The following is a 54,999-nucleotide window of genomic DNA, read 5'->3' on the forward strand; positions in this document are numbered from 1 at the left end:
GAGGGGGAAGGAGCACCAGAGAAGCTTCTGGATCACCTCCTGTGTTCTCTTTCTTAGGCGCTGTAGGTTAGTGGTGTTTACTTTGTATCGGATTGCTGAGCAGGACATGCTTTTGTGTGTGCTTTGTTATATGTCCACTTTATTTCGTATTAAAGTTGAAGCACACAGAGAAGTACGTTACGTAACTTGCATGTAAGTTGGGCGTGGAGGAAGCTGCATTACAGTGTTTTAAGATCCTGGTAATATCCAGGAGGAGGAGAGAGATTGCTGGACTTTGTTAAGGACGCACTCTGCCATTTGGTAACCACTAAAATAACAGCAAGAGGGTATAGCTTCAAATAGAGGAAGGATGGAAAGATTTTTTTTTACTGATAATATTCATCTCTCTGCCCCACCGTAAGCTCCACGAGCAGGCAGAACGCCCGTGCCTGGCCCAGGACAGGTGCGCACCAAACTGGTGCTGACCCAGCAGACAAGGGAAGGGATCTGCTGTCGGTCCGGGCCCGCAGCGGTCTGTGCAGCTACTGGTTCTCCGTAGCAATAGCGGCGCCTCCTAAGCGTCACCCCTTCCAGGGCTCTCTGTGGGGGGCGGGGGCGGCGTTGGAGATTCGGTGGGCGACACTCTTAGAATGAGTAAGAAGGGTGCTTGACGGGGCACTCAAAAGTCGGGAGAGAGGCCCAGAGGAGGGGACGGGGGAATACCGCAGGCAGACTGGGCATGCAAAATTGCTATTGGGGGCGGGGGGCCAGCTCCGCTCCGGCTGTCACCTGCCCGCGACCAAGGGGGGCGATTCTTCCAGGTGATTTTCACGGACACTCTGCAGCCCAGCCCCGGATTTCTTGGCAGGATCCGAGTGACGGGCCGGCAGAGCGGGAAACCGGGGTGAGAAGAGGTGGGGCGGGTGGGAAGGAAGCCTGGCCACACACCCTCGCTGGGATCCCGTGGGAGTAGACGCAGCGCTCTGGCTCAGCTCCGCGCGGCGCGCGGCAGGACGCAGCGAGTCAGCATGGCTGGGCGGCCCGCGCGGCTTCTGGTCTGCCTGCTGTCCTGGCTGCCGCTCCTGGAAGGCGCCAAAATCCTGACGCTGTCCCTGTTCGGTGAGTGTTTGGAGGCGTCACGGAGCTCGCTCCTGGGCTGCTGGACAGACAGGGACTTTCCTCTCTGGGACTGCCCGGTCCTGGCTGCAAGAGAGCTGCCCCGAGAGAAGGCACCAGGGCTTCCCTGAAGCTGAGCACGGGCCGGGAAGAACGGGCAGCCTGCCCGAGCCGCAGTCCTAGCACCAAGTTTCTGTAGGTCTCTCCTTACTCCTCCGTGCAAACCAGGCCCGCAGACTTCTTCAGGGGGTCTGGGCGGTGAGCTCCAGGTATCCCAAGGCGTCTGACTTCCAAGTGGAGCCACACTCAGGCCCCAAACGAGTGCCTCCTGCCCAAAGTGTTTCCACTACAAGGAACTTTCTAGTTCCACCTGGGTCTCTGCACGGTGGCCTCCTCGTTTTACTTTTTAGCCATTTTCTGGTTTTCTCTGTGGCAAAGGAATCCGGCGAGAAGGAGCTCAACAGTAGCCCTGATTCGCTGCCTGCTGGGAGAGGCCACCTATATTCCATCCCGAGTGGTGCACGATTAAGGGACACGGCCCTCATTAAAATGTCTGTTTCCTGGGAGGGGGAATGCTTTAAGCTCTATGCCCACCAAAGCTCGTGGCGTTGACGTTAGCCCCTGGGTCACAGGACAGGGAAACCATGTAGAGAGTTGCTAGAGGCTCTGCTGGGAGAGCCAGCAGTCAATCAGCAAGGACTCTGAGGTCCCAAACAGGAAAGGAGGGGCAGGAGGAAGCTTCGTTCACGTCCAAGCAGGCGTTATTCGGAAGCTGCCCCACCCCCCTCCCCCCACCCTGGCTTTCCTCTCTGTGCACCTCACAACACTGATGCCTTGCTCCTAGGGGGGAGCCATTACCTCCTGATGGACCGGGTAGCTCAGATTCTTCAAGATCATGGGCACGATGTGACCGTTCTTCAACCTAGTGGACTGAGTTTCACATCAGGTATCATAGCTTCTTTTTTCCCCCCTTTTATGTATTTATTTTTAGAGAGTGTGGAAAGGAGGGGGAAAGAGGAGGAGAGAAACATCAGTGTGTGGTTGTTTCTCACATGCCCCCCACTAGGGACCTGGCCTGCAACCCAGGCATGTGCCCTGATGGGGAACGGAACCGTGGACCCTTTGGTTGGCAGGCTGGCACTCAATCTGTTACAGAACACACAAGGGGGGGGGGGGCTGGGACGATATACTATTACTGAAAGAAGCCCCCAGGTCTGTTATGTCCGCCGCCAGAGAAAGGACGTCTCTCAATGCCAGAGATTCGTGAAAAGGAAAGGAAATGTTTATTTAATGCTATACAAACTTAAAGTAGTGACCTAATGTCTATATCAAAAAATCCTAAAGTCCCTTAAAACACCCACAAACAGACACAGTCCTTCCTCCCTTCCCCCTTTGCCCAGTTCAGAGTACCGTATCTCAGGAAAGGAAATAGAAGTCCATGGCTCAGGCAGTCCTCTGGTTATTCCCAGTTAGTACTCTGTCTTGACTTGGAGACCTCCCTGGGGTCCTAGCACCCTCAGCTGTGTTGCCGGGATCTCTACTAAAACCAGGTGGTGGTTCCCCCTTCTAAAGCTGCAGGGTCCCCACTCTGGCAAAGGCACGTGGTCCTCTTTCCCAGGGCCATGGGAGTCCCCACTCAGCCAAAACTGTGTGCTTCTCCCTCCCTACAAATCTGTGGGAAGGGAGAGTCCCCACTCAGCCCAAACCGCATGCTTCTCCCTCCAATGGCTGCCGTGTCTGGGTTTAAATCCCCGCACCAATCTTCCTCTGCAGCCCCATTTCTGACTCCTACACTCAGGTACACTTGCCCTCAATCTGCTGTCTTCTCCAGCTTTTCTGGTCGCCATTGTGGGTCTGGGCAGGTGTGACCCCATGTCATGGAGCCAATCTTCTCTGAGCTCCCACGCAGGCGCTGTAACTCAGGGGACCTGCCCCCCAGTCACATCTTGGGGGGGAGGTCCCTTTCCATCCCCCTGGCCTTGAGCATGGCCATAGCTATTCAGCATATCTAAGTGACCAGCCAAAGGCTATAGGTATGTTAAATGACGATGTCATGGATTAGCTGCAAAGCTGCCCTGCATGTTCTTGCTCTGTGTGCCCCTTCCCCCAACTCACACCTGTGGGGGAAGGGGTGAAGGCATCTTAAAATCTTCTGGATACCTTGAGTTCTGGACCCCATTTCAAATGCCTATTTGGGGTCCCCCCTCTTGGCTGCACCCTGTAACAAATCCACTGAGCCATACCAGCCAGGGCCAGGTATCATCACTTCTTATTCTTTAGACCAGTACTGTCTAATCGAAATATAACATGAGCCACACATATAAGCCCCATAATGTCATTGTTAGAATTCCAGAAGCCAGCTTTAAAAAATAAATAAATAAAAGAAACGGGTCAAACTAATTTTAATAATATATTTTATTGAACCCAATATATCCAAAATACCATTTCTTTCTTTTTTTTTTTAAAACGATTTTATTTATTTATTTTTAGAGAGGGAAGGGAGGGAGACAGAGAGAGAGAGAGAGAGAGAAACATCAATGTGCGGTTGCTGGGGGTCATGGCCTGCAACTCAGGAATGTACCCTGGCTGGGAATTGAACCTGGGACACTTTGGTTCCCAGCCCGCGCTCAATCCACTGAGCTACGCCAGCCAGGGCCCAAAATACCATTTCAACATATAAACAATGCAAAAATCATGAATGAGATCTTTCACATTTGTTTACATTAAGTCTTTGGAATCCGATGCGTATTTTACAGTCCGCGCTGGCCACATGGCCAGTGCTCAGTAGCCCCAAGTGACTAACGGTTACCATACTGGACAGTAGTGTTTGGACCCTCCTTCCATGGACGATAAGACATGTGTGCCTTGCCTATGTTAAATTTTCTGCCAAAGTTCATTTTAGCCCTCTGCATTATTATGATAAAAAAGGTTATGTTCGTTGGTGCATGTTTGCGTAAAGGCCCATCTGCAACCCTGACTTCGGCAAAAGGGAGTGTGAAATGCTCTTTGGCTTTGCTCCCCTCCTTTGGGATGCCTCCTCCTCACGCCCGCACCTGCATCTTCCGCCTGCCCGGGCACATGCTCCACACAGTCCCGTAATTAAAATGCTGCTTTGTTTATGTGGTTTGAAATCTTGCCTCTGCTTTAGGAAGATTGGATCGAGATGGTTTTCTGATTGATAAGGATTCCAAAAAAAGAATGCAGTGAAATTGCAAAAGAAACTTATCAAAAAATGAATACAGGAAACATTTTCAGAACTAATACATGCACGAGTCTCCATACGGAAAGGTCCCACTTAGCGCCTAACACAAAGAATAGAAAAGTGACCCACAGCAGGGCAAATCATGGTCAAATTTCAGAATGCCAATGATGAATAAAAACCATCCTAAGAGTTTTCATATACTCCAGTGATGACTAAGACTAAAAATGACATCAAGCTTCTTAGCACTGTCATTGCACACAGAGAATCAACAAGATTTTACGATAAAGTGGTCTTAAAGTCTTTGCTTATCATACAAATTAAAATTTCTCAATAAGTAACTACAGCGCTAAGTCTGACCAGAACAACAGGCTAACCACGAAAGAAGGAGTCCAAGGGGCAGAGAATAGACTTGACACAGCAAAAGTTTAGAAGATTTGCTGTAAAATATCAGCCATGCAGTTGGCCGGGACAACGGTCGGTCAAGGTTGGATCAATGAAAGGATACAGGAGGAACATCTCTGGGAAAAAAAAATTATTCAATAAGTTGACCTTACTGAACATTGCATTAGGAGAATATCGCAGGGAGTTGGGAGAGGGACCAAGAGGCCCAGAAACAAAATGAGACAAACAAAACTAAACAAACAAAAAGGGAAGGCAATTAGTTGCAAGGCATTCGAGGAAATCTCAGCGGAAGTGTGAGATGACCACTACCGAACTGATCAGAGACCCTCAGGGCCTCATGCGATAAGAAAAACAGATTTTACAGAATTAGTTCAGGAAAGTCACTAAACAGCAATAGCTACGACAGTAAGGGAGTACGGCAATAATAAACTGGGCATGGGCGGGATCTGATTTCCAGAGTTGCCACGATATACTAATCAAAATGTCCACTTTTCAACAACGACAAAAAATGATGAGACACACAACACATAGAAACAAGAAAAATATGTCAACAGAAAGCGGTGAACAGAAACTATGCTTGAGGAAGCCCAGGCAATGGATTTGCTAGACAAAAAACTTTAAATCAGTGATTATACAATTATTTAAGGAACTACAGAAAGTTGCATTTAAAGAGCTAAATGACCTGGCTGGCGTGGCTCAGTGGATTGAGTGTGGGCTGCGAACCAAAGTGTCGCAGGTTTGATTCCCAGTCAGGGCACATGCCTGGGTTGCAGGCCATGACCCCCAGCAACCGCACATTGATGTCTCTCTCTCTCTCTCCCTCCCTTCCCTCTCTAAAAATAAATAAATAAAATCTTTAAAAAAGACTATAAACTTTAAATCAGTGATTATAAATTTATTTAAGGAACTACAGAAAGTTGCATCTAAAGAACTAAATGAAAGTATGAGAACGAGAGCAATTGCTTATAAGCTTGAGGTTTTCTTTTCTATTATTATTGATCTTAGAGAAAAAGAGGCAGAGAGCACATGCACGAGAGAGAAACATCACTTTGTTGTCCCACTTACGTATGCATTCCCTGGTTGATTCTTGTCTGTGCCCTGGCCAGGGATCAAAATGCAACCTCAGTGTACTGGGGGGACGCCCTAACCAGCTGCGCTATCTGGCCAGGGTGTGAGGTTTCCTCCTGAGGATGAGAAACGTTCTAAAATTGATCGTGGTGATGGTTGCACAGCCCTGCACACTTACTAAAATCCACTAAATCATACACTTTTCAAGGGTGAATGTATGACGTGTGAATTACATTGCAATAAAGATGTTTTAGAGAAGATGTTTTCTCAGAAGTAAGGGAAAGGATTAAACTGGGTCTGAACATTCCTTTGAATAGGTATAGGCGTGTGGCATTGAATTAGTGTTTCCCTTCTGTCTCTTCTTAGGTTTTGAAGTGGAGAAAAGATACCGAGTTGTCCTTTGGTTTCCTCCTGAAGACTACACGCAGGAATACAAGAAATACATTGATTTCTTTTTACATGAAAGTTTGCATGGAAGGTAATAGTTTTTTATTTTCAGTAAATGTAAAGCAGTTATATTTGAGGATTATCAATGGATGAATGAATGAATGAATGGGTGGATGGGAATATCTCCATCACCCCGAACCTGTCATTTCAGACAGTCTTGGGGATGTGGCACTCTGGTTAACATTCCCAGCATGCTCAGCTTTCAAGCCTCAGTGAGTAAAATTTATCCTTAGGAACTGGGGGTGAGGGGAATGTCACCCTAAATATCGATGAAAAAACAAACAAACAAACAAACAAACTCCTCACTTTGCTTTTAATCTCTCCAGCTCAGGACTAATGATGGGCAACTCCTCATTTCATTGTTGCATAAAGTCATGGTTACTCTCTGTCACTTCCTTCTGTTCCTTTCTCTTCTCATAATTTTTTTTTTGATGATAAGGTCCCTTACAGAGATTGATTTTTGCAGAACTTGAACCTGGCCATTCACAGTTCATTCAGTGCAGAACTTGGGGACTCACTCGCAGCCTTACGCAGAGTGAGTCGTGAGGCTCACGGCTAGAAATGCCACCCATCTGAAGCTCAGAATACGAAGACACTGCTCATCTTAAGTACGAAATCATTGCAAGGGAAGCCTTGCCTGTCTGTGTTCATTAGACTGTTCTCGCCCCTCCTTCATTTCTGCGCAAAGACGCTACTCCGCAGTCAAGGCGTTTTTCCGTACTGCCTCCTCCATAAAACCCATTTTATTCGCTCCATTTCTCTAAACTTCTCTACGCCACTGTCTTACCACGTAAGTGTGTCCTTTGTCTTTTTCATTAAAAAAATTTACTGGAGACTTCATATGTGCCAGGCGAGGTGGGTATTAGAGACAGGGCGGAGAATGAAAAAGATTGAAAAAACCAAATAAACGACAAAAATACCCCAACTGACCCCAACGCTTCCCTCTCTTCTCTTCTCTACTGAAGTGTGCGGGGAACACGCACATTTCGAGTGTGTCCCCCACAGCCCAGCACTGGGTTTCTGCAGGTCTTTTCTCTCCCCGTGTTAAGCTGATGTTTGTGTTTTCACGAGCTGGTTTCCCAAAACTTATCCTGCATGCCCTCAGTTTCTCCAAACTACTCCATGTGTTACCTCAGATGTTTTGTTTTGAAGTTTATTTTTTTTTAATTTTCCAACGTTTTTTTTTTAAGATTCCATCCATTTATTTTTAGAGAGGGAAGGGAGGGAGAAAGAGAGAGAGAGAGAGAGAGAAACATCAATGTGCGGTTGCTGGAGGCCATGGCCTGCAACCCAGGCATGTGCCCTGGCTGGGAATCGAACCTGCAATGCTTTGGTTCGCAGCCCACGCTCAATCCACTGAGCTACGCCAGCCAGGGCTGAAGTTTAATTTTTAAAAAAATCCCACTATATTGGCTGCTAAACTAAGTGGCTGGTTTCTACGCTTTCACAATGCCTAGTTCTTTTTTTTTGAAGCGCTGAGAACACTTATTAATATTTAACTTGTTATAATGTGTCACATCTTTCTTGACTAGCTTTTGACAGTTACTGCAACCTTTGAGTTGTCCCATATATAATTAGGAAAATTATCCTGACTTGAGCATTGAATTCGAGAAGCTCCTTAGGCTACTCTCTTTATGGCTTTAGCTAGCTGGGTTGTTTTTTTTATTTTAATTTTTTTGGAATGATCCCATCAGAGCACCTTCATCAAGTTTACTCTCACCTAAGCTGACTATGTGTTCGGTCACATTTATTTTCCCCTCATAATGTCATGTCCTTTAGGAAGACACCTGTCTGGCCCATCATGCTGCTGAGAAGCCGCAAAAGCTTCTCTTGCTGGCCCGCAACAGTTATCAGCACGTATCCGTACAGGAAAGATTTTTTTGATCGCCACCGACGTTGTCCCAACTTTTGTCCCAATGTTATTTTGCTTCACCTTATTCTTCCTTCTGAACGAGTGTTCAATATAGCCGAACCCTTAAAAAGTACACGGGTGACGATACACCCACTGCTCTCCAGTCAGGACAGACGCACACTGGCCTTCTCCCTCCCCCCAGGATGGGAACTCCCAGGCCTGCCTGCGCATCACAATTGCCCGAGGAGCTCGGAAAGCACACTTCGGTCTGCCTTCCGCCTTCAGAGTGTCTTACGTGAATTACTTATGGTGCCCCACAGGCACAGATGTGTTTGTAAAGCTCCGAAGAAAGGAAACAGTCAGGGGAAAGGCCTGCCATGTCTCTGCCCCCCTCCCCCATGTCACCTCCGGAGGACAGAGGGCAGGGTTCTAAGGGTCAGTCAGGCCTTCGCTTTGGCAAAAGGCCGACTGCTGACTTAGGTCATGCACTGACTGCCCGATTCCCGGGCATGGGAAAGGGGAGTATCGCTTGCCGGCTGATACTCTCTCTGATTGTGGCACACGTGTAAACATTATTATAAGAAAATGAAATGAATCCTCCCCCAAACAAAAGAAAGCCTCGAGGAAAGGCTGCCAGAACGTTAGTCCTCAGTGGGGTTTTAAGGCTCTGTATCACAGGAGAGGCCCTTAGGGATGGAGCAAAGTACCAAGTCCTTACTGACTGGCCTTTCAAAGGGGCCCCTGGCAGCAGAGACCGTTTGGGAGGGTTTTTCTGCCGGTGGAGTGTGAAGACATCTGTTGACCCAAGAGCTGGACGTGGGCGACTGGCCGATGTCCCCAGGCACAGAGCTCCTGGAGGAAAATGCTGTCCCCATGGGACACGCTGTTCCTCCCCTTGAGGTCATGGACCCCTGTCATCAGGGTGCTCACGTCCCCGGGAAGACCAGTCCTACACACAGGTAGGTACGCTTGAGAGCAAACCAAGTCAGCTGGTCACGCAGGCTCACACAGAGCAGAGCATCCCAAGTGCGCTTCGGCCTTCAGCCCTTAGAGGTCAGAGACGCTGGCCGTTGCTAAGGTCTCCCAGAGCAAAAATGGCAGCAAAATATGGGTAGGAGGAGGAGAAGGAAGGAAGAGCGAAGAAAGCAGAATCATTCTAAGCATCCAAAAGAATTGTAGCAAGGACAAAAACAAGGAGAAGGCACGGTGGACTTGGAGGTCAGAAAAACACCAGGGTCCGGAGCAGAAAGTTCTCTGGCAAGAGCAGCACAGCGGGCGGGTGGCTGCCCGAGGGAGGGGCCTTTTCCTCCTGTGCCAAGAGTCTTTCGGGTGTTTTCAGGTGAACCCTGCCCATGAACATGGAGTATCCCTCACTTCTGTTTTTCAGAGACTCGTTTACCTACCTGGTGAAGTTCATGGGGATGCACGCGACTTGGTGCAGTCACCTGCTGAGGAGCACAGACACCATGGGCCTCCTGAAAAACGAGAGTTTCGACCTGGTGGTGGTGGATGGCGCCGACGGCGGTGCCCTCCTGATCGCCGAGAGACTGGGGAGGCCGTGGGTGGCCGTGCTCCCTGTCACGTTCGGAGGCCTGAGCTTTGGGCTGCCCGAGCCTGTGTCCTACGTCCCCGTGTTCTATTCCCCCCTGACAGATCGCATGGGCTTCTGGGGCCGAGTGGGCAACTCCCTGATGGTCCTCTTTGCCACCTGGGTGGAGTGGTCTATCAGTGCCCAGTTCGACGACCTGATAAGCGAGCATTTTCCAGAAGACCCTAAGCCGGACTTACTTCACGTTCGGCAAAAAGCAGAACTGTGGTTTGTTAATTCTGACTTTGCCTTTGACTTTGCCCGGCCCCTGCTTCCCAACACTGTTTACATCGGAGGTATCACGGACAGGCCTGTTAAACCGATACCCGTGGTAAGTGAAACCTTCGTACTCAGACGTCGTGGAGATGCAGGTTTATCTTTGAAAGACGTCGCTAAATGATTGTACAATTTTTGTGCGGCGCCAAGCAGTGCCCCAGAGTTTCAGTTGCCCCACGTCCAACCTTGGACACGGTCGGTCCTTTTAATTTGGCTCTTCTGGGGAGGGCGCAATGGCACGGCCACTCTCCACGCTCACGCCATGTGCTGTCCGATGGTGTTGAACGGTTCTTTGTCTGTTGATGGTCCTTTTTAAATGTTCCCCTTTGAATTGTTTGTTGGTCTTTAGCCCATTTTTAGTTAGGCTGTTTGTTCGTTGATTGTAGATTTATAAAAGTTCTTTATATGTTCTTCATAAAGATCTTTTTACACTGTGAATACTTTTCTCAATCTGCAGATTGTTATTTACTTTCTTACCATTGTGCTTTGATGAGCAGAAGCTTTTATTGGGTTGGCCATTTAGTTCATTTAGTTTTTTTTGGTTCATTTAGTTTTTTTTTTTAATACAATGGCTCTAGTAGCACTTAGTTGTCTTTAACTCTAGTCGAAACAATTTTGTTTAGATCGTATTGTGACAGCCGGCATATCAGCGTGCATTTTAAAAAGAGCTTATTAAAATTGGTGCATTTTTGTGCTGTCATTTTAATATTGAAGATGGAAGAAAATACGCAACATTTTCAGTGTATTATGCTTTATTATCTCAAGAAAGGTAAAAATGTAACTGAAAGACACACACACAAAGATCTGTGCAGTGTGTGGGGAAGGCACTGTGACTGAGTAAATGTGTCAAAAGTGGTTTGCGAAGTTTCTTGGTACTGTTGACATTTTGGCCAAATAATTCTTTGCTGTGGAGATGTCTCATGCCTTGGAAGATGTTTAGCAGCACGCCTGGCCTCTACCCACTAGAAGCCAATAGTGGGAGACAGCCGACATAGTCAACATATCCAAATCAATAAAGTTATTGGCAAAAATGAAAACCACGTTTTTTGATTTTATGGAAAAAACTAAACAGACTTTTTGGCCAGCCTGATATATTTCACGAAGCCTGGTTTATTGATTTTTTTTCTTGTATGATCTAAGAAATCTCTGTCTGTCTCCAGGTGATAAGGGCACTCTCCTCTGCTTTCTTTCTCTCTAGGTTTCACAGTGTCAGATGTTACATTTAGGCATATGATCCATCTTGAGTTAATGTTTGCGCATGAATGAATGGAGAGGTCTGTGATGTTTCTTCAATGGTCAGTTGTTCTTCTGTCTTCCTGGTTTCTCTAAGACACAGTCCCAAGTGCTTAGGTCCTTAACACTTGCTCACTAAATGGTTGTTGCTTCTGTTACGAATGGGTGGGGCTAGTGAGAAACCCAACTCGCATTCTGTCTTCTAACTATTGCTTCTTCCCCAGCCCCGTAGCTTTACTAAACACAGAGCCCGCGTTCCAGCTTCTGAACCTCAGCCCCGGGAAAGCCGCACCCCACCCATCCTGCAGCCTCTGGTGTGTAGTCAGCCAGCAAACTTCTCACAACGGCTGCCTGCTGGCTCTCACTGCGGGGTTCTCAGACACGGCCCGGATATCGGAATCACTTGGGGAGTTTTAAAAACCTGCCAATGCTGAGGGCCCATCCCCAGAAATACTGACTTAATTGGTCTGAAGTACAGCCTGGGCATTGGGAAGGTTTATTTTTAAGGCTTCACCTGAGGATGTGCTCTCTGATTTGAGAGAGAGAGAGGGACAGAAACACTGATGCCGGAAAGAAAGATGGATCTGTTGCCTCCTGTGCTTGCCCTGACTAGGGATCAAACCCGCCCCCTGGCATGTGCTCCCCTCTTTCCGTGTGCGGGGTGACGTTCCAACTGTCTGAGCCACCCAGCCAGGGGGCACTGGGAATTTTTTCAAGGTCTCCAAATGATTCTACTTTTTAGTCAAGGTTGAGAACCACTGACTTAGAGAAATAGTGGGGGAGGTTTGAGAAGGCTGGGCCTGATCCTGGGGCCAGAGCTATGGGGGGGGGGGGAGAAACATTTCTAACAACCAAATAGCTCCTGCCTCTCAGAAATAAGGTAACCTGTGGGGACTGGCGGCTGCTATGGGTATGCCTCATCAATTCCGTCTGCTGCCGTGTTGTCGGCCTCTCCCAGACCAATCCCGGAATACACCCGACTCCAGCGAGCTGGGCCCCTCCCCACTGGTGCTTTGGAGCCCCGCATTCAAACTCGGGTTAGCTTTCTTCCAAGTGTGGTCCCTAGCTCATCGTTGTCAATTCTCTTGGGATCGTTGTTAAAAGTATAGATTCCAGGCTCCCCCCGCCAGACCTACTAAACCAGAATCTTCAGATATGGATCCTGGTAATTTATGTATATTTTTAAAAAGCTGTTATTATTTTTTAAAGAGAGGAGAAGGGAGGGAGAAAGAGAGGGAGAGGAACATCTTGGTTGCCTTTTGCACCGCCCCACCCGGGCACTGGGCCTGGACGATGCTCCACCCACCGAGCTGCAGTGGTCAAGGCCGGTGATGGACATGTTTAACAACACCCAAACTGTGGCGTCTGTGCAGACTCAGTCTTTGAGAACGCGAGACTGACTGAGAGGCTGCCATTATTTGTTACTCTTCTCTGCACAGTCTGTGCCGTGTCCTGAAATAAATGAAAAAAACTAAAAGTTATTTTCACTAAAAGTTATGAATTCCGCCCACGACTGTTCTAAGAAAAAGACAACAACAGAGGAGAATCTTTATTCTCCCTAAATGTTGCTCCATTTTGCTGTAGTGTGGTAGGAAGAATTCGGACTTCAGGGCATTCTGGGTCTGTCCTTGATTTGCTGGATTCCCTCAAACAAGTGTCAGCTTCTCCGAGCCTCAGCGCCTGGGGGTGTCAGAGGAGTAACGGCAGTGCTCAGGGCTGTTGGGATGGATGGCTGGATGAGACTTTTTAAGGGTTCCAAGGACGTGCCTGGCCCGTGGTGGGCGTGGCTAACCGGTGCTGGCGTTGCTGTTCTTACACCTTCTCGGTGGCCAGTGGCCCTTGAACAGGAGCAGGAAAACCTGATGCAGGGCTTTTACGGGGCGGGGGCGGGGGCGGGGCGGGGGGGAGGGGGCAAGGATCCCGCTGCTCCCGCGTCTGTGATGCTGGACGCTGCGAGCTGGGTCGCAGGCAGCTTTCCAAGCGTTCCTGAGAGCTCCGCCCTCTTTTCCACCCGGGCTTCCCCGACCCCCACAGCAGCCCACGCAGCGGGAAGGAGTGTTTCAAACTGTTGACAGGAGACACCCCGTTCTTCTTGCTGACACACGTACAGAATTACGTATCAGCAAATCTAGTAGTATGCAATCAATTAGTATGCAATCAGTTTATCAGTGGCTTATTCCCACGGAAGAGAACGGGACTGAGTAGAGGAGGGGGTGAAAGGCAGAGTTTCAGGGCAAAGCAGGGTGAGAAAAACAAGAGCAGCTGGAGACCAGGGTGGCAAGCCCCTGGGCAGCCTGAGGCTGGGTGGCCAGAGGCCCTGTGTCCCGAGAGCCAAGAGCACCCAGGGTGCCCCGGAGAGAGAGAGAGCGAATCTTTTGTTCTCAGGACTTATATAGTTGGTGGGATAGGAGGGGAAAAAGTTACATATTGATTAATGGGTAAATGTGGCGCCAGCTTTCCTGGGGGGATGTGACTACCCAAACTCAGGGATGTGTGGGGGCCTGTTAGCCCAAATCCTTATCTTGCTCCAGACCCCATTTGTTCATCTTGTTGTAAAACAGATACGTGACAGGAGGCAGTTAATTAAAATTGGGGCACTTTCCAAAGTTATTTATGGGCTCTTTCTGTAAGCCTCAGGGACTCCCTTCTAAAATAGATAAGTGGCCAGAGGTAGGCAATTAACCAAAGTTGTTTTATGGGCTCTTTCTTTGGGCACCAGGGACCCTCTCCCACATTCAGGCCTTGGGATGAAAGCCCAGTTTCAAGGCTTTCTTTCCCAGATAGTGGAAATGTTACCAGGAATTTCAAGGACTTTTCTTCTTTCTTGCTAACGTAGTTTTTTCCTGTGATGTTGTAACATCTGGCAAGATTATCAGACCAGGCTTAGGACTGCTGAGTTAGTGTGTGAGACTTGTCTCCTTCCTCCTCCCTGCCTCAGGTTACTATTTATGCTACCTAATTGATAAAGGGCGTTTCCTGGCAACCAGGGTGCTGAATGCCGGCCAGTGACAGTATTGCAGTCTCAGAGTTCTTCCTATGCTGTCTCCTGCTTCAGTACCGTGAGGAGCAGCTTGGGGAGCAGAGAAATGTAGGGAGTGGGGAAGAGAGACCCTCTCAGAAGCACACTCTGAGAACATTGAGTCAAGTAGAGGTCGAGAGGAGCACAAATGCCCTTGAACTTCACAGCTGGCCTCTGGCAAAGACTGCAAAGGCGTTTGCCATTGGCAAGCTGGGAACTCTTAGAAGATTGGGAAGACCCTGAGATTGTCTTCTGTACATTGTGACGCTGTACCACGTGTCTTTCCCTCTAACTGTCCTCCAGCACTACATAGTTCTGCTGCCTCCCTAGCGGGTAGGTGAGACCCAGCTGCAGACCACGCGGCGGTCCTGCTTCTCTCCCAGGTTCCGCTGGGGCAAGCCCTGGTGCAGGGGGAGGGCCGGTGTTGATACAGCCCTCAGGAGAGTGCTATAAAAACCACCTCTGTCTTCCCTTGGGACCCATGAGGGAAGAATTTGAAATTTAACCCATCAAATTATGAAGCCTGGAGAGAAGGGGTATACCACTCTTGTGATCCTGACCAATCAAGGCGCAGAAAATCTCTCTCTCAGGCCAGCCGGCTTCAGCAGATGGAAGCCTGCAGAAAGGGGAGTCTTTGATTTACCAGGAACAGGGGAAATACACAGGAAAAGTGTGCTCTGTAGACAGTGTAACTCTTATTGGCAGCCAGGTAGCAACTTTACTGTCTTTCCTGTCTCCAGGAATTTGAGAAGTTCATTGCCAGCTTTGGAGATGCGGGTTTTGTCCTTGTGGCCCTGGGCTCCTTGGTGAGCAGTCTTCAACCCCAGGTTCTTAAGGAGATGAACAGGGCCTTCGGCCAGCTACCTCAAGGGGTGATATGGAAGTGCAGCCCTGCTCTTTGGCCCAAAGACGTCACATTGGCAGCAAACGTGAAGATCGTGGACTGGCTTCCTCAGAATGACCTCCTGGGTAAGGGCGCCCTCTCTCGGCAGGCAGCAGCCAGGTGTACCTTTCTCTCCCCTGTTCCTTTTGCTTCAGTGTGAATCTGCAGCTCTCACCGCTGTCTGGGCACTTCGCCCTTGTGTGAAAGGAGAGCCTCTGGTGATGAAAGGCAAAGCATCAGAACAGGCCGGCCCTTCGGGGTCACTTCCTTCCCTCGTAAGCGAGACCCGTGACCCGCAGCCACTAGCGCTATCGCGGTGAGGTGACTGCGGCCTCTTGCAACGGGCAGGTGATCAGGGTCAGCCAATGCGTCCAAGAAGCGCCTGTACATGCCCGGGGGCGTCCCTGTGCACGCCAGGAGGGCAGTCTCTGCTGCACAGTGGCCCGGAGCCACCTGCACGTCACACGTAGACCCACATGCGGACAGACACTGAGCTAACTCCCCCTCACCAGAGAGGCGTGAGGGACTCGGGGGGCCGCGGTGTCCTTCCGATGTGACAAAATTCCTCCTTGTCCTGTCTGAGATGTCCTGACGGCATCTCCAAGGGGTTCCCTCTCCGGCCTGCGCCGCCTTCGGGGGACTCCCCGTGCGCACAGCTGCAGATTGGACCAGAGTTACGGAGTGAGCTGGAAATACAAATTTTTGGTTCTACCCCTGCAAATGCATCTCAGTGGCCTGTGGCAGAGCCCCAGAACTGCACATTAGGGGGTTCTGGGCCTGGGCTACATAAATGCTTCCTCAATGCTTCGTGTTGCTGCAGATGAGAGACGGCAGTGTGACAGGGACTGGCAATATGGAGGCAGGAGGCAAAAACCCCTGCTCCCCAAAGGTGTGGAGGACGGTGGGCGGATCAGTAGGTGAATGCTAAGCGCACTCGGTCCTGGCTCTGGTTCAGGCCTCAGACCCCTGTTTCTGAGGATGCTTGGGTGATCGACTCTTTCCATTGGTTCCCAAACGCCTCTGGACTCTTCTGCTATCATGTTTTCCTGATGATGCCGCTTGCCCAAGTGCCGGTGGTTCTTTCTTAAGCCTTATCCTTGCTCTCTTTCTTCTTCATTCTAGCTCACCCCAGCATCCGCCTGTTTGTCACTCACGGAGGGATGAATAGCGTGATGGAATCTATCCAGCATGGCGTGCCCATGGTGGGGATTCCTTTACGCTTTGACCAGCCTGGAAATATGATTCGCGTGGAAGCCAAAAATCTGGGTGTCTACATCCGGACAGAGCAGCTCACGGCGGAGACGCTGGCTCTTAAAATGAAACAAGTCATCGAAGACAAGAGGTGCGTAGTGGACCTGGCCAGAGGTCCTTCCCCCCGCCCCCCAAATAAGCTAAAACTCAGCCTTAAGATGCCTACTGACTTATTTTCACCCAAGGCCAAGGAGAAGGAGTGATCCTTCTGTTTCAGTAAGAGGAATCTGGGACAGATGATGGGGAGAATGTTGTGCCTTTAAAAGAAACTGGACACAGGTTCCTCTCTCAGAGTTTTTGTTCTCTTGACATGCTTAATGCACAGTTGGAACCCAATACAGGGTGGTGGGGGGTGGGGTTCATTTTACTTCTTCAAATACAGATTTCTTTCTTGTAGAGGCCTTTGTCCTCAGCTATTCCTGAACATCCTTTCTGTTCGCCTGCAAGGACACCTCTTCAGAGAGGCCTTCGCTGGTCCACCCCAGGCACCCTGTGTAACTTCCCCCATGACGTGGTTCACACTTTATAGTCCTGTTACCTATTCACTTACTTATTTATTGACCTTCCCTCCAACGAGCACGGAAGCTCCATGAGCAGAGGGGGCCCGTATCTTCCTTACTTCTCACGGCCTACCTCCCTGCCCTGCCCAGGGCAGGCGCCAGGAAGAAACTGGCGGACGAAGGAAGAATAAGTCAGTATGAATCCTCTGAATCAGGGCCCAAGACACTCACTTTGGTGCCCAAGGGCTGTGAGTCCCTGGATTGTGAACTGGTAAAAAAGAAACATGTGTTTGCACATACACATTTTGCAGAAGGTGTTTTTATCATGTTCGTCAGATGCTCAGCACAGTCTACTAAGGTCCGGAGAGGCCAGGAACTGCTCATCTGGAGGGGTCACTCCATCCCCGGAGTGGTCTCTGGATGTCGTTCAGCACGATGCCCAGGGGAGGGCGGGCCCCGAGTGACGCTTCCGGCACCCAGCCCCCTTCCTGGCTGTCAGATGCTCGCAAATGAATGCACTAAGTGGCACAGGCTGCTTAGAACCAAGGCTTCAGGGCAGGCCTTTGCGTATCGGGGTGGGTCTGTGGTCCGGACGACTCTCTGGGCTCCCCTCCTCTGCCCCAGAGGTTCTCAGACACCTTGACTGCTCTTGCCCGCGGTTCCTGGCACCTCCGCACCAGGAAGGAGCCCTGCCTGGCTGCAGCTTCCTTCTGGTCCTGGCCACAGGCCTGCCTGACGTGGGCCTCAGCAGGCCTGGTGACCTCACTGTGTTTTCCTACTCATCTTCCTTACCCACCTTCCTCTTGCTGTCTTAGGTTATTTTTATTTTCAATGACAGTTAACACACATTGTTATATTAGTGTCAGGTGTACACCCCGGCTGTCAGACGGCACAGAACTCACTGCGTGATCATCCCGACAGATCCCCCACCCGCCTGGCCCTGTACGTCGTTAGCAGGACATTACCGACTGTTCTCTCTACGCTGTGCTTTGCATCCCCGTGGCTATTCTGTAGCAGCCAATTTGTGCTTCTTAATCCCTTTCCCTTTTTTCACCCATTCCCCCAACCCACCTCCTATTCCATTTCCCTTTTATCTTCTCAAAACTCCAGCATGTTTTTCTCACTCGCTCTCAGTGCACGCTCTTCGTCTTATTTTACTGAAAGGGAAGACAGAGAAGCTGTCAGCAAAGAAGTTCTACATGTGCTCGCCACCAAATTGACCCTCCTGCCGCCTCCCCCCCTCCCTGCCTTCTCTTCTCTCCCGACCCGTGTGTCCGCGTCCCTGTGGAGGCCAGGCCCCGCCCTGGGGTGGAGGGTCACGGCCTCTCGCCTACTCCAAGTGCTTGCCTCTGCAATCTGCCCTGCTCTCTTCTGCATCATGTGCTTTTTTCCCTTTTCTTTTGGAACACTTTTATCAGTTAAAAAAAAAACTTGCTGTAGTAATTCTCATGCTTTTCTTCAACTTTTTATTTTGAGACGTTTCAAACTCTCAGAAAAGTAACAGGAATAATACAACAAGCACTTGCCTACCCTTTGCCTCTATTTATCACTATTTACCTTTTGCTTTGTGTACTGTGTTCTCTCCCTCTTTCTCTCTCTCTCTCTTTTTTTTTTTTGCAGAATATTATGTGTGTAGAAAGGGCAGACTCCTTTGAGAATTTGTTGCTGATGTTGTAACACTGTCCCTGTAAAGACTTCAGCCCGCGTCCCCTGTGCAGGAAGCGTTTTCCGGCAGAACCACAATGCAGTGATCAGAGCGCAGGACTCTGACCCCGAAGGGCCCTGCACTTAAAACAAGCCTCCTCGACCCTTCATCGCGCTGCAGCTGTATTCCAGATCTAGGCTCTCTTTCGCTGGAAACTCTTTCAAGGGGTCGTCCCTGCTCTGCCACCACTTCCCCTCGTCCCACCTGTCATCAGCCCGCTTCAGGGAGGCTCCCTCACCGCACCAGACAGTTCTCAGCCAGGGCGCCAGGGGTGTCCATGCTGCCAAAGCCAAGGGCCACTGTCAGTCCCCATCTTGCTCACCCCACCAGCCTCCTTCCTCCCAACTGGTCACTGCCTGGCCCCTGAACGGGGACTCCAGTGGCCCCAGACGCCGTAGTCTGTTTTCCCCCTTCACTGGCTGCTCCCCCCAAGTCTCCTTGGTCAATTTCTCTTCAGTCCCACAAGCCCCAGACTTCGTGGGGCTGCCCCCACAGGGCCTGGTCCTTGGGTCTCATCTCATTGCTAATCCACGCTTAACTCTTGGGTTCTTGCCAATCTTGCGGTTTGAAACACCCTCTATAGACGAATGTTAATTTCCAAACTGACCTCTACGAGCCAGACCTCTCTGCTGATTACAGTGATCTCTCGCCTTCCTGCTGGCATCTCTTCCTCATGGTCAGGCCGGCATCTCAGCTGTGCCGTGACCAGATGCCAGCTTTGGGCTGCTCTCAACACTCTGAACCTGCTGGCCGGATACTCCCCACTTCCGTAAATCGAGACTCCATTGTTCTCGGTTATCGGGCCCAAAATATAGGTGCCTTTCATGTCACATTGGTAAAAGTTTGAATAACAAACACAAGGAAGAATAAGAGAGATTTTATTTTATCGTTATTCAAATTTATAAAATTATTTGTTGTTCCAGGAATTGTAACCCAAAGAACTTGCTAACTTAGAATTTACTTTCTAACGATTTAACTTCACACAGGTCATGACACTTGCAAGAAAAGTCCAATTTGGGAATCCCTCAGAAGTGCATTCCATGATGGTCAGAATCAACTCTGGCCTCGGAACTGGCTGAATATTTAACCCGTGGCCTTGGACATTCCTCCCACCTGAGGATGGCATTCAGACAGGGGTGGGGCCAAGGCAGGGTCACAGTCATGCGTAGGCGAAACTCAGGGCTTATTCCCGTATTAGTATCTATTGACTGTTGTATTGTTTTCCATATGAACTATGGTAAGCCTACTTTGGCCCACCCTGTGGGTGCATGCATACATACAGAGTGTGTACATACATGGATATGTACAGAGTATGTATGTGCATGTGTGTATATCTATCTGTGTATATATAAACAAAATAGGTATATATTGTGTATATACACAAAAGAGATATACATACAAAGAAATACACATGCCTATTGTGTGTGTGTCTCTGCCAACAGGTACAAAGCGGCGGCGGTGGCCGCCAGTGTCATCCGGCGCTCCCACCCCCAGACCCCCGCCCAGCGGCTGGTGGGCTGGATCGACCACATCCTCCAGACGGGGGGAGCGGCGCACCTCAAACCCCACGCCTTCCAGCAGCCGTGGTATGAGCAGTACCTGCTGGACGTCGCCTTGTTCCTGCTGGTGCTCACCCTGGGCACCGTGTGGCTCTGTGGGAAGCTGCTGGGCCTGGCGGCCAGGTGGCTGTGCGGGGCCAGGAAGCTGAAGAAGGCCTGAGGCGCGGTGCTGACTTCGGGGGGTGGGGGGCGGGCGTTGGTGTGGGGGCCACTGTGTCTCGGGGGGCTCCCCCCAGTTCTGGGAGCTCCTGTTCTCCCATCACGCTCATGTGCTAATTTTGCTACAAATGCCTGCTCATGGCTCCTCCCTACGATGGACGTTCCTTACTCAGCGCTGCCGCCTTCTTCGCTCGGCGGTCCGCGGGGCTCGGTGTCTGAGCCCAGGGGCTCTGGGAAGCTTGGGCCCCTGACCCTTGGAGCCCACTCTCTTCATCACGCCCTTTTCTGGGGCACCGACGGGGACTGCTCCATTTCATCGTCCACTTGTCACAGAATAACTCCCGAGACAGGCGCTCGGCTCAGTCTTGTGCTTTCTGTTTGCTTCTCTTGCAAACTGTCAAGGCTCAGGAAGCCTGCATGTGTGCCCTCAGGGCCTGATGCGCGGCTGTGCAGGGGTCCATGTCCGGCCCCTGCCTTGGTGCCCCTGCAGAGCCCTGCCAAGTCTCTGCAGACCCGCTGCGGAGACGGTGGGGCGGTTGTGGCCGAGAGGGGCCCTGGTCCGCTTCCCATCCCTGTGCGCCGTCTTCTGAGTCTTTCCATTAAAAAAAAATTGAAGTCATGAAAAAGAAGTGCATTTGTTTTTATACTAATGGTGCTTTTGTGCCTTGCGATAGCTGCGCCTTTCTGTGTGTGCGTGGCAGGCACGCTGTTGGAAGCCGCAGTCACTGGGAGTAGAAACACCAGAAAAACAGAGGCTGGAGCCGCTCAGGGTTTCTTTCGTCTGTGTCTCGTGTCCGAGAAGTTATATATGTAAGCTCACCCTGACATTTCAGGGTAGTCGTTTGGGATCCTGTCATCACATTGGAATTTGGGGCAAGAACAGGGAAACCTGGAGAGAGAGTGAAACCAGCCCCCCTGGGCGCTGAGCATGCTCTTTTTAAAGGGGTTTCCCACGTGGTTCTTCTACCCAGAGTCTCCCAGGTAAACCCCGTCAGCCAGACCCGAGTTGCCCGAGCACTCCCGGCTGCACAGGGTGTCCGAGAAACATCGCCCAGCCCCGACTGCCCAGCTGGGGACATCACTACCCCCACTAGCGTGGGGGAGGGGTGTTGGGAAGAAAATGAATGACCCGTGGCCATGGGTCGCGGGTAGAAACTAGAGCCTTGATCACGTGTGGAGGGCAGGCAGGGAGGGGCTGGGTTAGACGTTTAGGTCCACCCGTGACCCTGTGACTCGGTGACTTCAAGGGCAGCCTGAAGCCCGCGGCGCACAGCGGTGGGTGGACAGCAGACCTGTCGGAGGGGCAAATGTGCTAAACACGGGCAGTGATCCTCTGCCACTGTGAGGTGGGTTGTACCTTCCACGTTCTTTCATCTTCTTAGGGTTGCTGAGTGGGATAGCCGTGTCATTTAGAAAGGGGGGAAGCCCCTCAGAGACAGCCCCAGAGGGAGAGGAGGGCCGCCGTGCAGATCAGGGTAAGAGCCGCAAAGCCTGCTGCCCCTGAGCGGAGGCTGCAGCCGCCAGCCAGGGCTCGGGGCTTGGCCAGTGAGGGCTGCCTGGTTGCAGCCCCGCGCAGGCCCCTCCCATGGGCAGCCTGGGCTGTGAATGCCCTGCCCCGCCCCATGGTGGTCCTGGCTGGTGTGGCCCTCCCACCCACGCACACGCATGCGGAGGGCAGTTTGATGCCCTCCGGCTAAGAAGACATCTAGGGATACTTTGTCTTAGGGGCATCGTTGCCCCTGACACCCAAGGAGGCTCCTTTCTGCACGCTGGGCTGGTCAGTAATCACCTGGTTTTTGTACGTCCTCAATCAAAGGGGGCGAACGTTAGAAAAACACCTATCAGAACGGGTTTTCTGCCAATGCCTTTGAATTTCATCTCCAGAGGACAGTAAGTAATAATCAGCTAAGCCTTGCACTCATGATTCAGCCTTCTAGGGATTTATTTACCCCGGATTTAAAGATCCGATGAATTTTGAGAACTGTTGTCTTGCAACAAATGCAAAGAAGAGGAGCTTCCACAGACAAGGTCTGGGGACTCCGCCAGGTGAAGGGGCCACCTCTCTCAACTGCGGATAGGATTCTTGCCGACATGACCTTGGGGACCCCATGGCCTTAGCGACCTGGGAACCTGGTGCCATCATCCCCAATGAAGACCCTTTGCTGGTTCCATCACAGGGAACACAGGACTTCTGGCTGCCCCTCCAGGGGCATCTTGAAAATTCTGAAATAGAATCCCACCTGCAGGGTCAGGTGACTTTTGAGAGGGGTGCAAAGAGAACTCAGTGGGGGAAGCACAATCATTTCAGCAAGTTGTGCCAGAACACTTGTATGTCTGAGTGGGGTTTGATCTCTGCTTAACACACAGCGTGCACGAAGGACATTGCCTGTGACTTCACACCATGTACTAAAAGTAACTCAAAGTGCATCATCATAGACCTAAAAATAGACGCATAGACCCATAAGAATTCTAGAAGAGCCCTGGCTGGTGTGGCTCAGTGGATTGAGCGCAGGCTGCGAACCAAAGTGTCGCAGGTTCGATTCCCAGTCAGGGTACATGCCTGGGTTGCAGGCCACGGCCCCCAGCAACCACACATTGATGTTTCTCTCTCTCTCTCTCTTTCTCCTTCCCTTCTCTCTCTAAAAATAAATAAATAAAATCTTTAAAAAAAAGAATTCTGGAAGAAAGTCTTTGGGAGTGTACGGTAGGCACAGGTGGAAATGGCATCCTGCCGGTGCGCGATGTGTCGTGGGGGTGGGGGGGCGGGGGGGAGGACTCTCCCTCACTGGCAGCCACACCTGCCTGCTCCCCTGTGCTGCGCTTCTCAGTGTCACCTGGGTGAGCCATGGGGACAACAGAAGGGCAGGAAGGCATTGCCTAAAAGAATTAAGAGAATTTGCTGAACATTCTCTTATGAAACATGTGAGGCGAGTCCTGATAGCTTTAGAAACCAAAGAGTAGCCAGCAAAATTTCCCGCTGGCTTCCCTCTCAGGGCAAACAGCTTGGGCTTCCACAGTCCCTGGGTTTTCTAGGCAACCGACTTGTAAACTTGAGAAAGGGTGAGGCCAGGGTAGGGACTGACAGCGACCTGAGCCAATCAGGCTGTAGGAGTCTGCAGCAGTGATTCCAAGCCCTCCAATGGGCAGGAGGAGGGCAGGCCAGGAGGTGTGAGGATAGGTAAGAGGGAGAAGGCCCAGGGAGGGGAGGGGACCTCTTCCCAGAGGCAAAAGACAGCGTCCATAGTTTCAGTTCCAAGCAACTGGTGGCAACAGGTTAGCATTTAAGGTAAATCAATTTTTAAAAAATTTCCTATGTTGATTTAATCACTTTCTTATGTTTAGCCGAGAGAGAGAGAGAGAGAGAGAGAGAGATGCTGCATTTCAGAAGGAGACCCTAAAGGTTGATGAGATTGTTGGCTGTCAGTCTGGGGTGTGGGGGAAAGCTTGGCCCCAGGGGAGGCTTTGCCCTCTGGGAGGAGGGGCTGAGACACAAACGCTCAGGGATAAACCCCACTCGGGAGAGGGGAAGGATGGGAAGACCATCGAATGGTCACTGTGTAGTGGGCACTTGGCTGTGAAGTGTTTGGGTGACCTGCTCTACCTGGCCTGCATGACCCCTGATACACCCCAGCTTCGGGCAGGTTAACTAAGGGAGGAGGGAGGTTGACAAGGGAGGGTTGAGGAAGAAGGTGCTGGAAAGGGTGGTCCAGATGATGGGCAGAAGTGCCTAGAATGGAGAGGGAGGGAAATACCTGTGAGAATGAGGCAGGTGATGGCTCCGATGGAAATGCAGGGTCCGGGTTCTGGAGGTTTCGTTGGGTCGCAGGTGTGTGTGGCTGGCAGAGGGGAACTGGAAGGGGATGCAGAGTGAGGTGGTCTGGGAAGCGCGTGCGGAAAGCGCAAGCAGAAGGGGGGGGGGGGGTAGAAATCACAGCGCTCCGGGACCTCACGGCTGCGTGGGTGGATCGCCCATGGCCTCTGAGGTGGCTCGGGTCACTGGGGACTCTTGGCATGGAGAGGGCGTCTCTGAGGCAGGATTCAGAGTGTCGGGGGGGTTTAGGAGGGGGCAGAGAATGGGTCACCACGTGGCGGCGGCATTTCAGAGACTCCGCGCTGCCTTACACTTAGACCTGGGGGCAGGAAGTGCCTCCGTCTGGGAAGACTGCAGAGGTAGAGTTTCCTACACGGGTTCGGGTACCGCCCAGGATGGAGACATTGCACCAGGCAGCACCTCCTGGCCGGAAATGGGTGGCACATTCAAAAGCGGTAGCGGAGAAGAGTTCAATTAAGGACCATTTACGAAGATGTGGGCGAGGCTCAGCGATACCGATAGGGAATGAGGGAGCATGGCAGGGTTGCCACCGGGAGGGGGGAAAATCGTCCTTGGGCCTGACCGGTCCCGAAGAGGAGCAGGTGCGGGTCTGCAGGGAGGGCTGCGTTCGGTGGAAGATCGTGGTCAGCAACCACTGTCGCTGGGCAGAAGGGAAGCTGGGGACACCAACGCTCCAGCGTCTTGCTCCTCCTGCTCTCTGAGTGCCTGCTGGCGCCCGCTGTTGGTTGGATCCAGCAGGAGGCCAGGGAACAAAGATCTGGTGAAGGCCCGTTGGCAGAGGTCAGCTTCCCCAGGGCCCAGGTGTGGATGGGGAAGGGGGTGGGGTGGGGAGCTGGGCAAACAGAACACGGGGCCAGCTGTGCAGATTGTCCGTTGTTGAGCAGCCAATGGGATTTCGGAGATTTATAATGGGACAGGGATTAAAGAACGCCTGAATGTCTCTTCATGGCAGGTGACCTTGGTCTCCGGGGGGCCACGCCTCTGTCAGTAACTTGTGCTGGGGACGGGGTGCCCAGGAGCAAGGAGTGGGGGTGTGCAGCTGGGGGAATACACCCCCGGCTTCAAGCACTGCTTTAATGGTGTTCATTTATGAATGAGGGCTTTACCCTACTGAATTTCCCTTGTAAAATGCTGCTCTCCATTCTAACCTCAGACAATTTCGTACAAAGGAACGTACCAAAGTTGCTAAGAGCAGCGTTCCGTATCTCCCGCAAACACGCTGGCGTTGGGAGAAGACAGCGCGGCAGGGAGGTTACTGCGTTGGGGAAAGGGCCATGGGCTGCTCCTCTCACGGCCCTGACGCCGTGAGAATGCACAGCGCTCCTGACATTCTTTGCAGCAAAGTCCCTGGCACATTTCTCGCCACAATGCCATTGCCTCTGGTCCTAGAATAATTTTTTAAAATACATCTTATAACCTGAAGTGAACGCAAGTTTCCCTGTATACTGCAAACTGAAAAGTGGCGCTGGAGAGCGCAGGGCGGCCTGGGGTTGAGAGGTGGGTTGGAGAGCTCCCACTGTCTTTGGAAGCTCTGGTTGGGTGTGTCACCGCCTCCTCAAGGCCTCTGGCCCTGGCAGCAGCCTCCCAGGGGAGGGAGCCAGGTGCAAGCTCTCCAGTGACTCACCATGTCCGGGTTCTTGCCAAACATGCTTCTGGGCTCAGTCCTGTTAACCAGCTTGTCCTAGTTTTTATGTGTGACCGGTTGGTGGCAACTCGTTGTAGAAACGACTATTTTCTTATTTATTTATTTATTTATTTATTTATTTATATTTTTTAAATTTTAATCATTGTTCAAGTACAGTTTTCTCCCCCCTACTCCCATTCCAGCCCACCCACCCAACCCTCCCCCCTTCCCCCCCATTACCCTCCACCCCTAGTTTTTGTCCATGTGTCCTCCAAATTTGTTCCTGTAAACCCTTCCCATTCCCCCCTGAAATTCCCTCTTCTCTCCCCTCTGGTCACTGTCAGACTATCCTCTATTTCAGTGTCTTTGGTTATATTTTGCTTGTTTCTTTGTTTTGTTTTGTTTTGAAACGACTATTTTCTGACACGTTGTGTGTGACATACAGAACACCCCCGGGGAAGCGGCAGGTTCCAAAGACCCCGCTCAGAACCTCGTTCTGCTGTGCTGCCCACACCTGGACGGCCCTGCCCCTCCTCCTGGTTCCGCGGTGTCCTCGTCTGATCGCATGGGAGGAGCCACGCGCCCTGTAATATATGTGGGAGCACTTTGCAAACTGTAAGAGCTATCGAAATTTACTTTATACAGGCGCGTTTTCTGTCCCAAACACGCTGGTTGTGAACGACTCGTAAAGCCCAGGCCACCCCTTTCGCAGCCACTGAAGCGCATGCACAGGTGTGTGCCATTTCCCAGACTGTCTTTATGTACAGAGTGAGGTGGGCCGGCGCGGCCGGCCAGCGGGCTGTGGCTGGGTGTCCCCAGATCGGGTTTACCTTAGGTCATGTTGTCCCAAACTCAGAGCGCCCTCGATCTCCGTCCGTGGAGAGGTGGATCTTCTTTGCTGTGAGGGAGCAGAGACTGAGAAATGAAGGATCATCCAGGTGTACACTTCTGCTCCCTGGACCTACCTGAGTAGGGTCACTGAGGACACTCCATCCGGGGGCACGCTGGCTGCTCCCTGTGTCTCCGAAAGCCCCAGGGTCCTGAGGGCTGATTTGGAAGTGCTCACACCCTCACTTTCTGGAAGGACACTAGTTCTTCTGCCCAAAGTGGAAGAAATCGCCAGCTGCCTCCTTACTAGGCTGTCTCCTCTTCTTTGTAAACAGAACCTTGGGGGGGTGGGGTGGCAAAGTACCCAGCCTGAAACCAGAGTTCCCAGTTGTCTCAGTCTGTTCAGGCTGCCGTGACAAGATACACAGACCGGGCGGCTTATGAACAACAGAGGTTTATCTCTCACCATCCTACAGGCTGGACAGTCTCAGGCCAAGGCACCGGCATGCCTGGGGGGAGGGCTGTCTTCCTGCACACAGGTAGCACCTTCCAAAGTCCCCCCCTCCTCATGCTGTCATCTTCGGGAGTGAGGGGGGCAACCGACGTTTGAATTCTGGGTGGACACAGACATTCAGACCACAGCTCCAGCCTTCTCTGCAGGAGTGGCCAGTGAGGTGTAAGTGGAAGGGGTCGGGTGGCATCTGCCAGGAACCATTTAAAAGGAGCCGACTCATCTGGGAAGGGTGATCTTGCTCCCGCCCCTTTCTCTTTTCTGTCGCCTGGAATGTGGATGTAATGGCTGGAGCTGCCAGGGCTCTTTTGTGACTTTAGGCAACTCTGAGGGGAAAAAACACGGTCAGAAGGATAGTAGTTTCTCTGGAGCTGGATGACTACCTGAGTTGCCTCTAGACTTTCTTTTACAAAAGCGGGAAATAAACATCTATCGTTTCCAAAGACAGCGTGTTTCTGTAAGGGGTAGCTGGATGGAATACCTGCCCGACAGGCCAGCCCACACCGAGGCTGACCCTCTGGGATTGAATGTCTGTCCAGGACCACTTTGTGATTTTTTCTGGAAGCATCTGCTCAAAGCACTGATTTTCAACCTTTTTCCCATCTCATGACGTATAAACTAATTTCTACACTTCTTCCCACACCAAAAAATATGTGTAATTTTGATCCGTTCCCACTGGATGGCTGTTGCTGTGTGGGCAGTTGTTACTTTTTCACTCGACAATCTGAGAAAAGAGGGCGGCGCCCCTGGCTACACAGTCAGGTGTTGCGTGTTTTAGAACTTCTCCCGGTGCACCGGTGCGCCGGCAAAAAACTCGTGGTTTAGAGCATGAAGGATGCAAGTAATCGCTGGCTTTCTAAACAGCTATAAAATAAACACTCAGTAGACAGATGATTCCAAAATAAGCATTGAAAGTGACTGCGAAATTGTTACTAAGTTAGTGATTTTGGTGACTAATGTTGTGAAAGGGCAGAAGGCGGGCAGGGCTGTGGCCTTTGCTCCCGCCCCAGAGCAGAGGGTCAGAGGGTCAGGCACAGCCGGGGTCTGTCCTTCCAGTGGGCTGGAGATCACTGAGGCCAAGGCCCCGTCAGACTGGAAACAATGGAAAATTAAGGAAAAAATACCTGGTAGGTTGGTTCTAAGAGTAGAGGCACTAAAGCCAGGGAGCCTGGAAGACACGTTTTATTTCTTTTTTCCTTTTTTGGAAAACAAATCCAGCCAAAGCTTTGGGTAGGTTGGATATTTTCTTACTCTACTTCTTTAAGACCTTCCATCTGGCTGGCTGCCTGCCTCGGAATAGATTGTGAGACATTTCCCGGTAAAACCCCCAGAGACTTAGGGCAGAGCAGAGGGGAAGGGCGAGATGGAGGTGGCAGCGAGGAGAATGCTCCTGAGACAGCGCCGGTGGCGGCTGACGCCCCGGGGAAGCTCGTCACAGCAAGGGCCCTGCAAACCTGGGGCCTCTTGTGTTTTATTAGACCTGGGTCTCTACTGCGTTGTGTTAGTTACACGGGTCCGTGAATGCCATGCTGAGCAGTGTCTCCCGCTCTCTTTCGTAGCCGCAAGTGCTGAGAGGCTGTTGCCGAGAGAAGAGGTTATAATGGAGTTACCCCACCTCTCCTCCCAGCCCTCAGGGGGAGCTCAGCCTCTCCTCACTGGATTGGTAGTTATTCTACCCAGGTGGTACAGGTCAATATCTGGGGCCAACCCAAACACTGCAGGAATAGACTTTTGCCAGTTGTAACAGTTAGGAATTCTTCTGGGTGCGAGTAACAGTGGCCCTGACCAACAATGGATTAAACAAACAAAAGCTTATGTTTCTCACATGGCAGGAGTGTAAAGTTAGGCAGTTGGTTACAAATGACTCAGTAGCCCAATGATGTCAGGGCTCTACTTCAGTATCTCTGAGTCCCTTAGCCCTTGCCTCATGATTGCATAAAGGCTGCCATACCTCCAGACATTGCACTTGTGTTCAAAGCAGAAGGAGGCAAAGAGACGAGACTGCTCTCTCAGAGCCCTCAGCACTTGCAGTTGAATCTTTCTGGCCAGCACTTGTCTCGCACGGCCTCCGCTAAAACTGGAATGTATCTAAGAAAGCACATGGGAATGACCTTTGGATCCCCAGTGTCTGGAAAACCATCTGTCAGTCAAATTCAACAAAATTAAAGCTACCCCGAGGAGGGTAAATACCTCCTTCATTGGTATGGTGTGGCACATAATACGTATTTAAGAAACCTATGCTGAGTTTAGTGCCCGGCCTAGGGTGAGACAAGGCAGACACACCTGGGGTGAACGAATTAAGAAAGCACTCACTCTCAGGCTTGTGCGTGTGCAAAGTCCTGAGATCGAGGGCCTCCTTACACGTTGCGCCTCAGGCGCCTACCTTACCTAGCTCTGATCCTGACCGCCCCCCCGGAGGCCCAGGCCTTCCTCTGGAGCCGGGCTCCTCCACCTCAGCACCTCAGTGCCACCGCCGCCCCGTGGGGCTGGAGGGTCTTCGCTGTCACTGCCGAGGGCTCTCGGAGCACGTTTAGCAGCATCTCTGGCCTGTGCCTGCTCACCGCAGTAGCTCCCCCGCCCCACTCGCTGTTCTGACAGCCGAAACTGCCTCTGAACATTGTCAAATGTCCCCAGGGGGGGGGGGGCGCGGCGGCAAAAACCATGCCTATTTGGGGCCGCAGCTCTGCAGTATCACCTGACAAATTAGCGCTGTCTCTCGTGAGGCTCGAGGTGCCTGGGGTGTGCTTAGATGGACTGGGCTCAGGTGGTTTGATGAGAGAGCTCTTATCATGACACAGACCTGCCTCTCTCTGTCTCTGTCTCTGTCTCTCTGTCTCTCTGCAGGGGGAGGGCTTCCTGGTGTTCCCAGCAGAAACCATGTCTCTTCAAAGTGTCCTCGTCTTTCCTTTCTCACTCGGGGGAGGGGCATCCTGGTCACCTGTGCGGCCACCCTGGGATCCGATGCTTATCCCAGAGGGGCACCTTCCAAGGGCAAACGTCTGGAAGAGCCCAGTTGTTGTCACCCGTCGTGTAGTAGTAACTCGTTTAGTGAGTGAACCGAGCCAGAGGGAGGGAAACCCACGCCTTCAACCGTGGTCGTGGTGTCGCCTTTCAAGTACCGAAAGGTCCACTGTGTCGAACCAAAATCCAGCCTCACACCCAGTTCCCAAGTAGAGAAAGAGTAAAAGCATCTCGTGTCTGTCATTCCCATGGGGACTGGTCCCTATGCTCAGGGTCAAGACCGAGCTAGCAGAGATGGGAATAGTTTTGACTTGGATGTGAACTTGATAGAAGGCAAGCACGGGTCCCACCCCCTGGGAACAAGAGCGAAGCCCCACAAGTGTCCTGAGGAGCTACGTGCTACACTGGCTTTCTCATTTCTTCCCTCTGAATCACAGACTGTGTTCTAAAGCCGCACGGAACTATTACAGAAGGTCCAGGCAGATTGAGATGGCTGATGTGACGGCACAGGTATTTTACTCACAGGCGTGCCTAACGATGTTAAGGTCAAGGTCATGACATGGCCTGGCTGGGTGTGGGCAGAATGGCTGGCTCCCCTGGGCGGGAGAGGCCTTTGGAAAGGCGGGGCTGCTCTGCGGGCAGTTCTCACAGGCCGGGACTCGCCATCCGCTCCAACGGCCGGTTTCCTCACGGTGGGTGCGAAGGCCTGTTCAGGTGCATCCCTGCGCAGCTGCCCTCCCTCCTTAGCCGGGGGTGGGGGGCGCAGGTGGGGCGGGACAAGGCTGCCTGTGTTCCCCGGGGGCACCCACATACTCTCAGTGCCTTCCTGACACCTAGTTCTGCCCCTCCCCCTCTTACACAGGCCAACTCCCTCTGGAGTTCACCGGAGCTCACCACGCCGGCTCCGGCTCCTCCAGGCGACCCTCGTTTTCGTGATAGTGTCAGAGAACCCACAGTGGGGAGGGTCCTCCAGAGGGTGGAGGGCGAGGTTTCCTTTGGGTTTTGCTTCCAAGAGGATGTGGAAGCACTCGGGGTTTTCTCTTTACGTATGCCTGGTGGGAGTGGGGCGCGGGGGGGGGGGGGGCGTGCTCCTTGACTCTAAGATCCTCCTCCCCGTTGCAGGTTGTGGGCTGCAGACTCAACCCAGCGTTGGCGGGGGTAGGGGGGAGTTTAGGATGTGTGATTCAGTTCACCGTTACTAGGGGGCACCAAAGACAACCCCGTGAAGCGCAGCTGCACAGTCTTCTCCAAAGCAGACTGTCGCCCCGCAGCTGAACGGCCTGCGGGCTCCTGTTGCTCGCAGTGCAGAGCCCTGCACCACCGCGTCCCAGGCTCCGTGGGGTCGGTCTGCCAGTGTCCCCTTTCCACGTCCCCGCCCCATCTCCACCCGGCACACACAGCCCGGATTTTCCAGTCATACTGCACGTACCTGCATTTCCCCATTATACTGTTTTCTCTTCCGCTTTGCCCTTAGCGCTCGGAAACGGCACCTTAACGCACCTTCTTCCATCCCCACGACCCAAGTCTGAGTAACCACCACCTTCCTGGAGGATTACAGCTTAGCCATCACCACCTCCTCTGCGAGGTCCCCCCAAAGCCCCACTTCAAGGCTGGGGTAGCCTCCCTATTTCGATTTGTTGCCGTATTGGGGTCGCACCTCCCCCTCCTACAGGTTGTTCGCGCTGTTTCGCCGCCTCTCACCTTCCCTAGCACAGGGCACGGGCATTCATCTTTTGTAGACGTTTATTTGAAGGACCCATAGCGCCCCTGGCCGGGGGAACTGTGTCGACAGGACGCCAACACGAGGTGGCGCTGCGGCCACGTGCATTGGGAGGGCAGCCTATTCCCGCCCTTGCACCGGCTTAGCTGGCTGCTCAGACGGGGTCTTCTGGAATCAGGCGTGGTCTGTGCAGTGCTGTGATCTTGGTGGCGCACGCGTGGGGACAGACTCCTGCCCTAGTGCCTGGTGCCTTGGGGCAAACTTTAGAAGCTCTTGAGTACCTCCTTTCTTTACCAAGACGCTAGCTGAGCCATCCCAACTTCTTCAAAAGTAAATTTTATGTTTGCGGTGCTGCTTAACCAACCAGCAACTTCTGTACTCAAGTTTAAGATTCTAAGCTATTCAAGGGCATGCTTCTTAGAGCAACCTCCCCATTCCAGCCCCGGTGCCTGAAAATAGCATGCAATAAATGTTACCGTATTTTGCCGAGTATAATGTGCTCCCGTATATAATGTGCACTCACGTTTTGGGCCCAAAGTTTCAGGAAAAAAAATCTTTCATTTTAATTTTTTAATCCAATGTTTTATTTATTTATATTTAGAAACAAAACAGATGATCGTATTCAGGGCATTATTTTGCATATGGATATCGTTATTGCTTTCTAGAATTACACTTGTAACACATAAGCATAAATAAAAGAATTAAAAACATTTCTATAGGTATAGAATTAGTACTATCCACGTATAATGTACATCCTTATTTTTCACTCAAAAATTTGGAACAAAAAGTGCTCATTATACATGACAAAATACATAGCCATTTGCTAATGAGCCGGGTCACTAGAGACCAGAAAAGACAAAAACCATGATTTCATTTATACGTGGCATGTCAAACAAAAAATAACAAACTAACGAAGTAAACAAAAACAAACTCATAGAGACAACAGAATGGTGGCCACCCGAGGGGAAGGGGGGGTGGGGTGGGGCAGAAGGGGTAAAGGGGGTCAAATACATGGCCATTGAAGGAAACTCTGCTTCGGGTGGGGAGCGTGCAACACAGTGCCCAGGTGTCTGGTTACAGTGGTGTACACCTGAAGTGTGTGTGATGTTAGTAACCAGTGTTACCCCAGTACAGTTGACTTTAAGAAGGGTGTTTTAGGTGTCATGGTGGACTGCCAGGAGAGAATGTAGGGAGCACTGTTTCTGAACGTGGCAAAACAGCGTCACTGGGCAGGGCTGGCTGCAGGAGGGGGCCGGAGGGGGTGTCTCCCCAACTCGGCTGCCCTCCCGTGAGTGGGTGCGATATATTACGAATGGATTATGTGTTGCAATGTATTTGATGTGTGGCCCAAGACAATTCTTTTTCCAGTGTGGCCCAGAGATGCCAAAAGCTTGGACAACCCTGATAGGGGATGGGAATCTGAAAAAAAGGAGCAGGAGCCAGGGTGCCTAGCTCTTGGTTTTTGGGAGGTGCTGTAGGGAATGAAGCAGTTAAGCATGTGCACCCCTGAATTATCTAGGTTGGTGTGTTTTCTGTCTGAGGTTCCTCTCTAAGGTTAAATAGGGAGAACTTTGTGGGGCGCTCTTACGGGTTGTATGGGAGGAGAGCAAACTTATAAGGTGCAAGTTGGAATCTTATCCTAATGTGGCCTTCAGGGGGCGCCCTCGAGTCAAGGTTGGATCCATGCTCACACCATTTTTCTGCACCTTAAATACTGTTTCTTGTATGTCCCTCAAGCTCTCTTGCTCTTTTCATTCACAGCTCACACGAAAGAGTAATTAATATATGGAACGGTCCGTTTATTGGGGGAGCAGGCTCATATGAAGATTTGGTGGGCAGAAATGGGACTTAAAGATCACCTAATTACATCCCTCTATTTAGCAGAGGAGGAGGAGAAGGAGGAGGAGGAGGAGGAATCGGAGGGCCTGAGATTCGTCACCAGGAGCGTTCTGATGAGTCAGGCCTAGAACCCGGGTCCCCAGGCTCCCAGCCCCGTGTTTCCACTGTTGTGCCAGTTCTCAGAACCCAAGCACCCCTGCAGGAACTGGCATATTGCTCATGGGCCTCCCCCACCCTCTCTCCTTTTTCTGGATATTTAAAGCACAGAAGCCAAACTTGTGGCAGACTCCGGCCAGCAGAGTCCGCCTGTTGTGGCTGAAAGGGAAAATAAATGCACAGGCGACAGCAATCCTGTGGGGAAAAAGGGGGACGGCCACTCTCTCAAGGGGAGAGAACACCCTGACCCTTGCCTAGACAGGCCTTTACTGTTTTTCTGGGGTCTTACATCAGAGAAAGGTTTATTATCTATTACATAGAATATTGTTGTCTACATTTTAGGCACAATCAAGGACGTGAAAATAACGTGCAGAGGGGAATGGCGGTGACAGCAAGCTGATTAGCTCTGTCCTTGGGAGAATTCACACAGGCTTTGGGAATCACCTTGAAGATAGACAATACACATGTTATTTCAGACCAGGGTGAGGGAGTTTTAGCAAGAGCAAGCCCTAACAGTCAGTATGCATCTTCTAGGCCCGATTCCCACGGGAAAACTCAGTTTGAAGGTCTGGCTCCTGCCCACCACCTCACTTCTGCAGGTTTTCCATCCAGAGCTGAGTCACATTTGCCAGGCCAAAACAAACCGGTCCCCTACAGAACTGTAGGGAAAAAGCTAAATCTGTTGGTCAGGAGAGAGAGAGTGTGTGTGTATTTACCCTTTTTCCTGGGCGGAGAGTGTAGCTCAGTGTTCAGTGGGCGTTAACCTGTCCGCCAAGGAAAACGAACAAGTTACTGGTAGGGGTCACTGAGGCTCGAGTGCTGAGGGTCTCAGGGAAGACAGAAGCCACAGAAACTAGTGGTTGGTCCACAAAGGAAAAAAGGAAATTCGAAATAAAAGAACAAAGCCTAGATGGTTGGCTCAAAAGGAGACAGGGCGCTGCTTTGCTTTGCGAGGAGGGCGAGCTGAGGACCGGCCGGAGTTCTGGAACTGCTGTCTGGGCGGGAGAACTCTGACGTCCTCGGGACCAGGGAGGTGAGTGGGAACGACGACAGCACACAGTAGGCAGACCTCCAGCCCGGGGAGCTCTGGGAGTCTCCGACTGTCCTCAGGGAGCGGATGAGAGAGTGTGCCATGAATCCCGTTCTCCTCGAGGAGGCTGCTGCCACCACCCTGGCCAGCGGGGGGCCTGTGACGAGGCCTTTGCTCTCCTAACGGGTTGTGGATTTTCTCTCAGATGGCAGGGACAGCACGCCATGACCGGGAGATGGCCATGCAGGCCAAGAAAAAGCTCACCACGGCCACCGACCCCATCGAAAGACTCCGGCTGCAGTGCCTGGCCAGGGGCTCTGCGGGCATCAAAGGACTTGGCAGGTAGGACAAGGGCCCTGGGGTGGTGGGGACATGGAGGACGAGGCAGGACACAGCCCCGTGAGGCCGATGCCAGTGCGGGCTCCTGGGTTCCCAGTTCCTCGACGGTCAAGACAAAGTTTGGAAGAATTGCTCTTGGAAGAATTGCTCTTTGAGGTCCCTTGCGACCATTTTTGGTTCTTAGTCCCAGAGTCAGCAGGGGCCGTGTCTGCTACCGGAAAGTGCAGCTGCTGGGGAACTTGAGGTGGAGGAAGAAGCTTGATCGGTGCTTGTGGCACCTAGCAGGACAAGGAGAGCCGTGCGTGGGTGCTTGAGGGGAGCGGGGAGGCAGGGACAGTGATTTAGACACAGTCGCAGAGTCGGCTGCTGCGCTCTCAGGCACTCCTGTCTCTCTGTCATCCGGGGGCACGGGGACTGCCTGCTGGACAACTAACAGCTCACATCCATGGGGCCCTGCAGCTCTGTCGCTGCTGGGCTCTGGCTGCCCCCTGGTAGGGTGGGCAGTCCTCAGGCCTGAGAAGGCCAGGGGCAAAGGGACCGTAGACCCTGCTGACTGAGTGCCTGCCCTGGGCCGGGCACTGTGCACAGCACTGGGGTCGCATGCGTGAGCAGGCTCCCCCAGGGTTCATGCAGAGCTTAGACAAGGAGGCCAAGGGTCACCAAGACAGGAATCTCTGCAGTGTGAGAGAGTGTATGTCAGAAGCGTACAGGGTGCGTCCTGGCTGGTGTGGCTCAGTGGATGGAGCACCAGCCTGTGGACCAAAGGGTCGCCGGTTTGGTTCCCAGTAAAGGCACACGCCTGGGTTTCAGGCCAGGTCCCCAGTACAGGGTGCATGAGAGGTAACCACACAATGATGTTTCTCTCCCTTTCTTTCTCCCTCCCTTCCCCTCTCTCTAAAAATAAAAAATAAAAACATGTAAGAAGTGTGCAGGGTGCGATGGCAGGGATATCCAGCCTCACGTCTGGAGGCTGTCGGGGGCTTCGCTTCCAACAAGGTACGAAGGAGCGGCGGGGATGTTGTCGTCAACAGTCCTGCGTTCTCAGACTAACGCCAGCTCCGTCAGAGCCCAGGCTGTGGGCATACGGCCCTGGTGGCCAGGCTGCCACGGTCCAGCAGGAAGACCAGCCCACCTCCCTGCGATGCCCTGTCACTCTGAGCTTTCCCTCTCTCATCCTGCGCCCACATCACCACGCCTGGCGCAGGCCCCTCGGGAACGCCACCCTCCCTTCCACCCCCGGGCCCTTCCGTCCAGTGCCTCCTGCCGCCGGCCCCAGCAGCCCCAGCGGCCCCAGCGGCCCCTTCACAGTGAACTAGCCTATTGTGAACAGACCCTGTCGCATCCTCGGCCTTTTGCTGGAGTGTGTCCTCTGCCTCCTCCCCTTACTGGTCTTGCCCTTCCCCAAATCTTTTCTCAACTCAAGTGGAGGTTCCTTCCCTCTTTTTTCCCTTCACGATTAGGCTGGAGTTATGGTTTTTTCGGGGCCACAGAAGGAAAGTACCATTTCCATAGCATCATACCAAGGATGCATACTGTCAACACGATTTCTCACTATTGATGTTGACCTTGATCGCTTGCCTGAGACAGTGTTTGTGTGGCTTTCAATGTGAGTTACTCACCCCCTCTCTTTGGAAAGAAGTCTCTATGCAAAGCCACTAAACTGTGGAGAGCATGCTTTCCCCCCTTGAGGGCAGTGCACGAACGTAACATCTTTGGAATGCTTCTATAAATCCATCTCACTTCTGGTCAAGATGGCGGCACAGGAAGACATGGCTCGCCTGTTCGCACAACCACATCAAAATCACAACTAAAATATAACAGCCATCTCTCAGAACGATCAGAACTGAGTTGAACAAAAGTTTGACAACTACGGAATTAAAGCAACCACATCCATCCAGACTGGTAGGAGGGTGCAGATGCAGAACAGGCTGGTCCCACACCTACGTGAGGTAGATAAGAGTTTGGGAGGAATATCTCTTGAGTGAGGGGTCCCAGCCCTACACCAGGCCCCCCAGCCCAGTGTTCCAGTGCCAGGAAGAGAAGTCCCAATAACTTCTGGCTGAAAAAACCAGCAGGGATTGAGTCGGTGGAAGAAACTTCTGGAGCCCCAAGCAGTTTCTCTTAAAGGACCCACACACGGGCTCACATACTCAGACTCATGTCCTCTGATCCCCAGCACTCGGGGAGCAGCCTGGAAGGCACCAGTGACATAAAGGGAGGAACTCAAGTGTCTGGCACCAAGGTGAGCAGAGGCCATTGTCCCTTTTCTAAGTTCTTCCCCTATAGAGCCGTCAAGCTGGTGCCATATCTGAGACATTGATTTGGAACATAATGGAGCCAAAAATAACCAATAAGAGCAATGAGAAGAAAAAAGAATCCAAAAAATGAGGATAGTGTAAGCAGCCTCTGGGAAAACTTCAAGAGGTTCACATCACAGAAAGGTGCCAGAAGGAGAAGAGAAAGAGTGAGAAATTGGAAATCTATTTGAAAAAATAGTGAGAGAAACCTTCCTTAATCAACCCAGCTAATACTGTTTGATCTGCTTTGGAGATCCCCAGAGACTCTGCCCCACCCAGCTTATGGCCCCATCCACCCAGCTTTTCCATATGAATGGCTTGTCTTGCTCATGCTTCACACCTTCCTGAATCCTATCAAACAAGAAAAGAAACAGGTGGCGAGGCCCAGGACCAGCACTAGCAGCAACCAGCCTAGATTCACAGCTTGGCTTCCCCTAGGAATCTCCAAGTCCAGCACAAGTAGCAGCCATCTCAGACTCCTTTACAGCTCAGGCAGGGTGGCCTCCTACCAAAACACAGATGGGGGCTGACCTTGGTCTGAACAGCTCAGGAAACCCCAGGACCAGTGCACATAGTGGCTAGCTATAGACCACACTGGAGCACCACCCCCTGCCCCTGCACAGCTGATTCTCCATGGAGGGCTTAGACTTTGTGTCTTGGCAGTGTGGCCTAATGTAGTAGGTGTCCTGTAGGGTCCAGTGGCACAGCCTCCCCAATCACCCAAGCTGTATACTCGAAGTACATCCTTTGTGTGGGCTGAGGACACCCTCCTCTTGTAATTGAGCCTCGACTGCTGTTGGCAGATCAATGGGAGAGATTTGCCTTGGCCAGCCAGCTGCAGGGATTGGCTGTGATCACTGACCAACAACCTCTATGGAGAAATTGGAAATCTATTTTAAAAAATTGTGAAAGAAACCTTCCCTAATTTGGTGAAGGAAATAGATATGCAAGTCCAGGAAGCACAGTGAGCCCCAAACAAGATAGATGTAAAGGGGCCCACTGCAAGACGCGTCATAATTAAAATGCCAAAGGTTAAAGATAAAGAGAGAATCTTCAAGGCAGCAATAGAAAAGTAGTCATTTACCTACAGGGGAGTTCCCATCAGACTGTCAGCTGCTTTCTCAAAAGAAACTTTGCAGGCTAGAAGGGACTGGCAAGAAATATTCAAAGTCATGAAAAGCAGGGACCTAGATCCAAGATTGCTCTACCCAGCAAAGTTATCATTTAGAATCAAAGGGCAGGTAAAGAGCTTCCCAGACAAGAAAAAACTAAAGTTCATCATCCCCAAAGCATTATTATATGAAATGGTCAAAGGACTTATTTAAGAAAAAGAAGAAGATCAGAAGTATGAACTATAAAGTGGCAAAAAATGTATATCTATCAAACATTGAATCAAAAAAACAAACTAAGCAAACAAGAAGAACAGAGACAGAATCATGGATACAGAGAGCGTTTTGACAGTTGCCAAACGGGAAGGGGTGGGGGAGTGGGTGAAGAGGTGAGGGGGTTAAGAAGTACAAATAGGTCATTAGAGAGCATCCCTGGGGGTGTAAGGTGAGGTATAGAAAATGGAGAAGCCACAGAACTTGTACGCATGACCCGTGGACGTGAACAATGGTGTGGGGACTGCCTGAGGGAGAGGGGGGTGCTGGGTGGAGGGGAGCAAAGTGGGGGGAAATCAGGACAACTACAATAGCAGAATCAATAAAACATAATTAAAAAAACAGGAGAAAAAAGAGAAATCTATCTCTTCTGCTACATTTATTTATTTAACCATTTATTTAAATCAGTGTGGACTCATGGAAAATTACTTCATACTTTGGGTTATAATGCGACACTGCTTTGTTCTGTGGCTCACGCTGTTCCAGTTTCGGCCTTGGGAGTTCGCCCACTCGGCTCCTGCGCCCCGTTCATGTGTCCCCAGCAGTGCGAGGTTGTGTGTGTGTGTGTGTGTGTGTGTGTGTGTGTTTGAGCATTTTCTCACCCTGAGGTACCAAATACTCAGAGCTTCCCTCACATGTTTTCTGCTCCAGTCTCGGAGTCAGCAATCTCTCTAAGAAGCCCAGTTCCTTCTGTCGGAGGGTCGTGTTAGAAACCCAGATCTAGGCTCTGGATGTGCTGGTGGTTCCTGGGTGTTACTTCTAGGTGCTCTACACCTGGAGATGCATACACATCTATGTACACGTGTTCATCCGTAATCACCTGCGTTGATATGGAGCTAAACTTGAGTTCATACCGACGTCTGCAACGCTCATCTATTACCGCCCGAATCCGATCATTCTAGCCTCCTCCTCAGGGAATCTGTCAATTCCCTCCCGTTCCAGTGGCGAGAAAGCGGGCTCCCACCAGCTGCCGCCCATTTACGTAACTGTCCAGTTCCAGTATACCTGGAGCGCGACGTCAGAACTGTTGGCTCACGGCCCTGGGAAACACCTTCATCACCTGGTGCGCAGGGCTCACCTGCGGCCCTTTTCACCTGTGGTCTCACTGACTCGACTCACTTCCGAAGTCGCTTGAGGCAGTGCCTTCACCTCACCCCTTCCTTTCAGTGAGATTGTTTCAGACCCCTGTAGGACAGTCAGATTCCCTTGTCACAGCCTGCCTGCCTTCCTTCCTGGGCTCTCCAGGCCTTCTAAGTAATTTTTTAAAAAATTGTAGACATTAATGATTACTCTTTGTGCTGTAAATTTTTATGGGCTTTAGCAAGAGCTTCATGCCCTGTATCCACCCTGATAGTATCATACAGAACAGTTTCATTGCCCTAGAACTCTCCCATGCTTCTTGCCTCCCCCCATCTTTTTACTGTTTTTATAGTTTGGCTAAAATGCCTTTTAATTGGAATTACACAGTACATTGTTTTCAAAGGTTTGTAGCCTTGTATGAGACGCTGGGAAGAGGCTCTCCAATTTCAGGAGGAGGGTTCAGAGAACAATCTAAGACTTGTATTTTACTTTGAAAACCCCCCTGAGAGTGGTTTTGTTTTTAAATCTTTATGCTTAACCTTGTTCTTTGTGGGTCTCTCCTCTGTGTGCGTGCGTGTGTGCACGCGCTTTCTTCAGAGTGTTCCGAATCATGGATGACAATAACAACCGAAGTCTCGATTTCAAAGAATTCGTGAAAGGGCTAAACGATTATGCCGTGGTCATGGAGAAGGAAGAGGCAGAAGAGCTTTTCCGGAGGTTTGATAAGGATGGAAACGGGACCATTGACTTCAATGAGTTTCTTCTCACCTTAAGGGTAGGTGGCCCCGTGAGTCAGCGTGTCTGCCGAGTCTGGCTTTCACATGGTTCGGGTTGGCTATCTTGAGGTTTTGTTTTCAGAAGCTGTTAGCACCCCACGAACATGATGGGCAGGAGAAGGAGAACAGATGTGGGGACCTGGTGGGGAGCGATCACAATGCATGCCACTCACGGCCCACAAACCGCTGCACATCGTTGAGGGGAATCAGATGTTTTATCACGTAACATACAAAATGGCTCATTTGCTTGTGCATGTCGCTGTGGTTTTTTTTTCTCTCTCTCCTATTTATGTAGCCTCCAATGTCCAGAGCCAGAAAAGAGGTAATTATGCAAGCTTTTAGAAAGCTAGACAAGACCGGAGACGGTGTCATAACAATTGAAGACCTCCGTGGGGTATACAACGCCAAACACCACCCCAAGTACCAGAACGGAGAATGGACCGAGGAGCAAGTATTCAGGAAGTTTCTGGATAACTTTGACTCGCCCTACGACAAAGACGGACTGGTGAGTACAAGAGCTTCATCTAAGTGAAATTTCTTCTATCCTATCTGTAACCATTAAATAGGTAGGAAATAGGTTCAAAGCCTTAACAAATACTTATATTACAGTTGTTATCTGTGGAAGAGAAGCAGATACTTCCTTAGTGACTGCCTGGAGAGTTGAGAAACAAAGCAGTGAGAAGTGTGTGTGTGTGTGTGTGTGTGTCACACACACAGGTGTGTCAGTAGGGGATCTGCAGACAGCTCAGTGTCCACGCCTGGAAAAGGTGGTGCTTTGATCACACATTCCAGTCCACGGTTGCCATATTTACCATGCACAGCTCGCCACTCTCCCATGAAGCAGGCTATAGTGAAAAAAAATGAATTCCACGATGAGACCAGAACTTGGGTTTTTGGAGCATGATTCACAAGGCATTTCAGGACTGCGCCTTGTACATGCATTCGCATCTGTCGTCACACCACGCTCTGCGGAAATGCCATTTAAGGGAAGCTTTCAGTGAAAAGAATGTCAGATAACAGAATTTGCTCTGATTTAATCTTCGGTAGGCTTTGAGATCAACTTGCCTGTTAAAGTACAGTAAGCTTAAAGCTGAGGGAAGTAAGCCAGCCAGCGACAGACAAAGCCCATACGATTTCACTTCTGCGTGGAATCTAATGAACCAAGTAGATGAACAACAACAAAAAAATAGACTCATAGATAGAGAACAGACTGACAGCTGTCAGAAGGGAGCGGGGGAATGGATGAAAAAATAGTTCATAGACACAGGCCGCAGTACGGCGATTGCCGGAGGGAAGGAGGGGTCGGGGGAGGGAGAAGAGCGTGAAGGGGGATAGATGGTGATAGAAGGAGACTTGACCTTGGGTGGCGAACACACTATACAAGATACAAATGATGTATTATAGAATAGTACACTGAGACCTATATATATATTTTTAAAGATTTTATTTTTTTATTTTTAGAGAGAGGGGAAGGGAGGGAGAAAGAGAGGGAATGAAACATCAGTGTGTGGTTGCCTCTCACGCCCCACTACTGGGGACCTGGCCCGCAACCCAGGCATGTGCCCTGACTGGGAATTGAACCAGTGACCCTTTGGTTCACAGGCCCATGCTCAGCCCACTGAGCTACATCAGCCAGGTGAGACCTATATATTTTTATTAACCAATGTTGCCCCAATAAATTCAATAAAAATGTTTAAAGACACACACACACACACACACACACACACACACACACAAAGACAAGCAACTACCCCTTCTCCATTAACTGTTATCTTGGACTGACAAATGCATACTGGGTGGGGTTAGGCATCTCCATAACTATGTTTAGGCTGAGACCACAGTGTCCTGTGTCTCCTCCACAGCTGTAAATGGACTTAGGTGCCTGAAAGGCTGTGGGGAAGGGGAAGGGAGTTCCCTCCTGGCTTGATAGGCAGCAGCAGCAGCAGAAGCCTGGGGAGGCTCCCCCTGACCCTGTGCCACACAGGACACTTTAGTGGGACAATGGGCGGGAGGACGAGATGGTGGTGATAGGTGGGGGAAACAAGCCTTCCCCTTCTGAAGGGAATTTCCCCCAACTTTTTCCACAAAACTTCACGGCGAGTCCTGTCAACGAGAGGCGAGGGGGTTAGGAAGGGGAGCTTTCTTTTCCCTCTGCTGACGTTTTCCTGCCAGGGACCCACAATCACCCTCCACTTTAGATGGAAGGGATAGCAGAGATAGATTTTTAACAAGTGGGTGGGGGGAGGGTCCTGGATTCCGCAGAACAGCCAACTGCCTGGGGACAGAAGCAGCAGAACCTCCCAGCGTCGTCGCTAGTCTTTGATCTGTGACACGGCAGTGGAAAAATAGTCAACTGCCGTTTCCCCAAATTAGCCCAGCTCTGCACGGGACCCCTGGGTGCCTTCGCCTCCCCTCTGCAGGTGGTTCCTCCCCGTTGCCGGGGGAAACCTCAGCTGCCCTTTGCTGTAACCCAAGTCAATAGAGCCAGTTGTTGTGATTCAGCTGATTTAAAGTTCCCACCCCCATCCCTTTTGACATTTATCTTAAAATGCCACGTTAAGCTCATAAACGTCAGTGGGGTTTTTAGCACTTACAGCTCTTACTGTCACCTGAGTGTCTCAGACTCTGTATTGATCCCCGACTCTGACTTTGCGTGATCATCGTCTGGGGTTTGTGTCAATAATGCAAATTTCTGTCTGCACGGCAAAGCCACAGAATCTGATTTGGGGTGTGAGGAGCCCAAGGATGTACAGTTTTAATAAGCACCTGAGATGACTTTTATTCATGTTCACATTTGAGATGTTGGCCTCTAGAAGAGTCAGAAATGCCTGTTTAATTACTAAATATAACATACACATTAACCTCATTTAGCGTAATTACGGATCTGGGCTCCACTTACAGACCACTTAACTATCCACTGGACACCGTGTTAAGGGCTTTACAGAGATGCCTCACTTAATAGACATAATGGCAATGTTCCTGGAAAGTGATGCGTGACTTAAACCTTTGTATGTCAAATCATATTTTAAACACACAAGGACCTGTCGATGTAAAAAAAACTCCGTGTAAATTCTTTGAGAGAGAGAATAATTAGCCCTTAATTTATATCTTCCAAATTGGTTTGTTTTATGTATCAAGACTTCTTATGGTGAAGTTATAGCTACACTTAAAGCCAGTGCGCTCATTTACGCTTATAAAATGCAGTCGGTACCCCAGTAAGACAGCATTTAGAATAAGATAAACAAGTTAGCATATCCCTTAGCCAAGACTGATGCTCAAATTTGTCACCTCTCCATAAGTTAGGTTTAGCGGTCACCCGGCATAAAGTTACGGGGGTTTGTGGCAGCCCAGGGATTGGCTGTCTCAGGTCCCGCGCTCAAGCCCCGCCCCCAGCTCTCAGAGCAGCCAGTGAGCAGAAGCCGCTGGGCAGCGGGAGGACGGACAGCAACCGAGTCTTGGGTGGGGCAGACCGTGCTCCCTGGCTGGGGGAGCTCTCTTCTCCGCCTCCTCCTCCTTCTTTGTCTTCGTCGTCTTCTTCTTCTTTAAATATCTAGGTTTTGAAGTTTACACGTGTGTATGCTATAATTATAAATATTTAAGACAAATCTCTGAGGACTATATTAGCCTTTGAAGGAATATGAGTCTATCTCATATAGCAATTTTTTTTTCTTATTAAAAATAGTTTAAGTATATTACAGAGTGTATGTAGATGCCCCGAACTTCTGGTATGATTTTGCTAATCAGGCGGGAGCGGAGAAAAAGGGGGACACTCTTCTGTGTCACGACCCAGATAATTTCTGTTGTTCCCACCAGGGACCTTCTCCGGTAAGTAACACCCGCTCTGTCACTTAGGCGTAGTGTAGGCAAGAGGCCTTGCAAAAGAAGGGGTGTCCATTCTCTCATTTTTTTCTAATGCCAAACAAAACAATTAATTAAGCCCTGGCTGGCGTAGCTCAGTGGATTGAGTGCGGGCTGTGAACCAAAGTGTCGCAGGTTCGATTCCCAGTCAGGGCACATGCCTGGGTTGCAGGCCATGACCCCCAGCAACTGCGCATTGATGTTTCTCTCTCTCTCTCTCTATCTCCCTCCCTTCCCTCTCTAAAAATAAATAAATAAAATCTTTAAAAAAACAATTAATAATGGCTATTACTACAAAAAAGTAATGGACTACAGTGAGGACCACCTAGTGGGGCAAATCACAGAATTGGTAGTTCAGGCCATTCCCAGCGTAAGCTGAGTCTCTGGAAACAAGCAGGCTCCGAGCCTCCAAGAGTAAGCGGCAGCCTTTCTGGGAACGGTTCGGTCTGTAAGCTCCGACGCCCGGCTTTAGGTAGTCTGACTTACATGCGGGGTTTAAGGCTGCGTGAGTGGGGAGTGTGAAGGACAGGAATAAGAAGGAATTTAAGGAAGGAGGACATTAACGGTTCTGTAATTTTAATAAAAGCTATACACATTTATTTCAATTCCCAGACCACAGATAAACACAGTTTAAATATTAATTCTGTCCAATGCCTTTCTTCCTACTGCTTTTTACTACTTGGCGGGGGGGGGGGGGAGGCTGTTGAGGCTGGAGGTAGGTACAGAGAGAGAGCTGTGGATCCTCTAACTTGTTTCTCTGTTTACTAATAATTTCAGAAAAAAAGGGTAAGTGGGTCAGTCAGCTCATATGATTCTTGGAAGAGCTAGGGGGGTGCTCAGTGGGAGAGGAGTCAGCAGTTACGGAGTACAAAGGGGTTTTGAATTTTTTATGGATTTCACTATCTGTCACCTTTTTAATCCCTCACGACACTTGAAATCGAGGGCTAGCTAGAGAGCCACGGACAGCTAATACAGCCCCCGAGCTGGGTCTGCGCCCTCCCCCACCGGCGGGGCCCCGCCCGGGGCTGGGCTGACTGGCTGCAGACACCCAACAGGAGCTGGTTCTTTTCTCTGCGCCAGCCAATCCCGTCGGCCGGTAGGGTCAGAGTGCAGGCGTCACCCCCAGCTGCTCCACGGAAAGAAGGTGAAATCCAAGTGTAGATAGAAGCCTTAGTTGATATTCCAAAGGGACAGTTGTAGGCATAGGACAGAGAGAAACCCTCCCAGGGCAGTGCGGTGGGGAGACAGGAAGCATGGGGCACGGTTTTTTGTTTGTTTGTTTTTTTTTACTCTTATTGAACCTTGAACAAGTAATTTGTATTTTTAAAAAACATGAAGCCATGAAATGGTTAACTAGAAATCTGTTTCTTTACCCACAGGACAGAACTCCATTGTTTGAAAGGTAAAACATTATTTATCCCGAACCAGGGACACGAGATGTTATTTCTGACATGTCACAAGAAGAGAGTATTAGCTATGGTTAAAAACTCTCGATTCTTGTTCTGCGTTTCAGCCTCACTCCTCTGCACGACGGATGGGCTCGGGTCTCACAGAAACAGAGAGAACCTGTATCTCACTTTCCACTTAGGTTACCGGTTTGGAAATTTTCAAGACTTTCTTCCTCTCCTCTCCTGGGCCCGCTGCCACCACCAAGCTCGCCTTCACATTTTCCTTTAGATCTAACCCCTCAGTGATGGCCACGAAAAAGCTCCCTTGATGGAAATCTCCCTTTCGTTTCCAGGTGCTGGAGGTGGGCCCCCCCTGAAATGGTGAGAAGCGAAGTTCGTGTTTGTTTCTCACTTCTCCCCTGCAGGTGACCCCCGAGGAGTTCATGAACTACTACGCGGGGGTGAGCGCGTCCATCGACACCGATGTGTATTTCATCGTCATGATGAGGACCGCCTGGAAGCTCTAACCGTGTGGACTGGGGGCCGAGGCCTTGGGGCCAGCCACGTGGCTCCAAATGACTCAGTGTCAGCCCCCAAACAGGATCATATTTGAGTTCACGGGCATCCCAGCGTTTCTTCCATGTCCACAGCACTGTCTAGGGCAGAAATAAAGACCCTGAGTAGTTCATGTGGTCCAGCTTCTCTGAGCCTGTTTCCTTAGATCTAAGACAGAAATGAGCTGAAATAAGGTCTGTAAAGCTCCCCGAACCAGGCTGACGATGTCTAGTCGTTGAATGATTAGATGGCAGGTGTCTAATACACACGAGGTGTCTTCCTTGGCCAGTGATAAGATTTGGAATATTTTAATTATAATTCCCGCCCAGGTGCCCACAGTCTTTCTCCACTTCCTTTTAGAAGGTTTGTTTCCAGGTGGGAGAGTTCGTCTGTCTTCATGACTGTCAGTGTTTCGGTGCTTCCGTCCCGGTTTGGGGACCAGAAGGAGACCACGCGTTGGTCTCAGCCCCCATCACTAGATGTTGAGTTTCTCTGCCCACGGTTTAGGGAAGCCTTGGTTTGTGAACGGGTTTCAATGACATTTGGGGGTCATTTTAAAGGCTGGTGCGAGACGGAAGGCTGTTTCCTTGAGCAGCAGAGCACAACCGTTCAAAGTGTTTCTGTGGCTGGAGTCTGAGGCTGGGCTGCGCTCTCCAACTCTAGGTGGGGCGTCTTGCCTGGGAGGGGGCAGACCACATCCCCAGGCCCACAGCTGGAGGAATGCTCCTCGCTCCGCTCCTGCAGCCAGCCAGCGGTGATGAAGTTCCCACAGGCACGGAGAGGTCAGTGTGGCGTAGACCAGCATCACGGGCACACTCCGAAGCAGACTGTCTGTCCTGACACTTCATGGCTCCAAGCATTCTCCCTGCAGCTCTCAGCCTTGGGTTCATGTTGTCAGTGTGTGAGGATCACCCTAGGAAAGTCTTGTGAACCACGGCAGCCTGAGCTACTGGAAAATAGAGGCTGAAACTACAGCATTAGCACTGGTGCTCTGTATCGGGGCCAGAGAGAAAAACCCACAGTGACTGGCCGGCCCTCTGGCTGTGGTGCTGGACGCAATGGCCACACCGTCCTGCTCCTCAGGGGCAGCCCCTCTTCTTAGCGCCTCTGTCCCTGGCTGCACTCATGCCCTGGTTGGGGAACATGGGTTGCAACAATGGTATCCTTTAAGATCTTCCATATTTAAGTGACTCTGGATTGAGCATCTGCACATAGTCGCCATGTTTTGTATCAGTTCGCTTGTTTACTTTTCACTTCTGAGACTTGGAAGTTGAGATCAGGATAGACACTGATCTAAAAACTGTGAAAATAGATGTTTTTTTTAAAAGGGTTTATTTACTCTTTAAAGAAAGATTTTATTTATTTATTTTAGAGAGGGAAGGGAGGGAGATAGAGAGAGAAACATCAATGTACGGTTGCTGGGGGTCATGGCCTGCAACCCAGGCATGTACCCTGACTGGGAATCAAACCTGTGACACTTTGGTTCACAGCCTGAGTTCAATCCACTGAGCTACTCCTGCCGGGGCTAAAATAGATGTTTTCAGATGTGAACCAGCACAGTCATTAAAGAGGATGCCTTGCATTGTTGGTTGTTGAGAAGCTGAATTCTCGTCATGCTCACAGGCTGGACGGAGGACTTATTCTTGAGGACAGGGGCCTCCCGGGAGGAGCGAGCTCTTTTGGGAATTAATTGCACAGGTCTGGTTTTCCACTGGATTTATTTTCTAGGCTTCTATAGAGGTCGGCAGGCTAGAGATGCCAAGTGTTACAAGGAAATACATAGACATGATGGAGAAATGCAGAAGAAATAGTGAAGAAATGTGTAGAAGAAATATCCACGTTTTCTGCAGCTTGCACCTTGCAGATTATGGCTAAAGAGAGGTCCCCGGTTTCCTGGACATGCTAGATTTGAAGCTTACTGCTCCAGATAGATTTGTGTCTTTGATTCTGGGGATGACTCATGCCTCTGCCTCACTCGGGCCGTGGCGGTAGCATGTGACTCTGAACAGGGATGAGGTTGCAGCTATCAGCTTCGTCTTCCCCTGTTGCATTGGCTTCCTGTCTAGTTGGGGCACAGGGCACAGCTATCAGATTGGAGATAACCCGTGCCTCACAGTGTAGTTGGTCCCATTCAGTTGCCTCCCCGCTAGCGGATTTGGTCTGGGCCCTCAAGCAATGATTCCACCGAGGCCCTCTCGCCTTCTGTGCTGGAGATCTAACAACCTTACGGCCTGGTGGGAGGAACACAGAAAGGTCATTAAAGATCACTTGTTAATGCTTTTCTGGATCTATTTTCTGTTTACTTAACCCACCCAATTTAAACATCGCCCCACTGCAATTTAAAAAGTAAACACTTGAGTTAAAATATAAAACACAATACAAAGTTTGCAAAGCAACCCTTGGAATAACCTTACCTTTTGGGCTTCGACACCAGATAGGAAGTAAATGATCAAAGAAATAAACAAAAGAACAAAGGGAAGAGGATGCAATTAACAGCTTTTTATGAAACAGGAACAATGTGTGTAAAAATTCTGAGAACCAGGTTTGGTCAGAACAAGCCCCCCGTATCAGCGTTGAATCCAGGTTCTAACTCCCCGCAGGGCAACCTAGGCAAGGATGGAGGGGACCCCGACTCAGCCTCTGGTTCATACCCTGCCTGAGTTCCATTCATAATGTGGATGCGAAATCTAACAGTCGCTGAGTTGAATTGTAGACTGGGGCAGAATTCCAGCCAGTCTGTGGGGCTGGTTCCCACAGACATTCTCACCTTAACAGGATTTCTTCCCAGACCCAGATGGCACTTTGGAGGACGTTGTGTGGCTTTGTGGTTGGATGGCAGGTGGGGGTCACACTGCATACCCTGATAGCAAGCAGCTTTGAAGGCGGGGCGGGAGGCCTCCTGCAAGTAGGCCTCAGATCGACTTTGCACACATCGAGGTTTTAGGTTGAAAATACATCCCGTCGATAAGCACTGACTGAGCCGCTGCCACGTGCCGTGTTCTAGTCCAGGCTGTGAGGGTAGACCTATGAGCTAGAACAAATGCAACCAAAACCACTGGCTCTCAAACCAAACTAACAGCCCGTGGTTATTAAGCGATCAGAGAGGCAGGGAAGCATAGGTTCTTCAACTCCCCTCTCTGAGTCTCATCCCGCTTCCGGAGCCAGGACAGGGGTGGCCGCTCATAGGGCAGCGTGTTGGGGAATATGTAATGCATCTGTTGAATGTAGACAATCTATCAGGACAAGGCAAGGCAAGTCCCCCTCTGTCCTTGGAGGCAGATATTGGCCCTTCTCTTCTCTTGGCCAATGCGGGTGCTTCCCTGAGCCACGAGGGTAGAAGTGGGAAATGTTTCCGCCCCCATCAGGCCACCCAGGGGTGTCATCTGCTCTGCTGATGTTTAATCTGTCGGAGACGTTAAATTAACGGATGTATTCTTGGATGGTGGGTGGGGGCCTTCTCCTCCTCCTCCTCCAGGAAATTCTACTAACACCCTCTGGGTAGTGTACCTTTTTGGAGTTATGCTTACCTCTTTTGGCATAACATGAAAAAACCTCAGAAATTCCAGTTTCCAAGATTAGTCAACAAACTTGCTTTTCTGGAAATTATAGGCTATTCTTTTAAATAAAGAGCCTGTTGAAAGTAGCAGCAGCATTTTCACATTTTAGAAATGTTTGTGATTCCAGGAAAAGCCAGGTTTCTGAGGGACCGATAGACTGCCACATAACGTTGTCTGCGTGTAATCAATTCTTCTGAAAGCCAATGATTCTAAGCACGGTTTTACTTCTCCAAGTTGCTCATATGAGAACTGCTTAACATCGATGGAGATAGCTGGTTCTTTTACTGTGATAAAAAATGCCGCACTAAGTAAAACCCCTAAAATTTTGTTCTGAAACAGATCCCAGTGTAATGGGTTGAAAGAAACCCAAACAAATGATTGATGGGGCTTCTGAGACCATTGCTGTGTGAGAAGCATTCTCTCTGTCCTCTCAGGGGTGTGGTGAGGGGTTGTGGTGAAACAGTTCTTCCTCTCTGAGACGAGCACGGCTTCTGGTCTCCCCCTCACACCTGCTCCGCCAAAGCCAGTGTGATCCCTCAGCCAAACAGGGTGGAAGGTGCTCCCCAGGGGGGGGACGCACTGAAAACACGAGTAGCCGACCAGTAGCCGAGGTTTTAATGCGGGATCTCGCAACTACCGGGAAGGCATATTGCACCAGGGAAAGAAAATGTCAACGTGTGATAGCCGACTTCTTTTGTTCCAGAGGCTTCTCCCTCTTCATCATAAAGGGAAATGATTTATCTAGCATTGCCCTGGAGTGTGGTACAAACCCCAGCAGCAATTTCTGTTTCACCAAAGAGCTTGTGAGCACCATGAATTTCCAGCTGCTGTTCTTGCTTCCAACACCGAACCGGTGACAAGCAGCTGCAGTGTGCGGAGGGGCACAGCCCGCTTTGCATCACGCCGCCCGCGTCATCAGCATCCACCTACAACTTCCTTCAGGTCTGGCCCCGTGGTAAAGCTATGAGGGACCCAGAACCTAAGTGCCTGGGATGAAGCAAGATCTGAGTATCTAGTTGGTAATCCTGCCATTTCTTTACTGACCTTAACACGTGGCCCTCAGAGACTGGTATCGATTCTGGGAACATCATGATCTTGAACTTGAAAGGTTTGAGTCGCTAGTTTCCTAGAAACGCTCAGGCCACCTGCAGAACTGATGCTAATCGGTGCTCTGAGAGAGAGCCTGAGAGAGAGCCTTCCAACAGAAGGAAGACCTGCAATTGAGAGAAAGTGACAGGTGGCTGAGCGGCTGCTTCTCCCAGGGCTACAGCGAGCCTCCCAGTGGCTGCACGCTGATGGGATAAAGCGCTGTGCAGACGCAGGCCATTATCGGAGGTCAGGCACTAGCTACCTCCGGAAACCCGGATCGCCCCTCTGGTTTCTAAGGAGACTGGGAAATAAAACGCCGTTCCACACGTTTCATACCTAGTCATGCCTAAGATCTCATTTGGCGGCATCATTCAATATCCATTTACCTTTCTTTAAAGCTGCAAAGTGAATGTGGTAAATTACCGCTAATTCAAAGTGAACATGGCGGATTACTACTAATTGAGTTCATTGAGATAGAGTTGGAGTGAAAATTTGTTTTATCCATCCTAAAAAGGAGGGTGGAGGTTGTGAACCAAGTCAGCCATTTAAACAAGGGTATGAAGGCTGTGCCTAACTACATTCCTACGTGTTTTACAGACGCACAGAGATAATTATTTGCATGTAAATATAAGTAGTATGTTAGTCATAAAAATTTCCCACATGCTCTTTGAAACAGTCCCAGGTCCCTCTTTAGCTGACAACACTTTATTTGCATAACTGTAACACCAGCTACTTTCTAGGTAGGGTGATGTTCCTCTGTGTCAATCTTATCTTGATAATATTTCAAAATTGAAATTGAATAGAAATGATGCTCGAAAATAAGGTTAAAGCAGAATTTCCAAGATATCTGTCCTATGAATTAAAACATATTTTTGTTTATAAAGCTATACATGACTCCTAGTGGTAAGCTATGCATGCACTGAAAGCAAGAACTTGTCGCTACGGGCAGTCTGTGGGACATCATTCCTAGAACTAGAAATTAAGTTCTTAAGGGACGAAGTTTAATTTATAATACCAACCATGTCATTTTTTTTTGTATTATCAGATTCTGCTTTGCCATCGGTGTGGTTCTGATTTAAGAGAATTTCCTCAATTTACGTCTTGAAACATTAGCTACACTTGTTATAAAAAAAGTTCATCTAGCTTTGTATTTAACACCATGAAAGTGTTAACAAATATACTTCTTCTTATTAGCTATCACGTTACATGCCATGCTTCTTTGAAAGTTTACTTCCCCGATGGTGCTTTTGGACCATTTAAAAATGTTACTTGTGCGATGTTTCAGTACCAGGTGATAAAAGTCCTTCCTTGAAAACGACAAGGGCCTGTTCAGGCTGTACTCTCTTGTGCTCTTAAAAGAACAAAATGTAATTACCCACAAAACCGTTCTTTTGACAGGCCAGAAGGAGAGCTTGGACATTTGACACCAGCATTCCTTTCCCTGCAGGGTTGGACTGCCCAGCCGGCCGGCCAAGCCAGTTCCCAGAAGGCTGAGCCACTCAGTAATCTTCTGGGGCCATGCGGAATGGCTTGCTTGATGGGCTGGTGTTAGGCAACAGGGGAGGAGGGTAAGAGGAGGGAGAGAGAGATGGAGCCCTGGGGCTGACTCCTGCTCTTTGTGTCTTTGCTTTTAACTGCCTTGCCCAGTATAGGCAGCCTGGGGCCCCTGGGGAAGCTCTAACACATGTCCTGGCCCAGCTGAGCAGGTGGAAGAGTTGGCCTTCAGCAACTCCCCTGTGGCTAGTCACCACGCCCTGGTGCCGAATGAATGCCGGGCATCACTGCTCCTTCCCGGAGGCCCAAGCACTCTGGGACATGCCCCATTCGCTGGTTCTGTCCCTGCCTTTGTGTTTGGTCCAGACTCCCTCCCCCTGAAGAGTTTTTATCTATTCATTCAGTCATTGCCTTCTCTGTCCTAGAGCAGTGATAACGAGCAGAGAAGGAGCAGACAAAGTCTGATCCGGAGCGGCGCCGTCCTGCAGAAGTTTCTGTGAAGGCGGAGACGTGGTGTGTCTGTGTTCTTCCAATGTCAGCCGCTGGCCACCTCGTGGCTGTCAAGTGGCTGCAAATGTGACCGAGGAACTCGATTTTTCATTATGTTTAATTTAAATTAATTTAAATTTTAAGAAGCCACATGTGGCTAATGGTTATTGTATGGGATAGCACAAGTCTAGAGATTTTTATCTTAATCCAAAAACATGATGCCTATGGGGAGCTGTAGCTGGCCAGCGGGCAGGCGAGTCTCCGGTGGCCCTTGTGAATGCCCCATCTCAGAGAGCCTCCTCAGAGGGGAAAGGCAAGCCGGGGACCCCCACCCACCTGACCCAGCTTAACTGCTGGGGGCAGATCAGGCTCAACCCCAAATAAAATATTTGAGGAAGAAGGTGAAATGCTCTCCTACGGTGCACATTCTGACACGATTTCCTTCTTTTTCCCTTGCCTGTATCCCCTTCAGGTCTCAGAAGACGACTTTCTGAACTATTACGCTGGTGTTAGTGCCTCTATCGACACGGATGCCTATTTCGTTTTAATGATGACAACATCCTGGAGATTATGACCTCTGTCTGTTAATTAATTCTCCTGGAAATCGGGGACTCTTGGAGCGTGGGCTGAGTTCGAAAGAAGTCCAAGGCTATAGATTTTAATAAGGTATAAGCTAAAGTTTCTGAAAGACCTGGGATTGTCAAGGCGATGGAACTTCACTCGTCTTACTTAACTACCGGGAATGTGTTCATTTCCTGAAATGCCTGAAGATATATGTTTAAATCATAAAGAAATACAAAAGAAGGAAGGAAGGGAGGGAGGGAGAGGACCATGAAGTGAGGCTGGGAGGTAGTTCTCAGGTGAAACAACAGACTTCTCATTAGAGCCTTCCTCTTACCAGGTGCAAACACAGCTGCTTCCCTGCACCTCCCCTTTACTTGCTGCCCTGGGGGCCTGTAGCAGGAGGTGCTCATAAAAATACTGGAGGGACGTTTGACTGTAAAATGTCCTGAGCTTACTTATTTTAATGTTTCTCTTAGTGAATACTTCATAAATAAAATTGATTTTATTCTAAAATGTAATGACTTTGGGGCTTCTTTTGTATTATAATTCAGGGACTTGTAAACTCCGTCAATCCCCAGGCTCGCATGAAGAGCGGACAGAGGGCAGCTGGAGAGGAAAGGAGGGTGAGGGAGCCCGGTGGGGGGGGCCCGCTGGACCGCAGCTGCGCTCTCACGGCGGGTCTCGCTCCCTGGACCAGCCTGGAGGACGGAGGAGAATGCACAGGGGAAAGGTAGGGCCTATGGAACCCTTGCAGGCTTTCTGGAGCTTTCGGGGAACCGGGGAGGAGCACTTTGAAGCTATTTTTGGGAATTCATCTTCTCACCACTTCCCGGTGCCTGTACAAGGCAGGTGATGTCAGGGTTTCTGACCCATTCTTCTTCCTCGAATTCACTGCTCCCCAGGAAGCAAAAATGTAAGTTGATCAGGTACACACCCACATACCCTTTGCCTTGGAAAAGGGGTGGAGGAGAGGGTGGGGGAAGAGATGGAAGAAAAAAAACTGTGCTTCTCAAATGTGAACGAGAGTGCAAATCACGTGGGGATCGTGTTAAAATGCGGATTCTGATTCAGAAGTCTGGGGAGGGGTTCGAACGTCAGCCTCTCTAACAAGCTCCCCTGTAAGTTGATGCCTCTGGTCTTCCACTGACACTTGGAGTAGCAAGGGGCAGGAGAGGTCAGCTTGAACATTGCCAGTGCCAGCTTATCATTTGCCTACCTTTGGTTGACCATTATCATTTATGATTTTTGAGAGCTGGTCCGGTCTCTTCTTGTCTTTGAAATCATAAAACTATGAAGGAAGCATCTAAGAGAATGCATGTGCCTCCCAGTACATTTAGGAGAGTAATGGGACTTCCCAAGGCTTTGTCTGGTGGCAACGGAAAATTTCTCAT

At 50.4% G+C, this 54,999-nt stretch overlaps 2 protein-coding genes across 4 annotated transcripts; both read left to right on the plus strand.

Moving 5' to 3' along the window:
* Positions 1 to 749: 749 nt before the first annotated feature.
* LOC114508495 (UDP-glucuronosyltransferase 3A1-like) lies at positions 750 to 20,823 on the plus strand. The gene is made up of 8 exons (XM_036020212.1): positions 750 to 1,098; positions 1,940 to 2,041; positions 6,134 to 6,245; positions 9,454 to 9,982; positions 11,490 to 11,492; positions 14,923 to 15,151; positions 16,188 to 16,407; positions 19,964 to 20,823. The coding sequence occupies exons 1-8, from the start codon at positions 1,008 to 1,010 to the stop codon at positions 20,238 to 20,240; spliced, it is 1,563 nt and encodes a 520-aa protein (XP_035876105.1). The 5' UTR covers positions 750 to 1,007; the 3' UTR covers positions 20,241 to 20,823.
* Positions 20,824 to 23,430: 2,607 nt separating this feature from the next.
* Positions 23,431 to 54,264, plus strand: CAPSL (calcyphosine like). 3 transcript variants are annotated; one of them, XM_036020213.1, is made up of 5 exons: positions 23,431 to 23,525; positions 34,946 to 35,082; positions 40,436 to 40,613; positions 40,910 to 41,119; positions 53,517 to 54,264. In XM_036020213.1, the coding sequence occupies exons 2-5, from the start codon at positions 34,946 to 34,948 to the stop codon at positions 53,616 to 53,618; spliced, it is 627 nt and encodes a 208-aa protein (XP_035876106.1). In that variant the 5' UTR covers positions 23,431 to 23,525; the 3' UTR covers positions 53,619 to 54,264. The 3 variants fall into 3 exon arrangements, with proteins under 3 accessions (XP_035876106.1, XP_028381623.1, XP_035876107.1); XM_028525822.2 differs by lacking the exon at positions 53,517 to 54,264 and adding an exon at positions 46,286 to 46,552; XM_036020214.1 differs by lacking the exon at positions 53,517 to 54,264 and adding an exon at positions 46,214 to 46,310.
* The last annotated feature ends 735 nt before the right edge of the window (positions 54,265 to 54,999 follow it).

Source organism: Phyllostomus discolor, chromosome 3 (assembly GCF_004126475.2).
Source record: "Phyllostomus discolor isolate MPI-MPIP mPhyDis1 chromosome 3, mPhyDis1.pri.v3, whole genome shotgun sequence".
In the NCBI taxonomy this organism is placed as follows: domain Eukaryota; kingdom Metazoa; phylum Chordata; class Mammalia; order Chiroptera; family Phyllostomidae; genus Phyllostomus; species Phyllostomus discolor.

Bases quoted from the DNA above. Each gene is read 5' to 3' on its own strand.
- LOC114508495 (XM_036020212.1), top strand. From the start codon at position 1,008: ATGGCTGGGCGGCCCGCGCGGCTTCTGGTCTGCCTGCTGTCCTGGCTG. The intron at 1,099-1,939 runs GTGAGTGTTTGG...CCTTGCTCCTAG, and splicing joins CCTGACGCTGTCCCTGTTCG to GGGGGAGCCATTACCTCCTG. The intron at 6,246-9,453 runs GTAATAGTTTTT...TCTGTTTTTCAG, and splicing joins CATGAAAGTTTGCATGGAAG to AGACTCGTTTACCTACCTGG.
- CAPSL (XM_036020213.1), top strand. From the start codon at position 34,946: ATGGCAGGGACAGCACGCCATGACCGGGAGATGGCCATGCAGGCCAAG. The intron at 35,083-40,435 runs GTAGGACAAGGG...CGCTTTCTTCAG, and splicing joins GGCATCAAAGGACTTGGCAG to AGTGTTCCGAATCATGGATG. The intron at 41,120-53,516 runs GTGAGTACAAGA...TATCCCCTTCAG, and splicing joins CCTACGACAAAGACGGACTG to GTCTCAGAAGACGACTTTCT.